We start from the raw sequence: 72089 nt of genomic DNA, 5'->3' as shown, positions 1-72089 counted from the left end.
TGACTTTGTTAATCATGTCTCTGGAGTGAAGCCTCCATAAGAACCAAAACTGACTGGGTTTGGAGAGCTTCCTGGTTGGTGAACATGTGGAGATTGGAGACAGCTGTGGTCTGCAGAGGACATGGAAAGTCCCCACCCTTTCACTATGACTCAACTTATGGATCTCTTCATTTGGTTGCTGATTCATATCCTTTACCATATCCCTAATAGACTGGTAAGTGTTTCCCTGAGTTCTGTGAGCCGCTCCAGCAAATCAAAGGAACCTAAGGAGGAGGTCGTTGGAACCTCTAATCTGGAGCAGGTGACAGCCTGGGGCATGCAACTGGCATCCACAGCCAGACCTGGGGGAGTCTCATAGGACCAAGCCCTCCCCTTTGGAGCCTGATGCCGTCTCCGGTAGTTCATGTCAGAACTGAGTTGAAGTCTCACCAGGAGGGTGACAGAGAACTGTGTGTGAGGGACCACTCCCCAATTTAAAATTAGGTCTGGGGGGTGCCTGGGTGCGGCAGTGCGTTAAGTGACTAACTCTTGGTTTTGGCTCAGGTCATATCTCAGGGTCATGAGACCAAGCCTGTTGCTGGGTTCTGAGCTCCACAGTCAGTCTGCTTGAGATCATCCCTCTCCTTCTCCCTCCACCACTCTCTGCCTTGTGCTTGTGCATGCACACACACTCTCTCTCAAATAAATAAATAAATAAATAAATAAATAAATAAATAAATAAAAAATCTTTTTAAAAAAATTAGGTCTGAGAATCCAAAAAGAGCTGGTGTCAATGGACCTCCCTGCAACCCCAAACAGCCCCATGTCCTAGGGAGCAGTCCTGCACAGTGGTTAGGACAGCCTTGATTCCCAGATTGTCCCTTCCTGGTTATGTGTCCTTGGGCAGGTTCCATAACCTTCATTTGAAGAAGTCTCCTGGACTCTGATCTGGAGTGGAATCGGTCCCTCATGGCGGAGAACTATTTCTACATTTTGCGAGTTCCCACTTTGTAAGTCCGGCCTTTTCAAAATGAGAAGGTAACCCTACAAAAGCACCCCATCTTCTTCAGTCCCCCTTGGAGCACAGGTGTAGCTTGAGGTCTAGTTTCTGCGGTTGGAAGTGTTGCACAAGACACGAGTGTGGCGCAGGTGGGGAGGTGCAGCTGCGTTTGCTCCAGCGGGAGTGTGGCTCTGGGGGAAAGGTTTCAGTGCCTGCAGGTCAAGGTCTTGAGGGTGCCTGTGTGCTCCCCCAGTTACCACCTCTGTGACTACTGTGGATGAATTGTCTTTAGTTAGATACAAGGAGTGGTGGGGACTAGCCCTCAAAATTATTAGTGATGTTTACTGTACAATTAATTATGATTTCCAGAAAGGCCACATGCTGCCAACAGGTGGTGAAGGGGCAGAGGGCACTCAGCCCGAGGTGGATGGACAGCATGACAGGACAGATGGGGACTCCACACAGAAGTCCCAGACACCAAAATGCAACCGCTTCAAATTTTTATTTTATCTTGGCCTTAGGAGTAAGGAATAGGAGCAGGGCCACTGAGCAAACAGCCTTATCCCCTTGTAAATATCAGAGGCTTTTTCTTTATGAGGAGGAACAACCAAAGGAAAACAAAAGAGAATCATGTTTGGAAACTGTGATATTAAACAAAATCCAAGTAAAGTTAGAAGGTTGGAATATTGGGACATGGGCACTCATGTGAAAACATTACACATCTTCCCTTAAAAAAAAAAAACTCTTTACTCTTTGGTACAAATGATCTAAAAAGATGACAGCATGTAAATAAAGTTTACTTTGATTCTTTTAATTACTGAACTTCACTCTAAAGCCCCTGCTGGAATAAATACAGAGGGAGGTAAGAAACATTGTGTAAGTAGCTTTGGAGAGAGGAATCTTTGAAATTAATAAAGAAAATTTAAAGTTCAGCTATTTCCAGTTAGCCTTGGGGGACAAGAGCCTGCTTGTTCATTTAATAAATACTTTGTAAAAGGTCAGCCATTCCCATGGTGAAGACATTTAATTGAGGCAAGTGCTCAACTAGCGGCAGGTGGGGAATGGCATAGAAAAGGGGAAAATCAGTGCTTTACTCAGGGGGCAGTACGATATGGGGGTACAGTATGGTATGGGGATACAGTATGATATGTGGGGTGCAGTATGGTTTGGGGTGCAGTATGCTATAGGGGCATAGTAGGATATGGGGATGCAGTATGGTATGGGGTATGGAAGGCCTGGGGTACAATAGGATATGGGGGTGCAGTGTGATATGTGGGGTTCAGTATGGTATGGGGTACAGTATGATATAAGGGTACAGTATGAGGCTGCAGTGTGATATGTGGGTGCAGTATGGTATGTGGGTACAGTATAATATGAGGGTGCAGTAGGTTATGGTGATTCAGGAGGATATGGGAGTGCAGTATGGTATGGGGTGCATTATGATATGTGGGTGCAGTATGGTATAAGGGTGAAGTATGAAATAGGGGATGCAGTATAGCATAGAGAAGCAATAAATTCTAATGTGAGAATAAGTTTAATACTAACTAGTTTCAAAAAGTATAGACAAAGTTAGTACAACAGATTTTCCTGGAAAAGAAATCAGGAAATTGGTTTTAGTCTGGTAACTACATTGAACGGAATTGTTTTTCCTGGAAGATTGGGTCAAAGATTTTTGTTATTTACTTCAATCATGAAACATCATGTAAAGGAATGATTTTAAAATTCTACGAAGCAGGGCACCTGGGTGGCTCAGTCGGTTAAGCATCTGCCTTTGGCCCAGGTCATGATCCCGGGGTCCTGGGATGGAGCCCCATGGTGGGCTCCCTGCTCAGTGGGGAGTCTGCTTCTCCCTTTCCCTCTGCTCCTCCACCTACCTCTCTGTCTCTCTCTCAAATAAAGAAATAAACTCTTTAAAAAAATTCTATAAAGCCCCATCAACAGCATTCAGGTCTTTATCAAGTAGCTCCTTACTTTGTTAGAGCCTGAAACCAGTAGCTGAACAATAACTGACCTGTTCATGCGTCAGTCCAACCTCGTTTATTGGATGCCTACCTCCCAGAACCGGCACAGCTCCTGCCAGGCCCGAAGCTGCCATGGGGACAGGGTGGTGACCGTGATTCCTGGGCTCCAACATCACCCACAGTGAAGTGTGAGGAGCACCGTACATTTTCAAGAGCAGAGAAACCAAAACCACCCATGGAAAGGCTCCATTCTACAGGAAAGGTATTGTGTTCGGGCCCTCGAGAGGGAACCCAAGTGGTCCCCACAACGCCAAGCCCACAGTGGGCCGCCGTCAGCTCCGCACCGTGAGAATTCAATCCTATTCTGAAAAAAAAAAAAAAAAGGTAAGAAAGGAAAAGAACATTTGTAGCAGCCAGATCTTGCATATTGTGGCCTCCATGTGTATATTTCTGATTATGCGCTCTCTTCATCTCTTTGAACAACACAACGGAATCCTGGAATCAATCCTAGGATTTTGATGTCTGTGGGAACTTGACTTTGCACATCATCCGACTCACCCTCCCATCTGAAGCCAGAATTCCCCCTCAGCATCTCAAACGAATAACTATGCTCTCCACGTTATGAAGCAGGGCATTTCATTTTTGTCTTCTCCTTTTGAACAGTTCTATTTTATTTTTTTTTAAAGTGTTCCCTTAGATTGAATAAAAATCTCTGCAATTGGGACGAGTAATGCCTCCTACAAATGAATATTTCAAATCACATCACTCTTCCACATGAAAACCTATCAACTGTATTATACTGGACATGTTTTATTTATTTTCCCCTCATCCTTGCATCTTTTTCTTTGGTGAATCACCTGTCCTCTGTTCCTTAGCAATCCTGCTCTGCATCCGCGGTCTGGGGGCTCCCCTCTCCTTGCCCCTGTGTGGGCACAAGGACCAGCCAAGCTAGTAAGATCCTATCATCACCCTGACCACCAGGATTAGTTTAATGAGGGAAGGAGGGTCTCACTGGGTTTCTCGGTGTTATCCTGGAAATCTGTTTTCCACTGTGGAAGAGGGGGACAATGAGTCTGGATGATCTTATTTTCTACCATCTGGAATGTTCTAGATTTTTGTTTCTGCTAGAGGAGCACTAAGATAACTTGGAGGGGGGCACATCACTCAGCTCCTTCCATGGGATCATGGCCCCACCTACATTCCGACTGGTAGCAAAGGCCTGCCCCATGAGCAGCCCCCCTGGCGCTGTTCCCTGCCTTGCCAGCCTGGTGCCAGTGGCTCAGGAGCTCCCATCCACACGCCTCAAATTCTTGTCTCCCTCTTCACTGCTGATCACCACCTGGCCCATGAACAGACACCACTGGACCAATGTGACAGTGTTTTCCCTACTTGATGTGCTTTGGCATCATTTTTCCTGGTTGCTGAGCTGTTTCAGGGTGGCCATATCTCCTGTGCCCTCGTGGCCGTGCAGTTTCTGAAATGGGGGCCCCTCAGATGGGTTATCCATGTGAAGGGGATATCGTCTCCCTGGGGTAGACAGAGTACTCCCTTTTCTATGTTTAGCACTTATCCATTTAACTGAAAGAAGAAACTTATCAGCCTTCATCCTAACCACAGACTGGGGGTGGAGTGGGGTGTACTTTGGCCAATCATTTAATTGGGCCCTCACATGGAAGGGTTTGGAAACTTTTGCTGAGTCTTTGGTCATGGGTTGACCGTTTAAAGATTTATCTCAGCTATGATTCCTTTTCTTATTTAGAATACCTTGGCAGCATATATTGAAAATGCACCAAGGAAGAAGAAATATAACTGCATGTGATTCGCAGAAGAATGTGAAATCTTGTGAGATATTAATGCCATTGGGATCCAAGTGGCCTCAGATAACATGGAGCCATTAAACGGTGTTCCTTAGATCGTGCTCACTCTGAGAAATGGATCCTCGCCATTGGGAAGTGCATGTGTGTGCATGTGTGTGCATGTGTGAGCATGTGTGCGTGTGTGTGTGTGTGTGCCTGTGTGTGAAGGGGGCAGTCTCTCCCTGGTAGCTTCAAGAATAAAGACATGAGATCTCAGAACTACAGCCTAGTGCGTTTGGGATCACAGCCGGCACCAAAAGGGTGTGTCTGTGCCCACCTCGCAGGACTCCAGCTGACAAAGGTCGCTGTCCCTCCTTTTGTAGCTCAGGTGTGTTATTTCAGACAGAAAGACTCATACCTGGGGGACATGTACTAATGGGGCCTGGGGTGCCCAGGGTTGGAAATGTGGTTTCTGAGGCAGTGGTGGGGACTGTGCAGGACACACCCTCTTGGAGGATGACATGGGACTGAGCATTGTTGAAAGTCAAGGACAGGGATGTGGGTTCAAACTATCAGTGGCTTCATGGTGTGGCCACGGACTAATCAGAAGAGATGATGCAGGTCCACAACTGGCCCTTCTTTTATTTTTATTTTTTTAAGATATTTATTTATTTATTTATTTATTTATTTATTTATTTATTTATGAGAGAGAGAGAGAGAGAGAGAGGCAGAGACACAGGCAGAGGCAGAAGCAGGTTTCATGCCGGGATCCTGACGCGGGACTCGATCCCGGGACTCCAGGATCACACCCTGGGCCAAAGGCAGGCGCGAAGGGATCCCCTGGCCCTTCTTTTAATGACCTTTTCTCCACTTTTCTCCCATGCATTACCAAACACCTCCTGTACTCTTGTTTTCTTCTCTTTTCAAAATACACCAAAAAATGCCTAAGCCATAAATTAGAATTATTTGATCTTCAGGATCGATTACTAAATTATGGGAAGGAGGAGGATGTTGAATGTCTGAATTTTCCGCTTTATTGGATTTTGGCTTCTCTGCAATATTGTGGAATCAGGAATTAGATAATTCATGTAAAACACCTGTCACAGTGGTTAATCTATGTGGCAATCACTGATACCATTACTACAGTTGGAGACTCTTTATCTGGGAATTTAAATGTGAGAGGCATCCAAATAAATAACTGGTCCCAAATAACTTTAAACATGGTCCTCTCCTGAAAAGGACCATTTTCTGTAGCTTCTAGGGCTTGTTGAGTGGGTGATCTGCCCATGACTCCAGGAGTGGGTGGGGGCCCAATGTAACAATCTATGCAATAGGGACAGGACTGCCTTACTTATAGCAAATGTACACAAACCAACTCTGTCTGAGGCTGTTGAATGCTTCTGAGCATGTCACACATCTCATGGAGCAAGATTCAAGTCCTAAGAGGAGGACCCGGCATAGATCTTCAGGGTCTAAGAAATGTGAAAAGGAAAATCACAGCATAAATACATGGAGGATGCTGATGGATCTTTTCAAGAGAGCTGTGAGATCCTCCTCTCCTTTAGATTCTGCAGAGGTTATGATGACAAGCCTTGCTGATACCTGGCTCTACCACCCTCTGCCCTTGGACCAGTAAGGATTGCTCAGTGATCAAAACTTTCAAATGGATATGCTTTCAAATTCTCATTTTTATGCTCAAATTGATAAATAGCAAGCAGTCATCATATTGGTCATGAAAAGTTTAGAATTTACCATTTTCAGAAGGCACATAGTAAGGAGACATTAGAGCCCAGAAGGCAGTGGGCAAGTCCACAGGAGGCTGTCTGGGGTGTAATGGGCTATATGTTTGGGTCCACCCAACATTCATGTGGAAGCCCTACCCTCTCAGGAGATGGGCTTGGAGGTGGGGCCTGTGGGAGGTCATCAGGGTTAGTGAGGTCAGGAGAATGGAGCCCCCATGCTGGGACTCGTGTTTTTGGAAGAAAAGGAAGGGACTAGAACTCTCTTTTTGGCCATGGGAGGCCATAGTGAGATGGTGAGGGTCTGTAAATTGGGGAGCAGGCTCTCAACAGATACTGAATCTGCCACCTCCTTGAGCTTGGACCTTCAGCCTCCAGACCTTGGGAAGTGAGTGCCTATCATTTAAGATCCCCAGTCTGTGGCATTTGGTCATAGCATCCTGTGCTGACTGAGGCATTTGAGGTATAAGAACCTGGAGAAGAGAATGTATTCAGCGTGAATGAAGAGCAGCAGAACTGGGAGGCGAGCAGGGGGGCAGGGTGGGGGAGGCAAGATGGCAGAGAGGGTGCAAGGCAGGGTCACTGTGAGAACTCTGACTTTAGCTTTAAAGTGAGATGAGCAGCTATTGAAGGGTTGAGTCAAGGAGCATGATGCAACTTAGGTTTTTAGAAGATCACATTTGTTGCTATTTTGAGAACAGTCTTTGGGGAAATGGAAGTGGACAGGAAGAACCAGGTATGAGCCAGTCAGCACAACCTAAGGCCAAGTGACTACGGAGAGGTGACACTAAGAGATGGAGAAGTGGTTGAATTCTGGGCATATTTTGAGACAGAGTATATAGAATTTGCTAATGATGTGAAGAGGAGTGAAGGCCCAAGGTTACTGCTGTCACTCACCAAGATGGACGAGATTCTAGAAGGGTTTTGCTTATGTGAAATTTGAGGTTCTTTTGGGATGATTTCCAGAAGGAGACATTGTGTGGGAGGTTGAAGATGCATGTCAGAAGGGAGGGATCCAGGATAAAGACATCCATTGAAGACATCCATCATCATCAATGGAGAGATGGGGTTTAAAGTCACAAGACTAAAGATATCACTTGGGAGAAAGTGAGAATAGGAAAGAGCAGCTGACCAATGCCTGGACTCTGGGGCCTGGGCACATTCAAAGAGTTGAGGATGAACTGGTGACACAGACGGGGAAAGAGCTCTTATGGAGGCACATGGAGAATTAAGAAAGGATATGTTTTCTGAAGAGAAGGCATTCCAAGAAGTAGGAGGCCATCAACCTTCTCCCAGCAGGAAGCACAGAAACAGGAATGTGAAGGTGACCTTGACCAGGACCGGTGTTGTGCAGTGGATTCCAGAGCAAAGGGGAAACGAGGTGACTGAGTTGACAGTAGAGGAAACTCCCTGAGAAGCTTGTCATGAAATAGGACGTAAGAAAGGGAGCAGAGGTCAGACGGAGATGTGAGGTTAACAAAGGTTCCTCCCCTCCTCCCTCCCTCCCTTCCTTTTCTCCTTCCTTCCTTCTTTCTTTCTTCCCATCGTTCTATCCCTTCCTGTCTGTCTGTCTCTCTGTGTCTTTCTTCAAGGATGAGAGAATTAAGCACTTGTCTTGATGGGAGTGACGCCGAAGAGGAGAAATCCAACAATACAGAAGAGAATGGGAAGAGAATTGCTGGAGTCCTGTCCTTGAGATGATGGAAAAAGATGGAGTTTACTGTCCAGGTGGGGGATTTGGCCTTGGTTAGGAGAAGGGCAGTTCACACACAGTAACATGAGGGAAGGCCCAGTTCGAGCAGACACAGGTAGGCAGGTGGATGCAGATGTCCTCTTTTGATTGATTTTTTTTCAGTGATTCCACTACTGGGTATTTACCCAAAGAAAACAAAAATTCTGAGTCAGACAGATATTTGCACCCCTTTGTTCATTGCAGTATCATGTACAATAGCCAAGAAATGGAAGCAGCCCAAGTGTCCAGTGATAGGTGAATGGATAAGACAGGGGTGATATATATATATACACACAAAGGTATATTATAAAAGCATAAGAAAGAATGAGATCTCATTTGTAACAATACGGATAAACCTAGAGGATATTGCACTAGGAGAAATAAGTCAGACGAAGACAAATACTATATGATTTCCCTCATAGGTGGAATCTCAAAAACAAAACGAACAAATAAACAAAAAACAGACTTTAATTTTTTAATTTTTTAATTTTTTTTAAACAGACTTTTAAATACAGGAAACAAACTGGTAGTTATCAAAGGGTGGGGGATGGGGATGGGGGATGGGGCAAAATCGAGGGAGGGGATTAAGAGGTACACACTTCCAGGTTCAGAAGTCATGGAGAGTAAAGGCACAGAACAGGGAATATTGTCACTATTGTAATGACGCTGCATGGTGACAGAGGGTGACTCTTTCAGGGGTGAGCCCTGAGCAATGTGTAGACTTCCCCAAATCGGAGTGTGCGGACCCGAGACTAGGATAACATTGTATGTCAATTATATGTCAATAACAGAGGAAAGAAAACGGGCTTACGTGATGAGATTGAGGTTGGGGGCAGGAGAGCTGTGAGTCTGAGGAGGGAGGGGAACAGTGGAACAACTGTCCAGTGGGACAGGGGGCTAAGGGGCCACGGGGAGCGGGAGAGGCCACAGGCTCCGGGGCCTCTTCTGACGTCTATGCTCATCAGTGTCCGTGAGCTTGGTTAGTTCAGGTGGGTTGTGCTGCAGTACGTCCAGGTGCTAGTGCAGATGGGCCCCCGGCGGAGCTGGACCAAGTTGGGTTTGGGGGTTCTCCAGGCTAACCACCCTGGGAGGATCGGCAGGAGCATTGGGCGAGCGAGGAGGGGGATGGTTACAGAGGTGGGCTCTGGGATCCAAGCTGCATGGGGAGGGAAGCAGGAGGAAGGGGTGGGGGGTGGGGGTGGGGGTGGGGACTGAGGGCCCAGCTGGCAGCAGTGGTTGTGGGTCCCGTGGGGATCAGAGAATCATGGATGAGCAGGTGCATGACTGGGAAATAAGAGGTGGGGGCCAGGGAGGGGTGCCAGAAATAGAGGTGTCACCGGTGCACAGGTCTGGTCACCATCAGGCCTGTGATGTGACTGATTTGGGGGAGTGGTAGGATCCTGGAGCTGAGGAGGAGGTGACTGGGTGGCCAGGGGGCTCGGGGGGTCATCCTGCAGCTACGGAGACACTGGATGCAGCCGGCGTGCGTGCAGGGGACTGACCAGGGCAGGGCGGCCTGAGGGGAGCTCCAGCCTTAGGTCAGGTGCGGGGGCCAGAGCGTGGGCCCGGCACGGGGTAGGCGCAGGGAGCAGCAGGAAGACTCGCAGGGGACAGCGAGGAGCCAACAGGATGGCTGCGTCCCCTAAGCCCGCAGGAAGGGCGAGTGTGAGGACAGCACCTGCCGCAGGGTGGAGGCCGCGGCCTCCCAGAGCCGAGCCCCGGAGCAGCTCCACGTTCAGCTCAGCTCCCGCCAGCAGGTGAAGGGACGCCTCACAGTGCGGATTTCTGCACGAAGCGAGAAATTCACAGCTCATCGATATTTTCACGTGGATTCACAGGGCCTGTTTATATTAAATAAACATTGAAGATGCATCTATGTCTCAGGTACCTTACAGCCATGTATTTTTATATTTTGCACTTTACTAAAATATTTTTACCATCACTGTTCTCTTTTGGAATTAAATTCACGCTCTGGAACTGTTGTGATCTGCTATATCACAATACATTACTTTTAACTATTAGATCCTTCTGCAGACCATCCAGTTTTGCTCCAATAACAAAGCCAAATGCCGTGGCTCCTCGTTTCCCTGGAGTTTTGCTGTTCCAGCCGCTGTAACCTGTAGGACAGCGTTGCTGCCCCCTGCTGCTCGTGCAGGAACACCGCACCCCGTCGTGTAAAAAGTCTTGTAAAAAAGTCGTGTAAAAAGTCTAAAAAAAAAAAGGTGCCCTCTGGCTCGGGCTGTCAGGCCCTTTCTAACTTGCTACAGCTCAGAGAAATGATTTGAAAACTAATGAGTATAGTGTGTCATTCTAGCTGATGAAAGCAATTACTTATTAGTTGACAACTTTAAGAAAATAAGTATTTTCCTTCAAAATCCACTGCCTGAGTCTACAACCACAGGTGTAGGCATGAAAAGAAACACACTGATATTTTCAATTTTATGGCGTTTAAATTCGAGACTGATCATGGAGATACTTAAGAACTTCCTTCCTACAGGACCTAAAATGAGTATGTAAGGAACCCCTAAGCGTTATCAACAAATACATCGTGGTTCTCAAAGTGTATCCATAGACCAGCCGAGCCAGTCCACCACTCCCGCCCCCACACCCCAGAGCAAATTCTCAAGCCTCTGACCAACTGGATCAGAACCGCCCGGGGTGGGGGGCAGGCTACCAGTCTGAGTTTCAGCCAGGCTTCCAGGCGATTCGGATGGGTCACAGTGTGAGGGGCTGCAAATGAGATTCCAGTTTTATAACTGGTTGGAAAGTAGGGCTGTCACTTTTAGAGAAGAGAATAAAGGAAATTATTTTCATTGCAAAATTTCTCTACCAATTGCAGGTGCTAGCTTCTCTAGGTAAAATGAGTGCCACCCACTTGGGCAAGCATACCATATAGCTCCCTTCCAGCATTTCTGGACTGAAGATATGAGCCTGCTTGTTCCCTAATGGGACTTGGGGTGGGATTTGCAATGAGCCAGAGGTGGAGCTTCTGTTCACCCTTAGGATCTCCAGCTTGAACAGTCTGCTCTTTCTCGAAGACTAAGATTTAATCTAGGCTTGCTCTCTGGAGAGCTGCTTAACTACTGGCATTAATGAGGTATAGACCTGCCCACTTCACACAGATGCTGGGAGCTCCAAGTAAGATGATCTGTGCAAAGCATGTCTGGGGACTGCTAGTGCGGTCTGAACTTTTGTGTCCCTTCCCCCACAATCACGTGTTGTAATCCTAACCTCCAAATGTGATGGTATTGGGAGGTGGGGCCTTTGGGAGGTGCTGGAGTCATGACGATGGAGCCCTTAAGAATGGGATTAATGCCCTTAGAAAGAGACCCTAGACAGCTCCCGAGTGCTTCCACCATGTGAGGACAGAGGGAGAAGTCTGTGTGCTGGTGGGGGGCCCTCACCTGACCCTGCTGGTATGCTGACCTTGAACTTCGAGCCTCTGGAACTGAGCAACAAATGTGTATTTGTGCATTTTGCCACCCAGTCTGTTATAGCAACCCAGAACGACTAAGACAGCTGCAAAGGACAAAGTAAAGAAAGGGAATGAGAATAACTGTCTCAGTTTTTGTGTTGACTTTTTCAAAATGCCATTTTGAAAAATTTACACCAATTAACTTTCCAAAAGAGAAAGCAACTATCTGTGAAATTTATCAACTAGTGTCTCTGAAATGCTAATTCTTTCCTTATTTGAACTCAGGTCTCCTTGGTTTATTATATTCTCTTATTATTCCTTCAGGAAAGGGAAGTGGATTTGGGTCTTCAGTTATATATGAACTGCACACCTCTTTTATTTCTTAGTAGCTCTCCAGCCCTAGTGGGGAAAAAAAGAAACCGTAGAATCAGTTTCCAGCCAGAGACATTACTTTAATTCAATGTAACAAGATGGATTGTGTCTCTTCAACATGATGGGGCCCCGGGGGAGAAAAAGATGCATCAATTATGATAGTTTCCTTCCAAAAGCTTGTGGGCTGGTGGGGGAGTGGTCATAGATGTTTAACAACCATAATATCTTAGATACAAAGAAAAACAACCCTCTTTAGAGGCCTTTATCCCCTCAGCAGCTCCCACAGCGGTCTTCCATTCTAGAAAGAACTCCAGGGAAATGGGAGGTTTTGAATCTCCCAGATGGACTATAAAAGCAAACGAGCACCTGGAATAGTACAGCCAAAGTCAGGCAAATGAAATCTCCAAGAGACCCAGGGGCAAGGAATACCCCCCCACACCCCCACCCCCGCAAGCTGCACAAACAGTATGAGGATCAAAGCCCCTGCAGCCCAGACCATTGCAGCCCCACTGCTCCTCCAGAGAAAGCAGAGAGAAGGCACCTGGGCTGGGAGCAGAGCCCTGAGGCAGGATCTCTTTCTTCTCTGGGGAGGGTAGAGGCTGAGTAGAGGCCAGGGTGGAGGGCGGGAAGTGAGGGGTGGGGGGTGCGGTCTTTGTGAGGAGCCTCTGATGTGGCAGGTCCAGAGGCGATGGAGAAGTCAGATTCTCCAAATCAACAAATTAAACTTTCTTTCAAAACAGAGATCTTCATGGAGGAGGGAAAACTTTGAGTAGAATCCAGTGAAGGAGGGTGAGAAAAACTAAGGGAAGAGAAGATTCAGATTCAAGTCAGGGAGGGAAGACGAGGAGGCAGATCTGAGAAGGCTCAGGGCCATTTTTCATCACTTTGCCAAACAACGGAAGTTAGAAAAGCTGTTGGCTCACTCCTCCTGCCAAAATGAACAAGGAAAAAAAATGCACAAGGAAAACTCTTCGCAAAATAAAAACAAAATAAATAAAGCGACAAAAAGGAATCATGGTTGACGTCTTCTAAAATTGTTATAAGAAAATCAGGAATGGGAGCAAGAGAAAAATCCCTTCGGACAAAGAAAGCATGACAGGGACCCACAAGACCTCCTCTTCTGGAGCTGCACCCTCGAACCTTGAGGGATGAGCTGCTATGATGTCTGGGGGTTTGCTGCAGAAGGAGCTGGGGTGGAGCAAGTGACCTAGGGACATAGACCGACCACTTAGGGGTGGTTGGTGAGGCTGGGTGGTGAGGCTTCGCGTCAGCCACCTATTCCTTATGAATGCTGGAGGGTCTGTCTGCCTCTCATTTGTGGGCACCTGTGAGGATGGGCTTACTCTTCGGCTCTCTTCCCCCTCATGTGACAGAAACTGAACAATTTTATGCACCCTTAGGACCTCATATTCTGCTCACATGCACATGGCTACCCAATCTTCACTTCCGGCCTTGATGTTGCAACTGAATTCCAGGGTGTAGATTCATCCACCAGCCCCTCACGCACCTGAAGTTCAAGATGTCAATTGGCTAAACACATTGTCTTCTCCTCCAACCAGTCCCCTCTCCTCGCTGCTGCATTTGCATGGAGCACCTCAACATTGACCTCTTGCTCAAGCCAGGAGAGTTATTGTAGATTTGATTCTTTCCAAATCAACAAACCTACAAGTTTTTCAGCCCTATGCATTCTGCTTCATGAGGACTTCCCGTATCTCTCCTCTTCTTGCCTCCTCTCCTTTGAACTCTGCAATGGTCATTGTATCCCACATCTGGCCTCCGTTTGGACCCCTGGGTGCTCAGCTCCCAAGGATGCATTTCAGAGATTTTTCCATGACATTTGGGCCCGATTTTCCCTTGTCTCCTGCCCACCTGCTTGGCCTCATCTCCCTGACTCTGTGCCTCTTCCTGCCTCAGCAGAATGCAACGGTTCAAACTTTTCAGTGTCATTGCTTTCATTCCTAGATGCCACTGCATGTACCACCCCTCCACTCCACTGTCCTTTCCCAGAACATCTTCCCTCTTGGACAGTAAAAGCCATGACTTCATCTTTGTTTCCTCAGTACCAGCATCTGTGATGCTTGGTAAAATATTTTTAAACGTTTTTGAAAAAACAATAAGCTCATAACCATATTCCTAAAATATCACTTTAATTGAGATGTATGTCTGTCATCCTGCTTCATCAATTCGTTAGCAACTACTTTCAAAGTTCGATTCTTCAATTTGAGACTCAAATTGAGAAACATTATTGAAATAAAAACCCACTGCACATCAAACATTTCTTAGATGTCTGTGTCATTTGGAAATGAGGACAAGACCAAAGTTATGTATCAGCCACACTGTTGGAAGCTCTCTAATTTCCTTATGAAAGTATCTATCAGTTGAAAAGCTGAAATAGGGTAGGTTTTTTTTTTTTTTTTTTTTTTTTTTTTTTTTTATGGGCGATGCATGGGAAACTGGTATAATTGGCTGTAGATTTACGGCAAATAGTATGAATGCCATGACAATAAATATAGCAAAGTGGATATGTTTTTGAGGCAGCAGCTGTTGTGAAACAAAAAAAAATGAGATTGATATTTTTCATCTCGAGCTGATTATGTCGTAGACTCTGTTTAGCGATCATCTATTATCAGACGCTCTGAATGCAAACAGTCAGAGAAATGTGTCTTCCACTTTCAAAGGCGGTTGAGGCGACTCAAATTGGACCGGGAGACAAAAATTCATCAGATTACACATACCATTTGCAAATGTAGACATTTAGCTAGTGTTAGGCTTGACCGGGAAACAAGTGAAGGGGGAGGTTTGGTTCAGCCTCAGTAAGGAATGTGAAAGAATCTGTACAAACTACAAACTAAGTTGTCAATATGTATTTTTATGATGCACATAAACATAATGCATGGGGGTTCTAGCTAGCTTGAATTTGTAAAAACTCTCGACAGCATGCAAGATAATAAGAAAGAAACAAAAGAGCTACATACTGCGCTGCCTCCTGTTGGCACATCCTGCAGGTCATCTCTCTCTGGGGTGCAGTCAGAGCCGGCTGGCAGAAAAGACTTGCCCACTTTTCATCTTGGGGCTTGCTAAACTCGGTGACCCGGGACAAAATTGTTGCTGGAGATACCTTCTGACAAAAGAGCAGAGTGGCAGTTATGTAAATAAATCCAACCAGCTATCACTGAAACAGAAGAGCCCTGTTTCCGGGAGAGAGCAACTCTAAATGTAGCCAAACCAATAAATGGCTTTGAGCACCATGACCCAGCCAGTCCAGGGTGGCACTGGCGGTCTCCACCATCATCTTGTATGTTCGTAACTGGTGGGTTTGTAGCATGCAGGCTGATTTCTTATTTAGTACATAGTAGAGGCTGTGGTGTTCAGAGCCCCTCAGGAGTGGCCCTTCATGTATATTCTGGAGGCTTCCTGCCTGCAAACACCTGAAGTCTCCCCCATCCCCGGGCCAAGGGCTTTCTCTGGCATGCTCTGCTTGCTCAGAATAAAGCCAGAAGTGCTGAGGAGTTGACACCAGGAGCAGCCAGCAGCCAACAGCTAACAGGACCAGGAGAATAAAATGCCTATTTCTTTGCCTCTAAGGGGGGACAACTGAGGTGTGCTCAATATCACTTCCCAGAGCACCCTGGGGGATGCCCGCAGAGGGAGCTCCTCTACACTTGCTGTAGGCTTCCTTCAAATAGACTTCATTGTAAGACTTGTTTAAAGATTCTCACATATAAATTTCTAAATCAGAAAAAATTCTATGTCCTACCATGTGTATAGTTTCCCCTAAAAATATGGTTTCTGCAACATTAAGTTTACTTCCACACAGGTCATATTTAAACTTAAATAGTACTTCTAATCTGAGTACCCAGTTCTCCTCCAAATAGCTGCAGTTTTGCCAGGAGCCCTTTAACTCAAATTTGTGGGATATGTGGTCTTTTCAGCTGCCGCTATGACCTGCTCCATATCATCATCCAGGGAACTTGCCCCCAACCCCTTACCCCCACAGCACCCATCTCCCCATCCTGCTTCTCTTGCCTCCTGAGTAATCCTCATGCAGACCCCAGAGGAAAGCTAAGTGAGGAGCCCCCGTCCTCCTGCAGGAGCTCCTTGCCCAGGTGATGGGAGGGAAGGAAGAGAAACCACATGGAACAGAGGGTCCCCAACAATTCCTGGGTTTGTGACTAAACCTGTATGTCACAAATTCTGTCAAAGCTTCTCTCCAGGGAGGACACGTTGTGGATATTTATCTGATTTCCGCGGGGAGCAGCTTAGACATGGTTTTCATTACCAAGGCCCTTCAGATCTCTGCGCTGATGGATGGAGAAAGAACCGCTGGGCTAATTTCTTATCTGTTCTGCATCTTTATTGCAGCTTAAACCCAAATCCTCGAGCCTGTTAAACATGTCCTTTTCCTTTGTAGATGCTTCATTTTCACAACCTTCAGGAAAAGCTGCTTGGAAGTAATCCGTTTCCATCTGTCACGTTCTTTCACGTGTGCAGTGTCTGGAGTCCTGGCGGTGGCGTTTCTTCAGGTTCCTTGTGCAGAGCAGCGCGGCCCTGTCCCGGGGAACAGCCACACTCGGGTTCATGGGCAGCCCCGCGCTGAGCACCTGTTCCTCCCTGTTCCCTAAGGAGATGAGCAGCTCAGGTGCATGTACGATGCAAGAGGGGAATGGCAGGATTTTTCTTGCAGCTGCTCCTGTCAACCACCCCCGACCCCGCCCTTGCATTTATGCAGCAATTTTATCCAGCTCCTTCCTTGTACTTTGGAGCATCTGCATGAGAGACATGGAGTGGGAAGAGCGAGAGAGAGCTTCTGTAACCATTTCAGTTCGTTCCACAGATTTTTATGCTACATGATGAATCTAGTGCCTTCCAGATAACCCTGTGCTTTTCAAGTCTTCAGTCTATATTGCTTCCGTGAGAGTTCATTTATCTCTATTTCCACCACCTGACTTTGGGCCTTCCTACCCTTATCTCCTATCATTGCTTTCTGTCCCGTTTGGTATGTAAGTGTCTTTTTCATGTTGTCCAGCGAGGGCTGGTGTTGTGCCCAAGATTGCGAATCCGAGAAACCACCAAGGAGTCGACACCGATGCAAACACACGAAGGTTTATTTACAAGCTTGAGCTTGGGTCCAAGTATACCCGACACAGCGAGGCAGGGACTTGGACCCCGAGGCTAAGAGGAGTAACAGCTTTATAGGGGCCAGTGGGCAATGGGATTGTAACATACGCAGAAAGTTGCACAGTCGTGGGTCCACACGCAGGTGGCCGATTGAATTACATCTTACCCTCTAGTATCCATTTGAGCTGGCCTATCACTCTGGTCAGAATTGGTGCGCAGTTTTGGTGGGCACAAGGTGGGGTTACATTGTTATGAGCCGATTTCTGATAAGGGTGTGTCCAGCGGCTTGACTAAGGTGGGGCAGCGCCTTAAGCAATAAGCAGGTCATGTGGGGGCGATACAGGAGGTGGTGAGAGCAGCACAAAATGGAATTAGTCCTGCTCTGGTTGTCCAGGGGTAGGGGATTTTTGTTAAATTTCCTGGGTCCCACAGCTGGGCTCTGCAGGCACGGGGAGGGTCAGCCTCTAGAGTAGAGGCTGGGCAGGTTCCCTGCCTTCCCTGTAGGGCACTGGTGACCCTCCATGCCTGCGAAGGAGGGCAGAGGAAGGAGACCACCTTCAGGCTCACACTTCTGTCAAGGGCTTGACCCATGTGTCCCCCTTTGGATACCATCCTATACTGGTGTTTCTATTCCTCCTTGGTGTTTGCATCTGTTAGGCCCAGGCAGTGCCGGTCTGCAGTAAGGCGTCAGTAGCACTCAGCAACTAGCTGGCACATTTCTGGCCCACTTGGTCAGTACCAGCCTCCTCACCATATAGACCACAGCTCCCTCTGCTACCTTAAAAACACACTTTGCTAGGTTGGTTTATACATGGTGGGTAAATGGACCAGACGTAGGTCAGATCCTTGCCCTGGGCATTTCTTCAAGGGTGGTGAATTCTATTACCTGTCACCAGGTTTGAACAAATTTATGCACAGGAGAAGTCCTTCTAGCTGCCTAACTGGCTTCAATTTTAATTTTTTATTTCAAAGATTTTTAAAATTTATTTATTCATGAGATACACAGAGGGAGAAGTAGACTCTGTGTAGGGAGCCCGATGCAGGACTCAATTCCAGAACCCCAGGATCACAACCTGAGCCAAAGGCAGATACTCAACCACTGAGCCACCCAGGTGTCCCTTCAGTTTTAATCTCAATAGTTTTCCTAGGTTTTGTCCGAGCAGAGAAAATGGGTGAGACCCTGCCCTCTAGAGGCGAGTTAGGGTAAAGTGACCAAACCATGTAGGCCAGATTTGAGTTTTTAGTTCTTCTTTTATTTTAGAAAAGCTTTTCCTTCTTATTCATTATTGGTCTCATAATCTTGTACAGGGTTGTAACTGGAGGAAAAAAATGAAATGAATGGTAAGACCTCTGTCCTTAGCCCCCTGGTTATTTATTCCTATACCTACCCACATGGGTCCCATGTATGACATTCACCATGTCAGAAGTTCCTCCACCTTCAAGTGGAGAATAAATATTCTCACATCAAATAAACTGTGACCTAAGGAGACCCCCTAAATTAATTATTAGAAACAGATGAGTTTTTCTTTGAGAAAGTTTTTTTTTAAGTATAATTGCTGTGTCATTGGTTATGTGCCTTTAAAATGCTTGTGTATTTTGGCAAACTGAATTCCAAATGGACTGTGCTTCTGTACATCTCATTGAGTATGGGAAGGTTTGTTCCTCTTTATTCCTGAAGACACTATGTATCATCTAATTTTTTTTTATTTTGACTTGGGTAGGTGAAAATGATCTCTTAGAATGTTTCTGAATTTTAAACTGTGGACTTGAAATTCCTTAGAAGCCTAATTTAAAGTCAGTTATTCATTCATTCATTTATCTACTCAGGGCTACACCCTATCACGGTCTTTGCTCATTTTATTTCTAGTACGTTGGTTGCTTTTTGCTCTTGATTTAATAAAGTGTTTTTTAATGTGGTAAGGAAATTAGACTTTCACTAGATTTTCATAAGTATATTTTCTTCAGTTACCATTTGACTTAATTATGTGGTTACATTTATTAGTCTTTTCCCTTATGGCTTTTGCCTTTGATCGTCTTGTCAATCTTGATAAATGAATAAGTAGATTGATTACTTGGCACCTAGTCAATGATGTAGTGGAGGGAGAAATTTCTTTCTTTTCCCTCAAGGTTCTTCTGGCTGGTTTAAGAATTAAATTGATATGAGATAGATTAATGGGAGAGAAAATAAGTTTTAAGAAATATTTTATTTATTCATTAGAGACACAGAGAGAGGCAGAAGGAGAAGCAGGGTCCCTGTGGGGAGCCCGATGTAGGTTTCAATCCCAGGACCCCAGGATCACAACCTGAGCCGAAGGCAGATGCTCAACTACTGAGCCACCTAGGTGTCCTGAAAACCAGTTTTTTAAAAAGATTTATCTATTTATTTTAGAAAGCAAGATAGAAAATGAGAGAGAGAGAGAGAGAGAGAGAGAGAAGAAGAAGAAGAAGAAGAAGAAGAAGAAGAAGAAGAAGAAGAAGGAGAGGAGTCCCCAAGCACTCTCTATTGAGCATGGTACCCGAGTTGGGGCTCGATCCCATGACCCTGAGATCATGACCTGAGCCGAAACCAGTCAACCAACTGAGCCACCCAGGCTACCCCCCACCGAAAACAGTTTTATTATATGTGCAGAGATCCAATAATGAAATTGAGACCTGTAGCAATGATCAAAGCAGGCAGTTTTTAATACCTTTTCAATAGACAAAATAAACTTGTGAGGAATTGATGGGATTAAAAAAACAGGTGCTTGGAAGCTTTAATTAGTAGGGGAATTCTAAGCAGAATTTGGGCTGAAGTAGTAGATTAGAAAAAAAAAAAAAAAAGAAGATTGTGTCTACAGCTTTTTTTAGTTGAAAGTCCCGAAGCCTGGTGATAAGGATCACTCACTTCTTAGTGCAGGGAGAGTATTTTTCATACAGGAGATTTGTTTCCTGCTTGCAGGGGAGCAGAAGGCATTCTGGGGAGGGTCTTTCCCTTATTGTTCCCCAAGTAGCTTTTATTCAAAATAATCAATATGCCATTTTGGCTGGCCTGCCCTGGAGCCCTACAATGATAAAAAATAATTTGCTGATTGAAGCTTTCTTGCAATACCCTGATTTATCATCATCCAGAGACTCACAGGATGCTTTCAGTGTCAAGAAGTAGATGCTGCTGGTCAAACTGGAAGACACTTGATCCTCTCCCATAACCAAGACCAGACTGGTTGGACTCGCTTTGGTGCCTACCTCAGGGCTCCTGCCCACTGCCCCCCCACCCCCGTGACTCTGGGTGGTCTGCCCTCCACTCTGATGGTTTTAGCTCAGGCTCCCTCATTTCTTAGTCCCCAGACAGCAGCTGCAGTTGTAGGGGTCACATCCAAACATGGCAAAATCCAAGAGAAGAACAGACCATGCCCTTTACCTTTCACCACCTCTAATGTGTCCTGAGCTCTAGCCAAACACCACCCAGAAGAGGCCTCAATTGGCTTTGGATGGAGTGAAACTCAGTCCTGCAAAAAAGCAGCGATGCTTGAAATCTGTTACAGAGTAGTTTTCTTTTTATTGCTTTTTTTTTAAGATTATATTTATTCATTCATGAGAGACACAGAAAGAGGCAGAGACACAGAGGGAGAGGCAGGCTCCCTACAGGGAGCCCCATGTGGGACTCGATCTGGGGACCCTGGGATCATGACCTGAGCCGAAGGTAAGATGCTCAACCACTGGGCCACCCAAGCGCCCCTACAGAGTAGTTATAACACCATCCAGAGAACACCTTTTAGATGAGAAAGGTCAATAAATATGGGGACCCCAGGTCCCGAATGGTAGAAAATGACACTGGACGTGTTTGACAAAGACTGGCCTAGAGAGACTGGGGGACTTGGAGGGGAGCCCCAGGGAAGTAGCTAGAGAGCTTTTCGAAGGGGTGTGGACCCACAAAGGGTGCATTTTGTTCCTGGTTCTATTCAACACTGTTGAACATCATTCTTCTTGCCCTGGTTACAATAAAACAACTTTGCATCTCTGCAAAGATTTGCAAGAAGGCTCAAGAGAATCACTTTTATACTTGGAAGAGAGAGTTCAGAACAATGGCCTACATTTAAAAAATATATGTATCTCTCAAGTGTTTTTCTATACACTGTAATAATAATTTTGAACGTATGCTGGAAAAATTTCATTCACAATAACACACATATTAAAAAAAATAACAAAAGAATAACAGAAGCCACAAAGGTCCAAGATGGCAGTCATAAAAGATTTGAATAAATAGACAGGCAGTCAGTACTTCTGAAGAGAAAAGCAGGTTATTACAATTATCCCAATTCTTCTTCTGATGACTTTATATTTGTATTATTTGGAGGAAGGCGTAGGGAGGGAGTGGATATGGGTGTGGGTAGGTAGGGAGTCGGCAGTTAATGAGTCACATGGGTCAGGGTACAGCTGGTGAGTGGGTTTACTGTGGGGTGTAGGTAGGTAGTGAGTAAGGGAAGGGTGGGCATAGGTACTGAGTGGGTGTGCGGTGGGTTGTGGCTTAGGGGTAAGGTTTGAAGAATATTTTACTTTGCTCAGAATGCTTTAAAACGGTGTTGTGCTATAGCAGCATTTTAATTTTAATTGCTTAGATTTTGATGGTATGTGTTTGCTGGTTTTTCAGATGACCTTCGATAGCTCGAGGTCTTTTGTCCCACTTTTCTCACGACCACACTAATCTAGCCAGACCAGGAGTCCTGGGTTTGGTAAACAGCTGGTGGCCTGAGGTTCCCAGGTTCACAGGTTCGCAGCTGCTGCGAGGCGGACGGGCTGGGCGCCGAGGTCCGGCTCCTCTTGCGCTCTGCTGCCACCTGCCGCCCAGCCAGGGCGTGCGCAGCCAGAGCGAGTTGCAGCCTCAAAAACCTTCCATTAGGTTTTACTTCTTTCTTTCCACGGAGATGAATGAGGTTGACGTTTATTTTGTTCTACTAATTTCAATAAAATGCGCATAGAGAACAACTCGCTGTACTTCACCTGAGTTGAAGATAAACCAACGTTTCTATCGAGAAGAAGGATTCTCAGGAGTACATGGACTCTTGAAAGGTGTATGGATGTGCCTCATGGAGTTGCTCAAGCCCTCTGATTGTTAGCATGATTTATAGATATTTATATAATTTTTTTAACTTATATAGTTATGCACAGTTTCCTAGGGAGCGTGAGTATAGCCTTCATCAGATTCGGAAAAGGATTCATATGCCCCAAAGATCACCATACATTGTTCTGGAACAGTCATCTCTAAACTCTTTTTGGACTGTGGACCCAACAATCCATTCTCTTATTTACTTATAAATTACATACAAGTACCAAATAAAGAGCTGGGGATGAAATAAAGAGTTTCACTATCTTTCCCATGATGACGATTCCTAATAGTTTCAGTTCATGTCTCACGTCACTCAAGGGACTGTGTGCCCTAAGTGGTGGAAATATAGCCACACTGTCATTGCTTCTACCTCGCCATGTGGCTGATGGACCACGGCTACTGGAGCACAGGGTTGGTTTTGCCTTTTGTTGTGGTTCACTTGGGCTTGCATTATTAGTACTGTAGTTGATCTCTGGTGAATATGCAGGAATCTCTTAAAGCCATATTTCATTTTTCTTAAGTTATTTTGCTAAAAACTAGTCAGCACAATCAGTAATCCAATCCACACATTGGCTCAGGTATGATCCCCTCTCTATTGTGGCTGAGTCACATCCTAAAAGTGTTGCTTGAGGACCTGATTTTTCCTTCCACTCCTGGTTAGTCTTGAATGTTGCCACCGTTTACAAAGCAGCTAGGTTGGTCTGGGGCTCATCACCTCAGGGAAGGAATGCTTTGCTATTCTTGTATAGACATCTACGTGCAAAAACCCTCAGAGAATTAACTTGGTAGGCTAATAATTGAGACTGAAGACTAATAGAGTTCATTAATCTGGTCGGGTGCCATATACATATGGGCTTGTCTACGTATGCGTGTGAAACATTATCTTTCTTCCATATCAAGAACCAGCTAGAATATATAATTATTTCCACAGGCATTTATTGAGCATGGATTTCCCTCCAGGCATTGGAAATATGGCTGTGAACAAAGCAGATAATCCTTGCCCTCAGTCACACTAGCAAAGGGAGACTGCTAGTTAACAAAACAGATTAGTACAATATGCCGAACATGAGGAGGTGATAGGGGCTCTGGGAGAAGCTGAAACACGGAAGGAGGAAGGAGATTGTGAATGTGGAGTCATGGCTTTTTAAAATAAAAGGTCACAAAAGTGCTATTTGGGTAAAAACCTGAAGGAAGTGAAGGAGTGTTTATGACAATTACTGAAAGGATTCGTGGGGGGTGTGGGGGGGAGATGCCAGGCAGAAGAGCAAGTGCAAAGGCCCTGAGAGGAGCATGTTTTTCTGAACTCTGAAAGCAGCAGAAGGTCAGCACGGCAGGTGTGGAGAGTGTGTAGGGGGAGGGATGTTGTAGGAAATGAGGTCAGAGAAGCAGCTGGGAGCTATGCTGTGCAGGGTCTTGGAGATCCTTTGCTGAGGACTTTGCCTTTCATAATGGGAGAGATGGGAGTCATGGTGCCTTAGGAGAGGAGTGGCATCATCTGGCTAAATGTGACCAGGACATCTCTGGCTACAGAGCGGAGACAAGACAGAGGATGGGAAGGGCCACTAAAATTATTTAGCAGGGTTGGGATATTTTTCATAGTAAAAAGGCAGCGTTTGTGGCTGGCATCCACCCTCGAGTTCTGGGGCTTCCATGCATCAGGAGAAGAGCCATCTCCCCAGCTTCCGTCTCACTTGTCACATCTCTGCTTGCTCCCAAAATGTCTCATCGCCTGAGCCTTGCCAGTGGAGAGAAAGGGGAACCACAAAGACAGGCTGGAATCTGGTCTGTCTCGAATGGAATCTAACTTTGAAGACGCACATGACCACTAGGATAAGCTGGTGCCCTTCCCCTGGGAAGTGCACACCTGCTGGACCCAGGAATTAGGAGAGCATCTGGCAGTGGCTTGGGGGGCTGCAGACTGGCGGCCTTGCCATCCCAACCAGGCAAGCCGGGGGACCGGTGACACTGTACATGAGCTCCCATGGTGCGGGCAGCTCCCCCACAGACCTGACGCTGATGGCTGCTGCTTCATTCTGGTCTGATTCTTGCATGGATTTCTCTAGCAGCCAATCCAATGTGGCACCACACATGGCAGGTAATTCTGGGACATGGATACGCTAACTGTGTACCACCGCCCTGTCTGGGAGTGGGGTGGCCAGTGACAGGCTGGAGCTGGCCTGAAGCAGTTCACCCACACCAACTGTTACATTTTTAGGAGTTTTGGAAGCTGGTTGTTACCTATGGCCATTACCGTCATTAAATTGGATAAACCTACAACTGAAATTAATTGTGTTAAAAACAAAGATGGTGAAGTACTTAAAACTCCTCACTAATAGTTTTTTTTTTTAATTTTTAAAGATTTTATTTATGAGAGAGAGAGAGAGAGACAAGCAGAGACACAGGTAGAGGGAGAAGCAGGCTCCCCAAGGAGAGCTCAATGTGGGATTCAATCCCGGAACCCCAGGATCATGACCTGAGCCAAAGGCAGACGCTCAACCACTGAGCCACCCAGACATCCTGGTATTGTACAAAATTTTAAAGATTAAAATGAAGGAACACAATCAGAGAGAGCAATAAGAAGTGACACGTTAGAGCAGTGAAAGAAGACAGGGAAAACTAGACTGTGTTCAGCATGCAGGGCGCCCAACATGGGACTCGATCCCTAGTCCCCAGGATCAGGCCCTGGGCCAAAGGCAGGTACTAAACTGCTGAGCCACCTGGGCTTCCCTTGACTATATGGGCTCTTCTCTGGAAGTGTCGTCTATCCTGCCTGCATGGTGAGCAGGAGACGTTGTTACTCAATGCTTGCTGCTTCCGGCTGCTGCTTTTTATCCTGGCCTATAGGGTCTCACTCAGTCTAGCAGTCCACCAAGGTTTGGGGGACAATTTACATGTCAATCTGGGGTGTCACCCACTCCTATCTAGGATTTTCCTTATCCCTTTCCTGCTGTTCTCCTAGACCCTAACTCTGTTTTCTGACACTGCTTGTTAGACCTGTAGTTCTGTATATTTCTAATTTCTCACTATAATTCCTAACATCCAAAGCTGTACCTAGACTGGGGTATTGCCTGCAGGCAGACAGCCACACACTCACAAAATTCACCTCATAGCAATTTGTATTTCGTTTCCTAAAATCTAATATTGAAATGTGGCTTGTAATGACTTTCCTCCCCATTGCCACCCCTCCGTCTCTAAAAGAGATAGGTTTGAACCCGTCTTAAAGCATTTTTCATGTTAGAATTGATTTTAAGAACGTGGACCTTTTCTTAGTAGTGTATCCTTCCGGAGAGAAGCATTCTTGAAGAAAAATGTTTTATTTTATTTTTATTTTTTAATTTTTATTTATTTCTGATAGTCACAGAGGGAGAGAGAGACAGGCAGAGACACAGGCAGAGGGAGAAGCAGGCTCCATGCACCGGGAGCCCGGCGTGGGATTCGATCCCGGGTCTCCAGGATCGCGCCCTGGGCCAAAGGCAGGCGCCAAACCGCTGTGCCACCCAGGGATCCCCAAGAAAAATGTTTTAAACATTCAAATCATCTTTACTGTTTTTACAGATTTCACATAACATCTTCAATTGCCATGCTGGGCTCTCAACTAACCTTCTAAATCTTTGATGGCATCATAGAGGGGTTGTCTGTTGCTTGTTCAGTTATTGATTCTTGATTTAAACATTACTCATTGAGAATCTAAAATGTGTTCTTTTTCCAATTAGGTTGTTTTTACTAGCACCTTTCGGTACCATTTATCTTGATGCTACCTTAGCTTTGCTGACTGTTCTTAAAAATCCATAGCTGTATCTGCAGAGCTGGGCATTCAGAGCTGTTTCCTAAGGTTGTTCTCTCGTTTACTCTGCTCCAGACCCCTGCTTGCCTGATATTTTCTCACCATTCATTTTACATTTTATAGTAGTGAGGTTGTCTCTGAAAGCAGGTGATTGCTCTGCTGGGATTGCCTCCAGGAGCTTGTGAGATTGCCCAGGAAGTCAGGGCTTTCCAAGGTCGTGGTGGAGTAATCACTCATTGCCTCCATTTCTTTCCTATTCCTCCTACCAGGAAATCTACCCCCTTCACACTGTGCACTATTTGTGGGGCAGGGGCCAGGCTCTGTGGCCAGAAGTGGCAGCTGGAGGCTGGCTGAACCACACCCTCACTATGATCTCTTCCCATATCAGTTCTGAGATGTCTACTCCACGAGCGCTGGACCCTCTCTCTCTGTCCTTTATGTCTCCAGACTGCTGTTTCTTTTTTGCTTTTTTCTTTTTTTGAACATTTAACTTATTTATTCATGATAGACACAGAGAGAGGGGCAGAGACACAGGCAGAGGGAGAAGCAGGCTCCATGCAAGAAGCCCCATGTGGGACTCGATCCCAGGACCCTGGCATCATGCCCTGAGCCGAAGGCAGATGCTCCACCCCTGGGCCACCCAGGTGCCCCTCCCCTCAGTTTTTTTTATATGACAATTTTCTAGTTTTCTTGTTGCCTCCACTCAGTCCCTCAAATTTTAGTCCGATCTTGCACTTTCCTAGGACTCCTGTCTCATTGGATGCTGGGAATATTATAGAAAAATTAGAGGCAGATTGGCTTAATTTCCATTCACCCGGAGTTTGCACCCTGTCAGCCCCAGTTAGTAGGAGGTCAGCTAGATTTTTCAGTCTCATGAGTCGGCTCCAGACTGCCCTCTGCCCAAAGGAACACTTGGTGCTTGTTACCCTGCAGAAGCCAAGCCTTTTCTGACCCTGGAGCCAGGAGGGTTCTGCTCCTCTTGCTACTTCTCATTTCTCTTCTCATTTGGTCCATCGATTGTTTCCTTAGCTTTCCGTGCAACTGTATTCTTTTGATTAACTTGTCCAATATATTATCTATGTTGTGACTTTAAGACAGAGGATATGGTCTCAGAAAGGTACCTAATCTCTCTGGATAATATGAAGAGTTGGGATGATGTCAGTAGTATTTACTCTGTGGGAGTATGTTAAAAATCAAGTCGGGGCATCTGGGGGGCTCAGAAGTTGAGCGTCTGCCCTTGGCTCAGGTGGTGATCCCGGGGTCCTGGGATAGAGTCCCGCATCCTGTTCCCCACAGGGACCCTGCCGGTCCCTCTGCCTGTGTCTCTTCCTCTCTGTGTGTCTCTCATGAATAAATAAATAAAATCTTAAAAATTAATAATATAAATAAATACACACTGTTCGTCTGTGTGTATCTGATAATAATTGTGTCCTTTAAATAAGCTGGGTGGTGCTGCAACCACTAACAACTTCTAAATCTTAGTAGTTTAAATAACAAACATCAATTTCCTGCTTGCAATGCTGGTCCATTTCTGGTCAGTCGAGCTTTGCACTGCAGTATTATGATGCATATCCTGGGTCCCCCGGTGTTGGAGCAGCTGCTTTCTGGAACACTGCTACACACCAGTGTGGAAGAAAAAGGGAACGCAGACCCTACTTCCAATCCTGGAAGTAAACAGATGTCAATCCTGCTCACATTTTGACCCAAACAAGGAATGTGACCATTTATTTGTTCAGTGGGGTCAGAGTGCGATCCTACCATATGTCTGAAAAGAGAGAACCAAATATCTGTGATCATCCTAACGATTTCTACAATGATAGTTGTGAAATAACATTTACTTAATGTTTACTTGGGGCAAGACACTATAGTAATTAGCATACAAAGAGTCAGAGGTGGCTTTTAAGAATAGAGACTCTTTAATAGCAGTTTTAACTTTTTAAAAGGTTTTATTTATTTATTTATTTATTTATTTATTTATTTATTTACTGAGAGAGAGAGGGAGAGAGAGAGAGAGAAGGAGGAGGAGGAGGAGGAGGAGGAGAAGGAGGAGAAACAGAGAAAAAGGGACAAGCAGACTGCACTGAGCATGGAGCCTGGTGTGGGGTTCAATCTCATGACCCTGAGACCAGGACCTGAGCCAAAATCAAGAGTCACAGCCGCCCCAGTAGTTTTTTCTTTGCTCAAAGATAAAATTACTCATATTGATTGGTGGCAAGTATAAATTCTTGGCTATTAAAAAAGAGGCATGATTGTGATCTTGGCCAAATCATCTCAGTACAATAATGCATTTATTGTAAAGTTTGGGAAGTAAATGATCCATTAAAATAATTATGATTGCATTTGTAATGCCTGGGAGTAATGACGGATCTTCTATAATCATAGAGCCTGATACAAGGTACGGCCGTGAACTAAAGGGTCCTTTGAAAACAATGCTCCTGATGGTGAGCGATCAGATGCATTCAGTAATTCTCATAAACACGCTTATCCCAAATTTCCCTGCCCACATCCTCCAACCCTTGCTACAATGCAAAATCTTTAATATCCCGGTGGAATAATGATTTATCCTTTTGTGAAATGGATTCACCTTGCCTCAGCCCTCCTGCTAAGTTGTCTCAAGCCTAACTTTGAGCTGAGGAAAGAGAACTGGTGGTGTATTGGTTTAAATGCTTCTATTTTATGACTTGATTTCTTCTTCAAAGATGTCTAGAAACAGTTCAAGCCTGCCTTAAAGCTGCAGGCACCTGTGAAGTTTCTCCTTTTCTGTAACTGAAGGTTTTTAAGTCTAGTAAATTAAACTTCAAGAAGGAAAATGGGAGTTAATAAGCTGACAGTTTGTCTAGGGGAGGGTTTTATTTTTTTCTTTCAGGACTTAATATACTTAATTTCTTTACTTGTTTTTCAATTTGGCTGGGCTTAGGAGCAGGTCAGCTTTAAATTGAGGATGAAAAAGGAAGAATATGATGCTCTAACCTAAAACACGAGCTCTTAGTCACCATTTCACCATGACATATTTATTGTTCTGGACTTTCAATGTGCCTTTTGGGTTTTGAGTTAAAATTAAGTACCCTGAAAAATGTAATTTATTATAGCATACGAGCTACTGCCTTCAAGGGAACTATTGGTAGCCTGAGAAGAGAGGGCTCTGTAGGAATGAGACACGGGACAGGCTGCCAGCTGTATGTGTGTGCATGCAAGCATGCGTATGTGGACTATAAATGTGTTTGTGTGCACGCATGTGTGTGCGTAAGTTTGTATGTGTGGGTATGTGCATATGTATGTAATGCGATGCACATATGTAGGCATGTACCTATAAACATTTTGAATATACAAAATATAGGTATGAACAATTTAAGTGTGCACATATGTAGGCATGAAATTATGCATCATGTAATATAAATGCACATGTGTGCATGCATGTATGTGATGAAAGTGCATGTATATGACATAAGCAAGCATATTTGTGACATGTGTGCAAGTGTGCGTGCATATGTGCAAATATGTATTTATGTTATATATGCATGTAATAAAAGTGTATATGCAATATGAATCTTTATGTGGATGCAGACTCATATTTTATGTAGGTATGTGTAACATATGTAAATAAGCATAATGTATGTACATAATTACGTGTATTGTTGGATCCCATTGAAGATCTTTAGGCAGAGTGAGACATGTTTAGGTTTTAATACCAAACATCTCAAATTTATCTTTTTTAAAGAATGCTTTGAATCTTCTAATCCTTTTGTATTTCTACACACATTTTGTGGGCAATTTGTCAATTTCTGCATAATAGCTTGTTGGTATAGAGTGGAATTGCATTAAAGCTATAGATCACCCTAGAGAAAACTGACATCTTAATATTGAGTCTCCTGGTCCATGAATATAGCATCTGTCCCCAATTGTTTAGGACTTTTAAAATTTCCTTTAAAAAAATAAAAATAGGGATCCCTGGGTGGCGCAGCGGTTTGGCGCCTGCCTTCGGCCCAGGGCGTGATCCCGGAGACCCTGGATCGAATCCCACGTCAGGCTCCCGGTGCATGGAGCCTGCTTCTCCCTCTGCCTGTGTCTCTGCCTCTCTCTCTCTCTCTCTGTGTGCCTATCATAAATAAATTAAAAAAAAAAAAGTAAAAAAATAAAAATAAATTTCCTTTCAGTGATGTTTTTGTATTTTTCAGCATAAATGTCTTATACATATGTTGTTACATTTATTCCTAAGTATTTCTTATGCTATTGTATTTTTTTCATTTTAAACTTCAATTTCCAACTGTTTATTGCTAGTACACTGAAATACAATTTTTTTTTGTGTGTGTATTGACCTTGTACGCTAAGATCTTGTTAAACTCATTTATTAGAGCTGTTGGATTTTTCTGTAGATTCTTTAGAATGTCCTACATAAGCAATCATGCCATCTGCAAATAGAGTTTAAGTTCTTCCTTACCAGTCTATGTGCTCTCTCCTTCCTTCCTTCCATCCTTCCTTCCTTCCTTCTGTCCTTCCATCCTCCCATCCTTCCTTCCCTTCTCTCTACTTATTGTATTAGTTAGGATTTCTAGTACAGCATTTCATAAAAGGGGGAAAATAAAGGTCGTTACACTGTTCGCAGTCTTACAGGGAAAGCATTAATTCATGAACAATAAGTTTGATGTTAGTTGTAGAGTTTTGAAGTTATCTTTTATACTGATTGAATCATCTCCTTTATTAATAGCTTTCTGACTTTTTATCATGAACAGATGTTGAATTTTGTCAAATGCTTTTTCTGTATGCCTAATATTAACATAATTTTTATTTTTTAGTAGTTAATATGGTAAATTGATTTTTGTGTACTAAGCTTACATTCTGTGAAAGAAACCCACTTGGTGATAAGATATGATTATTTATCTGTTGCTAAGATTTGACTTGCTGAAATTTTGCTTAGATTTGTGTTCATAAGGGAAATTAGTCTATAGTTTTTTTCTTTTTTTTCCCTAGAAATATCTTTGTATATTTTAGTATCCAAATAATCCTGGCCTTATGAAATGAGAGGAAGCATCCCATCCTTTAATAGTTTCTAAAAATTTTATGTACAATTGGTCTGATTTCTTCCTTAAAAATTTGGTACATAATGAATGAAGCCAACCAGACCAGGAAGTTTCTTTGTGGGAAGTTCAATTGAACTTGAACCATGAATTCAGTTTCTTTAAAGGATACAGGATTATTCAGATTATTTATTTCCTTTCCTTTTTTTTCTTTTAAGATTTTATTTATTCATGAGAGACACACATGGAGAGAGCCTAAGGCAGAAGTTCAACCACTGAGCCACCCAGGTGCCCTTCCAATTGGGACTTTTAATGTGATTGATATCATATAGTATATGTTTTTTTTGTGATTGGATTTATTGAGCATAATATTTTCAAGATTAATGCATGTTGTAGCATGTGTTTCTTTTTAGGACTGAATAATATTCCATTGCATGAATATACCACATTTTGTTCATCCACTCATGACTTGATGGATGAAGAGTGTTCCCACCTTTTGGTAGTAATGAATGATGTTGCTATCAACAGTCATATACAAGCTTTGGTGTGGACATATGTTTATGTCCAGGATTGGAATTGTTGGGTCCTGTGGTAACTCTATGTTTAATCACGTGAGAGACTGTCAGACTGTTTTTCAAAGCACTTCACCATTTTACATTTCCACTAGCAGTGTATGAATGTTTCAGTTTCTCCTTATCCTTGCCAACACTTGTTACCATCTGACTTTTTTTATTGTAAACAGTGGGTGTGAAGTGGTAACTTGTAGTTGATTTGCATTTGCCTTATGTTTAATAATATTGAGCGTCTTTTTATGTGCTTATGGGTTACTTGTATATCTTCCTCGGGGAAATGTCTATTCAGGCCTTTGCACACTTTCAAATTGTGTTGTATGCCTTTTTATTATTAAGTTGTAAGAGCTCTTCATATATTCCAGATACAAGTCCCTTAGATATTTTCTTGCATTTCGTTGGTTCTGTTTTTAGTTTCTTGATGGTATCCTTTGAGCCAAAAATTTTTAAATTTTGATGAATTTCAACTGATCTATTTTTTGTTGTTGCTGTGCTTTGGTGCCCTAGCCAAGAAATCTTTGCCAAATCTAATGTAGGCCCTTCCCCTACATTTTCTTTTAAGACTTTTATAGGTTTAGCCCTTACATTTAGGTCTGTGATATGTTTTGAGTTAATTTTTATATACGGTGTGAAGTAAGAATCCAAAATCACTATTTTGCATGTGGCTATCCAGTTGACCCAGTACCATTTGTGGAAAAGACTATTCTTTCTCTGTGGGTTGGTCCTGGCCCCCTTGTCAAAAATCAGTTGACTCTACATGTATGAATTGATTCTTATATTCTTAATTTTATTCCATTCATTCATGCGCTTATCATGTCAGAATTACATTCACTTAACTGCCATTGTTTTGTTGTAAATTCTTTTTTTAAAAAGATTTTGTTTATTTATTCATGAGAGAGAGTGAGTGAGTGAGAGAGAGAGAGAGAGAAAGAAAGAAAGAAAGAGAGAAGCAGAGACACAGGCAGAGGGAGAAGCAGGCTCCATGCAGGGAGCCTGATGTGGGACTCGATCCTGGGTCTCTAGGATTATGCCCCGGGTCAAAGGCAGGCGTTAAACCGCTAAGCCACCCAGGGATCCCTGTTTTGTTGTACATTCTGAAATTATGAAGTGTGAGTCTCTCATTTTGTTCCTGTTTTTCAAGAGTGTTTTGACTATTCCAGGTGCCTTGAAATTCCACATGAATTTTAATATCAGCTTGTTAATTTCTACAATGAATTCACCTGGGATTTTGGGAGAGATTATATTGAATCTGTAGATCCATTTGGGGAGTAATTGCCATCTTAACCATGTTAAGTCTTCTGACCCATGAACATGGGGTGATTTTCCATTTATTTACATCTTCTATAATTTCTTTCAATGGTGTTTTGTAGGTTTTTTTTTAAAGATTTTATTTATTTGTTCATGAGAAACATACAGAGAGAGGCAGAGACCATAGGCAGAGGGAGAAGCAGGCTCCCTGCTGGGAGCCCAATGCAGGACTCGATCCTAGGACCCCGGGATCACAATCTGAGCTGAAGGCAGATGCTCAACCACCAAGCCACTCATGTGTCCCTGTTTAGTAGTTTTTAGAGTATAAATTGTAACCTCTTGTCCACACTCACTAGGAATTTAGCCTCTGAAACTTGTGTTGGTGGGGATGAAAAATTTTGGCAGCCTGCCCCTTCTGGGGAGATACTGTAGCATTTGTCTGAGAATTGAAGAGAGAAGATCCCTGTTGTCGCACTCACATGAAGTGTAGCAGGAGAGATGGCAGTTTGTGGCTCAAGTGCCGTAGACTGTCACTGTATTAACTGACTTTTAGTACATTTTTCTTGAGTAGGTATTTCTTCCATAGCCATGTGCCCATCAAACAATTTCCAGAGGTCTTACAGTTTTAAAATAGTTTTATCAGTTACGGTTTTACCACTGGGTAGTGGGTTCATGGATCTCCTTCTACTTCCAACCATGTGGAACTTTCCCAATCATCACTTTAAAAGAAATCTCAGATAATATACCCATAAGAGCCTAAGGCTCCTCTTAACCTGGGGTTTGTGGACCTGAGAACCAATCTGACACCAGTGCTTTTGTTCTGGGCAACTGGAATGTTGGCATTGCTGTTTACTGAAGTGGGAAAACCTGCAGTAGAAGCATATTTGATTCTGGAAATGCTAAATTTGAGATACCTACTAGGCACCCAAGTTAGACATAAGTGGACTGTGAGAAATAAAATCCTAGAGCTTGGAAGAGAGGTTTTGAGTAGAAGTTGAAGTTTGGGAAAGAACTGTTTAGCAACAAGACAACGTAAGGTGATCTATAGAAATCATGTGCCCAGGTGAGTCCTGACTTATACTGATTTTCCTGATTTAATTATGAATGGCACCCTCTTTGTCTCTTAAAAATGTCCTTATTTAGATATTAAATTATATGGTTATCCTCCCTCCTAAAGCATATAGAATATCTTATCAAAGATGTTGCAATATAACAGTTATTTGTGATATAACAAATCTGATGAAATGATTCAATAATGTCTATTTTCTATATGATATAGATTAAAATTATTTTGAGAAAGTTTAAAAAATAAAGTTATGTACACATACTCCACACACATTCCTTGACAGTTGGACCTTATAATTGGAATATTAAAAGTCTATTTTGTCAAAAGAAGTAGTGTTACTAAATTTTATTATAGGACAGTAAATTCAAAAGTCTCGAAAAAGACTTTTTCTCATGGGCTCATTGGCCAAAAATAATTTGACAGATCTAAGGCTAATGCAATTATCTGAGTGGATATCTCTAAAGAGTAGATATGTCATATGTCAACCTTTGACTATTGTACTTTTAAATATTAAATATTTAAAATATTGTGTAATGTTTAACTCAAATATTTCTCCCACCCGTGGTTCAGTTTTCTTAATAACTTAGCACTTGAAATATATGTTTGTTGAACATCTTTAGCATCCTTCTCTTAATGCTAGAATATAAGCTCCGTGACAACATAGACCATTCACTTTTTCCTCTATATGCCCAGTGGCTTGACCAGTGCCTGACACATAGTCAACATGCAATGCATATGTGTTGAATGAATGAAGAAATTATTTGGTGTAACAATATATTGCATGATATGTTGAGCATGAAATAGTTTTTATTTATTTATTTATTTTAATTTTTAATTTTTTTGAAATGGGTATTTTTTATAAAATTCAGTGGAAAGACTCCTCTTTTTTGATTTATGTTTTATTTTTTAAAAATATTTATTTCTCTGAGAGAGAGAGAAAGAGAGAACACACAGAGAGGAGGAGCAGGAGAGAGAGAATCTCAAGCAGTCTCCTCACTGAGCACAGAGCCCAGTGCTGGGCTTAATCTTATGACCCTGAGATCATGACCTGAGCTGAAACCAGGTTTAGTTGCTCAACCTGCCGTACCACCCAGGTACCCCAAAAGACTCTTCTTTTAAAGGAAGGCAACATGTTAAGAAAATGATAGTTAAGGTGGCTTGATCGTCATGAACTCATGGGCATTCACTAAAATAATGTAAGTTTTCTTTAGTGCCAGTTGGCCATGACTTTAGGGCCCCAATTAATCTTTCACTGCCGTTCTCAGAGGATGGTCTTTGAACTGGAAAAGCCAAAGGAGTCTAGAATAGACTTTATTTAGACACTTTTGTAACAAAGTGATAAAGATTTAAACATTGTGTTCATTAAAAATCAAGTATTGATGACTTCATTTCTGTGCCTATGATGATATAAAAAGTTCTCCATCGTTCATTGTCTCTGCCTCCCTAGAAAGCCTGGACAATCTTGTTTCCATAGGCAAGGGCAAGGTTATGTGAGGGTATGGTGGGGGAGATCCAGTGAAATCAGAGAAAGCTGAAATGAGAGAACAGGCTTGTAGAGTCAGATTCATTGTAATATCATTGTCCATGGACACACGAAGGGGATAAACCTAAGAAAGAAATTACTTACGGACGCAACAGTAGTTCCTAACCATTTCATGGTTTGATTTAATGCATCCTGATATCCATCAGGAAAGTGTTTATGCTTAAGCGGATTGCTTGCTAATCTCAGTCATTTTGTAGCAGTAAAAGGAATACATGTTTTCCTCAAATTCTTATTAGAATCACCTATATCAAAGTAAGTGTACTTGACAGAAAGCCAAATCACATATACATTTTGCAGTTCGGGAAACAAATCTAAAATGCAATAAAATGGCTTTGTGCAGATTATAAAATTATGTACCTTTTAATAAATTATTTTGACCCAAAGGGGAATTTCACTTAAATGATATATAACACATTAGAGTATTTGCCCCTCATAAAAGCCCCAGATTTAGACAAATCAAGAAACAGACTCTTAACTACAGAGAACAAAGTGATGGTCACCAGAGGGGAGATGGGTGGGGGATGGGTGAAATAGGTGATGGGAATTAAGGAGGGCACTTGTCCTGATGAGCACCAAGCAATTCATGGAATTGTTGAATCATTATATTGTACACCTGTAACTAACTGGAATTAAAACGAAACCTTAAAAAGTGTAAAAAAAAACACCCAAATTTAATGATGATCAACAGTGGCATACTGAAGGTAGAATGGCAGGAATGTCCATCCCAGATTTAGTCAGTAAAAGGAGGGTACAGAGAAGGGGGCGAGACAGTTCATAGCCTAGAGAGAATTTTAAAACAAAGAAAATCTAGCCAGAACTTACCTGCCTTCTATTATCACCATGTTCCACCTTCATTTAAATTCTAGACCACAGGTGGCAAGTTTTTTCTGGAAAGGGCAAGAGAGCAAGTGCATTAGGCTTCGTGGTCTCTGCTTCTCTGTTGCCACAACTCTGCATTGCATCTGGAGATCAGCCACAGACATTAAGTAAAGGGACGAGGTGGCTCTGTTCCAGTGAAACTGTACTGGCTCCTGCTCTCTGTGTGAAGACTGCACCTGTACCTGTCACTGACTGTCGCACCTCCTACGTGTGTATGCTTTCCTTGCATTGGCAGCAGCTCAGCTCTAGCTGAGTCTTGTGAGCAGACGGGACCTCTACCACATTGCTTCAGACATGAAGAATACAGTGGGTCTCTTCCCTCTGCAGTGAGATACATTACAGATCTTGCTACTCTTTCATTGTTCATGTGGGGGTAAGAAAGGCATTTGGAGCAGAAGCAGGACACCACTGATGTGTACTTGATGGGCAAAGCTTTGTCGTAAGACACTGCAAGTTTGGAGTTGCTTGTTTCTATAGCAAAACCTACTGAAACTGATGGATACATGTCATGTTAACTCCATGTCAATCTTGATTCATGTAGGCTGGGGGAGGACTGGGAGTGGGGTGGGGAAACCCAAACATAGTTTCAGAAGGTGTTCATTGACTAGGAGATCTATGATTTCATGCTATCTTCAGCTTCTAAATGAGCTGCTAGGAGAGTAGTACTTTAAAGCAATGGAACTTCCATAGAACATTTCTTTCTTTCTCCCTATTTCTCAGTCCCCAACAGCCTGAAATAGAAAGCAAGCTGAGTAAGATTTTTAAATCGCCCACTAATTGTTTAGACTAAAACTTTCAGTTTCTTCTTCCAATAAATAATCTCATTATAAAAGTAATGATGCTGTGGTAGAGATCTTTATTTTGCACCTATTTAGTAGGCTCTTGCACATTCCTAAGCAGTATTTATTGAACTTAATGCCTCTGGTTGGCTTCTGTGGGGGATAGAGGTACTTAGAATTATTTCAATATTATAAGCCTTTCACAAATAAGCTTTAGTCACAGCATTCCAATGTATTTTAATTATGAGGAAAATTATGCAGAATAATAATTATTGATATAAAGATGACATTTTAGTTCAAAGATTTATTTATTTGAGAGAGAGCATGTGCATGCACAAATGAGGGGAGGGGCAGGGGAGAAGGAGAGAGATCCTCAAGCAGACTCCTCATTGAGTGCAGAGCCCAATGCGGGGCTAAATCTTAGGACTCAGATCATGACCTGAGCCCAAATCAGAAGTCTGATGCTGAGTGACTGAGCCACCCAGGAGCTCCCAAAGATGCCATTTTAAATCTTTATAGCTCCCATTTTGTTCTAACCAAAGCAAAATTAAGATGGTGGCTTGATTTCTATTATAAATGGCTCAGAGTAGATCTTCAATAAATTAATTCCATCCAAAGCATCCTTGCCAAGTAGTGTGCTGGACCTAAGACACACAGTGATGAGCACAGCAGACATGGACCCTGCCATCATGGAACTCTGGAATACCACTGGAGATGGACACCAATCAATTAATCACACAAATAATGTTAAAATTGCAACTCTGTTTAGGGTTGTGAATAAGAGATACATGTACTTTGAGAATGCATGTTAGGATTCACCTAGTTTGAGAATCAGGGGAGGCTGCTCTGAAGAATCAGTGCTTGATCTGCTCCAGGAAGAGCAGGGATTACTAGGTAAAGAGAGGTGAAGGAGTGTTCCAGCAGAAGCAGTAGTGTGTGCAGAGACTCTGTGGTGGAGGAAGCACACTGGATACTTAGGCCTAAGGCAAGGCTAGTGTGGCTCATAGCATATAGTTCATGGTTAGCAAGGCACAGGGTAGACTAGAGAGGGGGCCAGACCACACAGCCCTTATAGACCAAGTCAAGGGCTTTTATGTTAATTGGAGGTGGTTAATATTCTCCTGGATGAGACAGGCTTGATACAATCAAATTGTGCTTGGAAAACATCACTCTGGCTGCAGGTAGTGAACACGTGGGGTATGCATGCAGGTGAGTGTGTACATGGTAAGGAGGGCATTGCAGTGATCCAGGTGAAAGCTCATGCTAGCTGAGGCCAGAGGGTGGTTGGGAAATGGAAAGGAAACAGGAAGTTTAGAGGCTAGGCTAAACTAGGCTTTGGAGATACACCTTTCAGACCCATGAGAGGAGATGTGAACTAGAGATTTGGAAATAGATACTATTGCACGTAGCTTAGAGAGGTCTGAATTTGGGCAAAATAAGCAAGTCACTACTATCACAGATATAAATCAGGTTGCCTAGGGAAAGTACAAAGTGAGCAGTGGAGAGGCCCCCGATGTGAGCCTTGAGGAAGGCTAACTTTTAATAAATTTGGGGAGTTTTCAGCCATTATTTCTCCAAATAGTTTTTCCACTCCTCTGTCTCTCTCTTTTCATTCTGTTACTCCCATCATGCATATGTGGATGTTCTTAACAGTATCCCACATTTCTCTGAGGCTGTTTTCACTCATTTTTTTCTCCCCATTTACCCTTTAGATTGCATTGTTTCAATCAGTCTTCAGATTCACTAATTCTTTCTTCTGGTGAGCCCCACTAGTGAACTTGCTATCTCTATTTCAGTTATCACATTCAAAAGGAAAATTTCCATTTGGTTCATTCTCATAATTTCTATCACTTTATTGAATAACTATATTCAATGTGTATTGTCATCAGACCTTCCTTTATGTCTTTAATTTATGGTTTCTTCCAGTTCTTTGAACATAATTGTAATGGCCGCTTTGAGGTCTTTATAAGTTAAATTCCACTACCTGGTTATTCTCACAGGTAGTTTCTATTACCTGCTTTTTCCATAATGTCACATTTTCCTGATTTTTTGGTTTGTTTGTCTTGAAACTGGACTTTTTAGATAATATGTTCTAGCAACTCTGGATATTAGCTTCCCATCCCCCATCCCTGGGCTTGTTGTTGTTTGTTTATTTGTTTAGTAACTGGCTAGATTATTTTAGTGAAGTCTATTCCCCCTTAGGAGGTATGCACCTTGAGTGTGCCCAGTCACCCTGGGATGACACTGCTTTTGGCAGGGCTGTCTTTAATTGTCTCCTTCCTAGACCACACTTAGATGGTAAAGTCCACTAATTGCTGGCTGATTGTTTTCAGAAATGCCTCACTTGTGTTTATTATTCCAGAGATTAACCATTAAATTTAGGGTAATTTAAAGGAATAATCTCCAAGGTCAGTGACTGATATTTGCTCAGACTCCAGGTGAGCTCCTATCTCTCTTTCCTAGGTTGTCTTGGACAGGCTAGCTCGATTGCCTTCACCATAGCTCGATTGCCTTCACCATGACTTCCACCATTTATGAGAATGCCCTTAAGGGATCCCTGGGTGGCACAGCGGTTTGGCACCTGCCTTTGGCCCGGGGCGCGATTCTGGAGACCCCGGATCGAATCCCAAGTCGGGCTCCTGGTGCATGGAGCCTGCTTCTCCCTCTGCCTCTTTCTCTCTCTCTGTGTGTGACTATCATAAAATAAATAAAAATTAAAAAAAATTGAAACTGTTTATACTCTGTTCCAAATGAAATCAATTTTTTTGGGAAGAGATTAGGAGCTCTTTGTTTAGGGCCCCTTCTCCTCTTAGGTAAAATGTGTGAGCCCCAGCATTTGGAGCTGGGGTTGGGAACAATGGTGTAGTTCTCTTTGAATGACATTCTCACTTTAGGGGCTGAGTGATTGGTGGAAGTAAGGAGCAATAGACTCAGGTGTTTTTAGGTTGTGTCTCCTTGGATGGAACTAATGCTTTATGAGCCAGCAAAGGACCACTGAGGACTCAGTATTCTCATTGATGCCATTCAAGATAGAGCCTCTGTCTTATAAGTGGAGTTTGAGCAGAAGTAGAGAGTCCTCACTTCTTGGCACTGCTTGCCTACAATTTAGCCTCACCAACAGGTAGTTGGGGACAGGATGAGAAGTGCTGATACCCTGCTCCTCTTGTGGAGAAAGCCCTTTGACTAACTGCTGGAGAAAAAGAGAGCTCTCTGTTCCTGGCCGCACCACTAGGCTTTCTATTGTATGGAGTTGGGAACAAGATTAGGGGTCTCAGTTCAAATACCACAAACTCTTGCTGTTCTTATCAAATTTTCAGAGATTTTCTTAATTTGTTTCTGGCATTTATTATATACCCTTTGGACCATTTCCATAGACATTAAATAATTCTTTTTTTTTTTTTGGAAGCAATAAACCTTATAGGTAACTGAAAAAGGACCTGAGTGAGAATTATGAAAAATAAAAAGAACATGTACAATTGTATCTTCAAGAATTTTTATGGAACATTATGACACATTAAATTAAGATATCCACATTCTCTAACAAAAATGAGCTGATTTGAGAAAAGGTAGCATGAAAATATTCTTTTTTTAAATTTTTATTTATTTATGATAGTCACAGAGAGAGGGAGAGAGAGGTAGAGACACAGGCAGAGGGAGAAGCAGGCTCCATGCACCAGGAGCCCGACGTGGGATTCGATCCCAGGTCTCCAGGATCGCGCCCTGGGCCAAAAGGCAGGTGCCAAACTGCTGCGCCACCCAGGGATCCCGCATGAAAATATTCTAATGCAGTACTGACCAATAGAACTTTCTATGATAATGAAAATGTTCCATTATCTCTGTGTTGTTGAATACAGAATTTACTAGCCCCATGAACACTCACAAAGTGGCTAATTCAATTGAGGAACTGAATTTTTAATATAAATAGCCACATGTGGCTAGTGATTACCAATTGAACAGCACTTCTAATGCCTCATGGATCAAAATCAGTGGTTTCTTTGGGGGGATTTTTCTAATCACTGCTGAAGGGTGTAGAGGGTTGGGGGGTGGAAAGAGAGAAAAACTCTTAACAGCAAAATTTAACTATTTAAACAAGTTCTGAAACTCTACAGCTTTCAGAGGCAGGGGATGAGGAAAGAACTCTGGAGAAGACCTGAGTATGCCCTTGAACTCCTGGCTAATGCCAAAGTGAGTAAAAGGCCTGGGATTTGGCTCACTTACATGGGAAAAGGCCTATGGTGCCACTCACAAAACCTGAGGCTTGGGCCACTTGCGTGTGGAAATCTTGGCTGTGGGGCTGGCAGGGAAGTGAAAGTGCTCATTTCCAGAAAAGGGCCAGGTTTCCAGGACCTGAAGAGGAGTTAGAGGTGGAGAGAGAAACTTCGGGGCCTTTCTGGCCACCTGCAGGCTGAACAGGCCCTTTCTTTTTGGGATTAAGGTCTTATTCTTGCTCTTGAATACTCTGCTGGGATCCAGGCTTATTCACCAAGAAGCTGGTCTCTTCTGCTAGCAGGTCTGTGTTGTAGGTGATGAGTTTACACATGTTGAACCATTGCTTGGCCTGGGGGCTAATGCCATAGCTGGGGAGGGCATACTGCCACTGCAGCAGGCCCAGGTGTGTGATGAGCAGGTGGTAGTAAGTGGTAAAGGTATCTGTGAGAAAATTCAGGAGAACACTCTGTCCAGGGACCAGATCTCAGTATCTTGTGCTAACATGGGTTTCCCTGTTTCGTAGACAAGGCAGACCTTTCTGTTCCCATTGCAAGGATCCAGCTCAAATATCACACTGCAAGACTCAAAGTGAGGCTTCTCCGGTGGGTTCTCACTGGCTTCAAGTGTATCATCCTCCAGGTCTGCCAGAGTTGGTGCATTAGGGAATGAATACGTGGAGGACTGGTTGAGTGGAGTCAGTTTTGAGTTTTGAGATGCTGTTAATCGCCATGCTTCCCGGTGGAGTGGTGTGCTCATCCAGCTTCACACTCTATGTCATGTGGAAGCCATTGGTCACAGGTAAAAATTCTTCAAATCCTCATGTAGCTAGTTATTATTATTTTTTTTGTTCCCATGAAGAAATCATATGACGTTCAGCAGGTGGTTTTTCTATGCTAGTCATCTCTGCCACACCTAGGGGAGATTTGAGGATGCAGGTGATCCCCAGGGTCAGTTTCTCCAGGTGCTGCTTGCTGCAGCCCTGGGGCAGTGTCTCCTCCATGGCTTGTGTCCCCACTCTGTGTGAAGTGAGGGCAACTGTAGGGACCTGAATAATTCTTTAAAGGAAATATTTTTCACCATTTTCACTGGGCAGTGGGTCTACAGAGTTTATCACAGAGTTTGTCATGCCTGAAGTCCCCCTCTGAAAGCTAACTTTCAGCAGCAGTGGTAGATGAGGATGAGCAATCCAATGAGGGAAAGAAGGAATGATCAGAGAGGTATAGAGAAAACCAGAGAGTATATCATTTAAGTCAAGACACCATGGTTGGTAGATCATGTGAGATGGAAATATATGCTTTGAAATTTACATAAGGAAGTCATTGGCATTGTTAATTTTGGTGGGGTGATGATGGTTCTGGAAGCCAGTTTGGATGCAGTAAGGATGGGAGCCAGGCCAAGAGTTTGGCCTGTTTGGATGTAAAGAGTATGGATGACTATTACATTTTTTAAATATAAAATTTGTAGAAGAAAAGTTTAGAAAAATAATAAAATGAGCATATGTATACCTGCCACCTATTTTATTAAATTTTGATATGTGGTCATATTTAGTTGTGATTAAAATAAATTAAAGATGGAGTTGAGTCCCCTGGTATACTCTTTCCCAATCTCTCTCCCTATCTTTTAGCTGTAAGTATTATCATTAATTTGGTGTCTTTCATTTCTGTGCATATATAATACTATAACTACATCTACATGTATATGTAAATGATACAAACTATTGCTTATGTCTTTAATATGTGTATAAATGATATTATATGGTACATACTTTTCCAAAACTTGTTTTTAAAAAATCCAATATTGTGCTTTAGGAATTCATCCATTTATTCACAAGAGATATAAATCAAGTCATTTATTTTAGAAATGTGTCCTAATTTGGCAACTTCTATTGATGGACATTATGTTACTTATGAGCATTTCTTATTATAAAGAGAGTTCCACTGAACTTTCTGGAGTACACCTTCTTGTACACATGTGTCAGGATATTCTTAAAAGTGGGGATGCTGGGGTATAAGCTCACATGCCTGAAGTTTTGGCAGATGGTGTCAGTGGCTCTCCAGAGTATCACCAATGGCATATGAATCTGTTTCTTTAACATCCTCATCATCAGACTTCCAAAATTTGCCTTTCAGAAGGATGTAAAATGTATTTTGCTACAGTTTATTTTCCCCATTTACTCATGGGGTTCAACATCTTTATCCTGTTAATTGGTAATTTGGCTTCTTCTGAATGACTTCCTTGGTGTCAAAAGGCACCAAGTGTCCTTTTGCCCACTATTATCTGGGGATCTGTTTCCTGATTAACTTGTATGAATTCCTCATGTGTTGGGAAAGCTAATTTTTAGGAATGTCCATTATGAATATATTTTTTCAATCCATGCCTTATTCTTCAGTTTATTTGGTTTATTTCTTTGAACATTTTAAATCTGAATGTAATCAGACTTAAAAATGTCTTCCTTTATGGTTTGTTATCTTTGTTTTTGGTATTTGAGATAAGCCATTTTATTTGGGTTTTCTCTTTTTATATTTCAATCATTGTTGTTATCAGAAGGGGTGGGTCAAACATGAATTTATTGCTCCCTCTGGACCCTCTAAATAACTCTTGAAGATGTTATGAAAAGCCCAAGGGGCATGGTAGTGGTAGAGTGAGGGTCACATTGGAGTGCTTTAAAAAAGTAGCAGACCCTTCATAAAGAGTGGAAAGGAGCTTATAGAAGTATGAGATGGTGTGTTTAAAGCCAGTAGTATGCATATGATCGAGATGAAGAGGTGAGTGTGCAGAAGACTATTGGTACAAATAATCACACATGCTCATTATGTAGATGCATAAGGACCCTAAAAAGCTGGGAAGTGATGGAACAAATGACCAGGCGGAGTTACGGACCCTAAGGAGGAGGAAGGAAACATTTCTGCTATTAACACAAAGGAAGAAGCTGGGATGTGGGAGATGCAGCTGGATTTGCTTGTGAGGAATTAGGGAGATGGAGCTCTTCTGCTTAATGGCTTCAATTTCCTCTGTAAAACAGAGATTCATTATCTGTAGAAAGCGAGAGGTAGTAGGATGGGAGAAGACAGGTTATTCTCCACCTTTGAAGAAAGTGAGGCAGCCATGTAACATGTGAAAGATAGTAGAATGAGTTGATTAGAAGAATGTAGCAGGATTCCCAGGAGGGTCCGTTTGAAGATGTCTTCTGAGGCTCCCACATTGAGCACGCACTGGCTATTGTCTTTGCACTGTCGAATCCCAGGTTTCTATCTCATAATGAACCAGAACCTGAAAATTCCACACAGCTTCTGGGACTTAGGGTGGAAGAAAGTGAGGCATAGAGATGCAGCTCACTTAGGATTCTGTAATAGATTTGGGCTGTCACCTGAGGGATGGAGGCTGCCTGGGGCAGTGGTCACCTGGTTGGTGATCACGTAGAGAAACGGCACCAACTCCTTGGGCCTCTTCCAGTGAAATAAATAAATAAATAAATAAATAAATAAATAAATAAATAAGCCATTTGATTACTTTTCAGTTGTGACTTTGTAAACTTACCAGTTTTTAAAAAATGAATAGACTAGTTTTTTTAGAGCAGTTTTAGGTTAACAGACAATTGAACAGTAAGTTCAGAAATTCTCCATATACTTCCTCCCTACCTCCATGGTTTCCCCTATTATTAATAATGTGTATTGATGTGGTAAATTTGTTTAAATGGATGAATCAATATTGATACCTTATTATCAATTAATGTCTATAGTTCACATTAGGCTTCATTCACTCTTTGTGTTGCACATTCTATAGGTTTTGATGAATGCATTATGTGATGTGTCAACCTTCTCCCCCACATTTAATCCCTGGCAAACACTAATCTTTCAACTGTTTCTATAATTTTTTCTTTTCCAGAATGTCCGTACTGGAATCATACAGTGTATAACCTTTTTAGATTGGCTTCTTTCACTCTGCAACAGAGATTTAAATTTCCTTCATAGCTTTTTATGACTTGATAGCTCATTTCTTTTTATTGCTAAATAAAATTCCACTGTATGGATCATGATTTTTTTATCCATTCCTATTTTTTTCAACTGTCATACTTTTTTTTTTCAAAATTCACATTCACTCTTGAATGGCATCTTGTTTTTCCCAAGATAAATTATGAGTAAAGCTACTATACGCATGCATGTGGAAGGTTTCACGTGGACTTATGTTTTCAACTCAGTTGGGTGAATGCTAAGGCATGTGACTCCTGGATCATATGATGAAGACTATGTTTAACTTTGTAAAAAACTACCAAATTATCTTCTAAGTTGTACCATTTTGCATTCTCACCAGCAATAAACAAGAATTTCTGTAGCTCCACATCCTTACCAGCATTTGATGTTGCCAGTGTTTTGGATTTTAGCCATTCTAATAGGTGAATAATGGTATCTCATTATTATTATAATTTCCTTAGATATGGAGCTTCTTTTCATAAGAAAAGGCCATTTGCTATCTATAAATAAGATGAGGTGTCTATTAAGGTCTTTTGTACACTTTTTAAATGAGTTGTTGTTTTCTTATTGTTGACTTTTAAGGGTTCATTCTTCTCCTAGAAGAAAACATAAGTGGCAAGCTTGACATTACTCTTGGCAATATATTTTTTGGGTTTTCTCCAAAGACAGTGGCAACAAGAGCAAAAATAAACAAATGAGACTACATCAAACTAAAAAGCTTCTATATAGTGGAGAAAGCCATCAACAGATTAAAAAGACCACTTTTTGAGTGGGAGAAGATATTTGCAAATCATATATCCAATAAGGGGCTAATTATCCAAAATATGTAAAGAATTTATACAACTCAATAACAACAACAACAACAAAACCCCCAAATGATCTGGTTAAAAATGGGCAGAGGCTCTGAGTAGACATTTTTTCCAAAGAAGACATACAGATGGCAAACAAGCACAAGAAAGATGTTCAACATCACTAATCATCAGGGAAATGCAAATCAAAACCACAGTGAGCTGTCTCACACTTGTCAGAACAGCTAGTATAAAAAAGACAAGGAGTAACAAGCATTGAAGAAGTTGTAGAGAAAAGGGAGCACTTGTATAGTGTTGGTGGGAATGTAAATTGGTGCAGCCAGTACAGAAAACAGTATGTCAATTCCCTACGAAATTAAAAATAAAACTATCATATTCCGGGGATCCCTGGGTGGCTCAGCGGTTTGGTGCCTGCCTTTGGCCCAGGGCGTGAACTCAGAGTTCCAGGATGGAGTCCCACGTCGGGCTCCCGGCATGGGGCCTGCTTCTCTCTCCTCCTGTGTTTCTGCCTCTCTCTCTCTCTCTCTGTGTCTATCATGAATAAATAAATAAAAAAAATCTAAAAAGAAAAAAACTATCATATTCCACTTCTGAGTATTTATCCAAAGAAAATGAAAACACTAATTCAGAAAGATGCACATAACCCCATGTTCACTGCAGCATTATTTATGATAGCCAAGATGCGGGAACAACCTAAGTGTCCATGCATGGATGAACGGAGAAAGAAGATGTGGGAGATATACACAGTGAAATACTACTCAGCCATAAAAAGAAGGAAATCTTGCCATTTGCAACTACAAGATGGTCCTCGAGGGTATTATGCTAAGTGAAATAAGTCAGAGAAAACCAAATCCATTTGATTTTGCTTATATGTAAAATCTGAAAAACAAATGAACAAACAAAACAAAACTCATAGATGCAGAGTTCAGATTGGTGGTTGTTAGCAAAGAAGGAGGTTAAGGGGTGGGGAAAAGGGTGAAGAGAGTCAATTGTGTGGTGACAGATGGTAACTGGGCTAACGTTTGTGATCACTTTGTGCTGTATGCATGTATTTGTTGGGCTGGCGAGACTGGGGAACCTCAAAATGCTGAGGCCAGCAGCCTCCCAATAATTCCGCCCCACTCCCATTTTCTAGCCAACACCGCCTTGCCACCCTACCCTAACTTAGCTTATGAAACCTGTAACCCTTGCTCTAACCAGAAAAAAAAACAAAAAACAAAACAACAACAACAAAAAAAAACCCAAAAAAAGAAAAAACAAAAAAACAAAAAAACCCAAGACCCGGAAAAGACTGAAAAACCTGAAAAACACCACCAAATAAGGAAACCTTACCTCATATTTCCCTACCAACCCTCCCGCCAAAAGCTCCTCATAAACCCTCTTGCGACCTGCCTGGGGGCGACTTCCCCTGCTCTCTCCCTCCCCTGTGGGCCGGGGAACCTCGCCCCAGAACGCGCCCCATTAAAAGCCTGTTTGGCCCAACTTTTGCCTGGCCTCTCTATTCCATTTCACTACTGGTCAGATTAAACCTGACATTTGGTGCCGAAACCCGGGAGGAGATCAAGGCCCCACGCTGGTGGGGAGCCTCTCTCTTCTCACCACCAGGCTCAATGGCCCCCTGGGGGTACTTTGGACTAAACCTGATATTAAATTATTATGCTGTACAGCAATAATATATTGAAGCAAATATATTATTATGTACCAATTGTTATTAATTTCTGGTTACATATTGTTGTCATCAGGAAATATACTTGGTATGATTTCACTTTTCTTAAATTTGCTAAGACTTGTTTTGTGTGTGACCTAATACATAATTTACCTGGAGAATGTTCTGTGTGAACATTAGAAGAATGTATATTTCGTTGCTTTGGGATGGAATATTCTGTACATATTTGTTAAGTCCACTTGGTCTATAGTTTTATTTAGGTTATTAGTTTTCTTTCTGGACAATCCATTTATTGTTGGAAGTGGAGTATGGAGTATCCTACTGTTATTGTATTGATGTCTTTTTTTTCTCCTTTCAGATATGTTAGTATTTGCTTCATGTATTTAGGGGCTATAATGTTGGGTGCATATATATTTACAATTTTCATATGCTTTCGATGAATTGACTTTACCATTATATAATGACTTTCTTTGTCACATGTTACAGTTTCTACTTAAAGTCTATTTTTTTTTCTGATTTAAACAAAGCTACCTCTTTTTTTTTTTTTTTTTTAAGCCTTTATCTCTCCTTTATTCTGAAGTACAACTTTGCTGAGCCAGGTTGTCTTGATTGTCCCTTTTCTTTTTCAGCACTTCAAACATAGCATCTAACTCTCTTCTGGCCTGCAAGGTTTCTGCTTAGAAATCAGAGTTTCCTTATGTAAGGATTATTATTATTTTTTTATTTTTTATTTTATTATTATTATTATTATTATAATTATTTTCTTTTGCTGCTTTTAAAATTTTCCCTTTGTTTTTGATTTTGGTCAATTTTATTGTGTGCCTTGGAGTAGAACTCTGGGTTGAAACCTAGGAGTTTCATAAAATTGGATGTCCCATCTCTTCTCATATTTGAGGAGTTCTTAGCCGTTATTCCTTTAAATCTGCTTTCTTTCTTTTTATACCTCTCTTCTCTTTCTGGGACACCAATAATGTGTAGATTGTTTCTCTTCATGGCTTTGCATAGAGTGTGGTATCCATATTCATGCAGGCTTTTTTCACTCTTGTTCATTCTTTTTTCTTTGTTTGCTTCTACCTGGATAATTTCACAGTCTTTGACTTCACAGATTCTTGTTTATGCTTAGTCAAGCCTGATATTGACGCTCTCTTTTTTTTTTTTTTTTACTTTTTATTTTTTATTTTTTTTTATAAATTAATTTTTATTGGTGTTCAATTTACCAACATACAGAATAACACCCAGTGCTCATCCCGTCAAGTGTCCCCCTCCGTGCCCGTCACCCATTCACCCCCACCCCCGCCCTCCTCCCCTTCCACCACCCCTAGTTCATTTCCCAGAGTTAGAAGTCTTTATGTTCTGTGATATTGACGCTCTCTATTGCATTTTTCATTTCATTCATTGTGTTTTTAGCTCCAAAATTTCTGTTTGCTTATTTTTCATGGTTTCTAGCCCTCTGTTAAACTTCTCATTTTTTTCGTGAGTTCTTTCTCTGATTTCATTGAATTGTCTTTTGATGTTTTCTTGTAGCTCACTGAACTTCTTTAAAACAACTATTTTGAATTCTTCATCAGGTAAATTGCAGATTTTTGTGTCTTTGAGGTTGGTTTCTGGAAAATTATTGTGTACCTTCGGTGGTATCATGTTTCCTTGATTTTTCATGTTTTTTGAAGTTTTATATTGCTGTCTTTGCATTTGAAGAAGCAGTCACCTCCTTTGTTCTTTCCTGACCACCTTTTGTTAGCCCTGCTAGGGATTCTGAGGCTTTCTCAGACATTTTCTTTGCATATACCAGCTTTGCATTTCTAATTTCCTCTTAAGATTATATGCCTTTTCTAGATCTTGCAAAGCCAAACTAGGTGCTTTCTCTAGGTGTTGCTAAATGCTCAGGTTTGTGTATTTTCCCCTAGTTCTGTAGTGTCTGGCTGGCTTTTTGTGCCTGCTTCCTAACTGTCTGCAAAATCTTGCACTTGCCTCCCTCAGGAGCACACACACAGAGCAGCCACGGGGTGGGAGTTTGTGTGGGTGAGGCATGAGAAATGTTTGGGGTGCCTGTGGAAAAGTTAGGGGGACCCACAGGCAAGGAGTCCCTAGTGGCTTAAAAGCAGGCATCCTGATGGAATCTGGAAAATGGCTAGTAGGATCTACACATCTTAGATGCCCTCCAAGAGCCCTAGCTGGTGTTCTCCCAGCCCATCCCCACCCCAAATCACACAGCACACATCAGCATTCTGCAGGGGCAATTAAGAAATGGGCTTCTTTGACAGTGTTCTACAAAGTGGTGGAAGCCAGGTACTCACTTGCTCTCACTTCCCCCTTGGGAGAGATCTGGACTGAGAAAGTTTTTCTTGGCGCTGAGCTGTGCCTCCTTGGGGAAAAGGGACATGGGTAAAATGGCACTGTTCCTCGAACCCTCTTTGCTGTGTCCAATCTTGGATATTTTTTTGCTCCAACAATATGCTAGAACTTCTCTGCTGTACTGGAATTCCAAAAATGTCCTCTCATCTGTGGGTGATTGTTAAAATAGGGATTCTTTTAGGAGAAAATGGTAGCAAACTCCTATTTTGCCATTTTGGTGTTATCACTCTCTTTATACCTGCTTAGTCCTTTCTAATATTACCTTATTATAAAGAATGATGTGAGAAGCCCCATTGTGTGGAGCCTTTTTCTACATTAAGGAGTATTTCTCTAGAATATTTCCTAAAGTAGAAATTACTAGCTACAAAGTAAAAGCAGTTTTAAGGGTCCTGAGTTATACTGCCAAATTGCTCTCCTGAAAGGTTCTGCAAAATTACAGTTCTGATAGCAAGACACAAGCCTGCTTGTTTCATTTCCTTCCCTATCATTGAATATTACCTAAATACATTTGTTAATTTCAGAGGCACTTTCTGATATGTTCTGATTTAAAGTTTTGAAACTCTATAGCATTCTATTTATCCTCAAATATACAAGCTTGCATATCATTGCAGCAAGGAGAAAGAGTATTTCTTATCTTGCTGTTGTTTAGTAGTCACTAAAATGAAAAAATTTCAAACACACTTGTGTTTCTTTTTCTGTGATGTATATAAGTATTTGTACACACACTTTCAAAGCAAAATCATTAGCTCATTATCTCAAGATAAACATTCAATCAAATGTCATTAGTATTCACATCGGAAACAAGCAGATTTTTCATTGTGAACCATCAAGATTGCCCAGCCTATAGGGAAGAGATGAAAAAGAGACAATTGCCAGAGGAACTAACAGCACAGTGCTTTTAAGGATCCATAAAGAGCGTATAGTTCTGCTTCCTGCACACCTGTTTTCATTTGTGCTTTCAAATTGAAAGAAGTTTATAATGAGCCTTGACGACAGTAAGGGCCATATGTGTAAGACGATCATTGCTCTAGCCTGTGGCTTGCCTATAAGAGTTGTGGTTGAGAAATACCATTTTACACTCTGTAATAGGAAGCAATAAGAACAACCTTTCCTTTTGTGTGTGTTTAGAGGTTCTTCCATGCACCTGTGCATTGGCATTGGTATCTACTTCAACATTTACCAAATATATAATTTGGGGAAACAGCTCTAGTAAGTAAGAATAAGCATATGCTAATGGTTTAAAACCAATGATTCTTGTTTTATTTTGTTTTTGTAAATCCCCTCTTTTAAGCCTTAGCTTCTCACCAATCTCTGGGAAGAGGGAGCCTTGGAGGAGACAGATCCAAACCCAGGACAGTCATCTGGTATGTGGTTGCAAGTTAAGTTCATTGAGTCCAAAGCTCTTGCTCTTTCAACACTAGTAATGTTTGTCCCTCACTTCTTGAATAAGGTCCAAAGCCAACATCTTACTTTCTCTGCTCTTTTCCTGGTAGCTGGAGGTGCTGCTGTAACTTTGATGGGTTCCATTAAATATCATGGGTTTTATGGCCTCCATCCAAAGGACCCTTTTGTGCTCACCCAAAGACAAAATCCAAGTACAAGTAGGGGTGATGTGGGTGCAGGACTTTTCATTTCATGAGGACCTTTGACTACATTTGACTGATTAAAATTATGTGGTTTGGAAATTATCTTTGTATATGAGAGCAATGCTAGTTGCTATCACTTGGAAAGCCAATCTGCATCTCCTTTGCCAGGGCTAATAGCTGGTTTCATTTAACTCTTTTCTGGACTGTGTAGCATCTGTGGGTATATATGTGGGCAGCCATTCACCTTGAGAGAATATAACTCTTGAGCTGGAGGGAAGGCCAGGCAGTCAGTTTAGCTCCCTCTAGAAAGAGTGCCAGTATCTTGGGCACCTCGATCTTATCGTATGACAGATGGAGACAGCTTCTTTAACAAGGAAAACAATAGAAGTGTTTGAATAATTTAAGACTTTGTGTCAGTATTAATATTGGTCCTGGCTCCATATTAAATTGCTTTTCGTTCTGAGTAGAACGCTTAAGCACTGTCTAGGTTTTCTCAAGTTTTTCTTGTGCAATGGGATAAGAACTTGGAATATCACAAAATTTTGCTAAATCAAATAAGATAATAAGTGGGGAAGTACTTTGTAAAATTAGAGCAATATGTGAGCTGGTTGTCTAGATAGCTGTGTTCCCAAATCTTACATTTCTCTTCCCTCTGTCCCATGACTCCTCATTATTCCCCGGCCCTGCCAGGTGCATCACAAAATTCTGTCAGAAGTGTCAGGCTAAGGTGATTTCCATCCAGAGAGCAGCTTGGAAAAGTCAGCTCCCTGCAGTAAACACTGCAGGTATGAACGTTCTCAGTTCTGTAGACTGAGCATCTGATTCGTGACAGCTCATACTCCTTAACTGCTTTCATCTCTGACATTCTAGCAAAGAATTACCTTTGCACCGTTTCAGCTGATAGAAAGGAAATTGCTGTTTTGTGGTATTTGTTTGGAATTAGGTGGCAGAAAAGAAAACATCAGTACTCTGCTAGGCAAGCCATAAAATGGGATTTATCCCTTCAACCTATTGTAAAATTAGAAGACTCCCAATAAAACAGGGAGCACAGAACACACTTTCCAGAAGTAAAAGAGAACAGAGCATATGGTAAATTGAGCAAATGGTGGATGGTAGTGGTGTGAGAGCCAGGAGGAAATCGCAAGAGTGTAGATATTTCAGTAAACTCTTAATTCAGGACCCTGGCTGTGCCCTAGGAACTTGTTTTCTTTAGGACCACATGGTTCAAAGAAAAGCATTCAAGCTAGATCTTAAAATGAGCAGGGTGAGAATGACCCCTTGAATGGACACAGATTCATTCTTTCCAGTAACCATCCTACAGCGCTTGCACTTACTTTTTAAAAACTTAGTATTTAAATACCCACCATTTGCTTCAACGTGGATGGAACTGGAGGGTATTATGCTGAGTGAAGTAAGTCAATCGGAAAAGGACAAACAGTGTATGTTCTCATTCATTTGGGGAATATGAATAATAGTGAAAAGGAATATAAGGGAAGGGAGAAGAAATGTGTGGGAAATATCAGAAAGGGAGACAGAACATAAAGACTCCTAACTCTGGGAAACGAACTAGGGGTGGTGGAAGGGGAGGAGGGCGGGGGGTGGGGGTGAATGGGTGATGGGCACTGAGGGGGACACTTGACGGGATGAGCACTGGGTGTTATTCTATATGTTGGTAAATTGAACACCAATAAAAATTAATTTATTAAAAAAAAATAAAATAAAAACTTATTATTTTTCTTTTGTCCCTCCATTCCCTTGGGCATCTAGCTGATGGGAGCTCATGTTTGTGTTTTCTTCTCAGACTTACTCTTGGCAGACAGTAGACGTCAAGGGGCCAGGAGTGGGAAGAACTTGGTCAGGTGCCCTGTGAGCGACAGGGCAGTAAATGGATGGATGGAGCCTGGTGTGCTTGGTTCAGCTTGTTCCGTAACAGGAGTTTCTCAACTACGGAGTCAGACTACAAGGCTTCTTGAAAAAGATTGGCCCTGTGCTTTCCTGAGAAAGAGTCATTAACAGTTCTGGTTGAATCAGTCTCACAAGGCTTTTGTGTAACCTGAGGACTGTCTAGAGGCCCGAGCTTGTTTTGAAAGATTACTGTTAAGCTTTGGTAAAATCTCTAACCTGTATGCTTCCTATCTGGAGAAAGAAAATACCATTCTTTAAAAAAGTTGTTACTTTGAACAAACCTTAAACCTGCAGAAAAGTCTAGATAATACAAAGAGTTTCCATATGGCCCTCACCCAACTTCCCCTGTTGTTAACATTGTAAATAACTATGGAACCATTACCAACACCAAGGAATTAACATCAGTAGGATACTGCTAACACAGCAAAGGCCATTTTTTTCTTATCTCTCCTTATTCTCCTGCAAACTGTAACTTCCAGGGTGACCCTTGTTTTTCATGCTCTTGATGTGTTTGAAGACTTTGCTCAGTTCTTTTGCTGGATAGCCCCCACTCTGGGTTTGTCTGATGATTTTTCCTGGATGACCTGAGGTTATAAACTTTTGTTAAGAATACCAGAGAATGAAGCTGTGGTCTTTCCTAGTGCATCCTATCAGGGGGTTCCAGGTGTCATCATGGTCTAATTGATGGTGATGTTGACCTTGATTACTTGGCGAAGGTGCTTTCTGCTGAGGTTTCTCCATTGTAAGGTTACAGCCATTCCTTTTGTTGTTAGTAAATCTTTTAGGGAAAGATCCATGTAGAGACAGTGCAAATCTTGCTTCTCCTGAAAACTTGCTCACTCATTTCAGCACCATCACTGGAGCTTTCCTGGAACAAATATTACTGTAGCATTTGTGTAATGTGGAGTATCTATTTCCTTTTTCCTTCTACATCGATCAATTAGTTTCCTAAAAGGGAAGGCTTCCCTTTTCCTCCATGTACTTATTGATTAAATCAATTTTATTTTATTTTTATTTTTTTATGATTTTTCCTCCGAGTTTATTTTATTTTTTTAAGATTTATTTATTTATTTATTAGACACACACACAGACAGACAGACAGACAGGCAGGCAGAGGGAGAAGCAGGCTCCATGCAGGGAGCCTTACGTGGGACTCGATCCCGGGTCTCCAGGATCATGCTCTGGGCTGAAGGTGGTGCTAAATCGCTAAGCCACTGGGGCCACCCTGATTAAATCAATTTTAAAAATTCCTATCAGTGTGAACTCAGGGATCTTTATTCCATGTTGTGTAATAACCTAATACCTTCACTTCCTATTTTTTTTTCCGCAAATGGTTCCGTCCTTGTCATTAGGACCTTCTTGAGGGTGGCTCCTGGGATCTTTCTACAAGGCTCCATCTTTTTTGAGCATTTCCTACCTTTCTGGTGCCACAGGATGCTTCAGGCTCATCTTGTTCTTTCCCTACTCTTGTCCTGGAGTTAACGACTTCATAGAGAGCCCTCGTTTTTTGTTTTGTCTTTTGTTTTTTAATTCGTGAAAGATGGTTGGAAACAAAAATCTGAGCACTAAGTGTGTTTACCATTTCTGGGCATCACTCCTTCTAGACCTCCCAGGAGAGAGTGGAAAAAACTTGCACACATGCTAACCCATACACACACACACCCCTGCACTTCTGCATCTATTGTTTACCTGTATACATGCAGGACAGCTGTGACTTCATACTGATAGTTTAGATTCCCTCCACCAGCATGAGGCCCCCTTGGGCTCCTTTTCCTTAGCTGTAACTGTTTTCTCGAACAGTGAGGAACCTGGTTTAATTAGATTCAAAATGTCCCTGTTTGCTGGGTTGTAGTATGCACATGGATTAGTTTCCAATTCACTACCCATCCTCCAGTGAGAAACGCATCCTCTGATTAGATTACAGCAGTTATGTATGGTTCTTTTTGTCTTAATTCCTACAGTTTCCAGGCAAGATGTTGCTTTCCACGTCACTTAGGTCAGTCTCCCGCTGACCCTCCCTTCGGTGTGGTTATGGTCTTCATTTGGAATACAGCCTTTAAAACAAAACATATGCCCAAGTTCACATACCAAGGTGAATGCGCTTGCGACAGCTTCTGTCTTCACTGGCTTTCTCTTTCCAAACAGATCTGCTCCCGAGGACTTCCCATGCTCAGCCACAAACTTCTTTTCTAAGCCCTGGTTTTTGTCACACACTACTGTCCTTCTTTGGAGAACTGCACGTGGTCTGGGTCCAGAGACCTGTCTAGGACTCCCGGACACACCCCAGCACGAAGGGCCTTCAGGGTGTAGGAGTGCTAGAACTCTCCAGAGTCTGCTTTGCGGGGACTGCTCACGACCCGTTGAAACCCTGACCCAGGCTGGGCCTCCGAGGGTGCCTCAGTGTGGGCTGGGGCAGGCCTAAGATGTCTCAGGCAATGACATGGGCTGGCTTTGTGCCTGGGCATCTCCTACCTGCCTGTTGTCCTTCAGATTGCTCCAGTGTCTATGTGCCTTATAACTGGAGGCACAGTGTTTCCCTTCATTTCCCTTGGCAACCCTGAGTAACTAAAAAAAAAAAAAAAAAAAAAAAAAAAAAAAAAAAAAAAAAAAAAGAAAAAGAAAAAGAAAAGAAAAGAAAAGAAAAGAAAAGAAAAGAATCCCCAAACAGCCCGCTGGGAAGCTATCTCTAGTGACCCTGCTCACAGGAAAGGGGGTGGGTGAATGCCCCCTGCTGCTCCTGCTCCAGGCCCAGGCCTGCAGGACTCCTTCCCAGATGGATCAAGGTCACCCTCTGCCTGGTCAGCAGGACCAGGGAAGGAAGGCTCATGGGAAATCCCTGGCAGAGGTAGCCCGGGACAAGAAGCTGAGTTCTGGGGGAACTTAAACGGGAAGCAGTGTGCCAGCAGGGACAACCAGTCTACAAAATGAAAACGTGGTTGTAGATTCATTTATATGTGACACCACCCACGTGCACTGTGGTTTTTGGTAGATTTTTCTACCTTTTAGACTCGAAGTTGCTAAGGGCAAAGGGATTGTTTTCATTATCTGCGTTCTTGGAAAACATGTCAGTTGAATACAGAGCCCATGAAGAAATGAATTAAAAAGGTGAGTTTTAAGACATAAGTGTCCTAAGGAAAGAATTACCAGAGTGAGAGTGGACACAGGATGCCTGTGTTGGGGGAGAGAAGCTTCATTTGGGCCACAGAGGCAGGAGAAGGGAACCAAGCAGGTGGAGAGCGAGAACACATTCAGTATAGATGAGAGAAGCATGGCGACAACTCTACAGGTATTTGGGGCATTGTGGCTGAGGAATTGGGTGGAAGCAGGGAATTATGGGGAAAGAGGTTGGCAGAGTCAATTAGGAGCAAATGCTGGAGAGTAGACGTTGTAATAGTTAGAAATTAGACTTTGTAGTCAAATAGAAGATGAACTTGGTTTCATACAAGCTAATATTTGGTGGATCTATCTTTCTATCTATCATCCATTATTGATCTATCTGAAGTAGTAGTCAAGTGTTTAGAGTTGTAAAGTTTAGAGTCAGTTTGTCAGAGGTTGAATCATATCTCCAATAGTTACACTCTGTGTGACCTTGGACAGGTCACTTCACCTCTCAGAGTCCCAGTACTTTTGATCTGTAAAGTGGGCATGGTAACAGTAACAGCTGGTCCATGGAGTGGCCATGTGAGTGGCTTGGTGGGGTACCTGGCTCTGGGAAGTGCTCAGGCTTGCCAGTTCTGTCATTAGCAATGACACTGATTGTGCATGGAAATATGACTTGCTCCCACGTTCGAGCATGAACAGTTGATGTTTCTGGAAAAAAAAAAAAAAAGAGGAGTATAAGGAAGCCATGTTTTGGGTAAGTTGATCCCACAGCAGCCAGAGTCGGCTGATGTGGGCTGACTGGGTAGCCAATTGGGGATGCGAATCACGTGCACACAAAAACCACAGAGACACAAGAAAATAAACAAGTCCCAGGTGAGTGAGGCAGATAGGGGTGAGCCCCTGGGTGGTTGGTGAGATAAAGAAAGGGAGCAAAAAAAGAAACATGGAGAAAGAAATGAGATCTGAGGTTGGTTCAACTTCTGACCTTGACTCTGGTTTTGGCCAAATAGAATATCATTTACTAATATTTAATGTGGGATTCTGGGAAAGCCTCACGGAAGATACAATGAAAATATATTATAATGGTACCTCTTTCCAGCATTATTCTACCCTTCTTGAGAAAATAGGGTTTTCCTTACCCTTGACTATTGCTGCTCATCCAGGGATGACAGCAAGCCCTCCTGATGATGTTTTTAAGATTTTATTTATTTATTCATGAGAGACACACACACACAGAGGCAGAGACACAGGCAGAGGGAGAAGCAGGCTCCATTCAGGAAGCCCAATACAGGACTTGATCCTGGGACTCTGGAATCATGCCCTGAGCCAAAGGCAGATGCTCAACCACTGAGCCACCCAGGCATCCCTCCTGATGGTTTGTAACAGCGAGTTATAAGGTGGACATTTCCCTGATTTTTGAAGGTAACACTTTGCATGTGCCAAGGAGTCAGCTGTTCTGTTCAGGGGGTAGAGAGAAAGTGAAGGTGCATTTTATCCCTTGCACTTACGAGGACATTGTAAAATATCTCTGAATTGGTATGTGTGGGTTTTTATGAACAAATGTGATATTTGGTGAAGCACTGCAGCTGTAGTATTATTTTCTTGGTGATTGAATAAAAACAGTAAGACTAAGAAGTGTGTAGACGTGTCTGAGTGGAACGGGCAGGCCTAAGAATTCCCACTTTGCCACAGAAAGTTGCTCACCTGGTCTACCGACAGGATAAGATCTTGACTACATGAGTCATTTGGTTTCACGTGGTTTGGGTTCTTCTCCTTTAAACTCCCTGAAGGTTTCCATGGGGCTAATTACATACCATTTATTAAACAACCATAAGTTATCTGTGTGCGTAAATATATGCATAGCTGTTACCCATCCCAAATCTCACTGCAGTGTCCTTCTCATCTGGACCTTCAACCTCTCCTGTGGCTGGAGAGAAGTGTCTCTTTTGTTCTTTCTTTTTTAAAAAAACTATTTATTTGTTTAAAAAATTTTTAAAAATTATTTTTATGTATATTTTTTATTGGAGTTCGATTTGCCAACATATAGTATAACACCCAATGCTCATCCTGTCAAATGCCCCCCTCAGTGCCCATCACCCAGTCACTCCATCCCCCTCTCTACCTCCCCTTCCACTACCCTGTGTTCATTTCCCAGAGTTAGGAGTCTCTCATGTTTTGTCACCCTCTCTGATTTTTCCCACTCATTTTCCCACCTTTCCCCTATAATCCCTTTCACTATTTGTTCTTTCTAATCTAATTCTTCTCCCTCTCCCTCTACTCTTCTTTTTTCTTTTCCTTTCCTTTTTCACATTTTTAAAAATTTAAATTCAATTGGCCAACATATAGTATAACACCCAGTGCTCATCCCATCAAGTGCCCTCCTCAGTGCCTGTCACCTGGTTACTCCAATCCCCCCACCTTCCTCCCCTTCCACAACCCTTTGTTTGTTTCCCAGAGTTAAGAGTCTCTCATGGTTAGTCTCCCTCTCTAATTTTTCACACTCAGTTCCCCTTCTTTCCCTTAATTCCCTTTCACCACCATATGGTGAAAGCAGATGCAATCATTTAAGTAATAAAAATGTTAAATTCTAACTTTGATCTGGAAACGTGCATTATTGGTTCTTACCTGACCTTTGGGGGACTTTGTTAAGCATTCACCAAATGACTAGCTACAGGGCACAAAAAATATTATATACTCATTGGCCTCAAGAAGCTTATGATCCAGTTAAGGAAACTAGACTTGAGTGGAGACCAATGATCATAACATGATCAGAAGTGTCTCACTGTTGGTGATGCTGTGGGGGTCCAACAAAGGAACGTGGGTGTGGCCAGTGGGGTTCATGGAGAAAGTAGAATGAGGTCTCCTGAGGTTGTATCTTTCATCTGTGTGTCCCCAGGGTACCAGAAAGCCTGCACCTGAAAAAGAGTTTGTTGGATAAACGAATGGGTAAGTATGAGGTTGGCTTCTGGAATTGCTAGGTTTACGGTGGAGATGGAGGAGTATTCCGTAGAGTCAGGGCTGGCCTCATGGGTGTGTGGCCTGTATGGTTGCACAGGACCCCATGATATGAAGGGCCCCATGTTTGGTTAATGTGCTTCCATGACATCTTGACATTCTTAATGACTTTTAAACAAGGAGTCCCTCATTTTCATTTTCAACCTGGCCCCACAAATTATGCAGCTGGTCTTGCATGTGCTTAAATGCCCACACTTATAGGGCACGAGGAGGCCAGTGTGAGCATTTGTGTGGCTGTGCATAAAGGAGCAATGGGAGCCAAGGTTGACAGAATAAGGTGAGTCTAGAAAGAAAGAAGGCCAACCTGTGGGCCAAAAGTGTCTCATGAACGAGACTTGCTCCAACGGCACAGTGGTTTTAATAAATGTAATTTTGAATTATCTTAGGAAAAGACCTAAGCCAATCTGGTTACCAACAACTCTTAAACTCTTCTTGGTAGACTGAAGTAGTCCCTGAAGAGGTTGATGTGGGTGAGGATGGATGGTTCTCCCACACCTTCACACTTGCTTCACTACCAAGTGTTAACAAGAGCAAGCCTCGGAAAAAATTCAGCCACACATACTGACGTTAACTGAGCAGCCATCCATTAAATGGCAGGCCCAAAGCCACTGACAAACTTTTCCTATGAGTTTGATGACAACACTGGGCTTATCCTTTTTTGGGGCTCAGGCCATCACTTGCCATCAAGGGTTTGTCAAAGATTGACATGAGAACATTGCAGGGCAGGGTTCTTTTGCCTTATAGCTGGCTTTGGGTGACTGATGGTCAAACACAGGGCTCCTTCGGGGAGTAAAGCCTCAGATGATAATCTAAGGACAAAGGATACAGGGTTCTCTGGGTACTTGCATCCTGTTTACACAAAGATGGACAATGTCTACAGTATTTTAGCTAATTCACATATCTTGAATTCCTCTATCGTTACCGATGAAAGCCCATTTCTAACTTTTATCCTGCTTCCACAGGCCATGATTTTCTCCTGACATCCAGAATGATCACTAGAAAAGGTAAAAGCATTGGCTGAGATATCAGTAATGGAGAACTTAATGCAGCCTCCTCTAGAAAGGTGGTAGGCCAGGGCTGTCACCCTAGGACTGGGGGTCACCCCTGGACTGTAGTTCTGATGTTTGAACAGTTAGTTGGCTTGAGCTAACACACATACCATCACACTACCTCTTCTGAAGCATTTTAAAAGGAAATGACAGACCCCAGGACCAGGCTCTGATAGGCCACGTCAATTAAACACAGCCCCCACCTGCCGCACCCGTGCTTCTCACTGTGGTTTCTTCATTTCTGCCCCATTTGGATTCTGTGCCCTGCGAGTCTGTGGGTGCTGGTGTGAAGTGTGAGGATGTGGGTACTGACAGCCAGGTGAGGGAATCTAGAGCTTCCTCAGTACCTGACACTGGCAAGCCATGTTGAAATTGAAACACGGGGGACCGTCCGAAAGCTGAATAGATGCACACTCCTGAGATGGGATTAAGGTCCCACTTCTGCCATTACTGGATGTGTGCATGTGGCTGAGCTTTCATCTCCCTGCAGTGGAGTGTCTTCATCTATAAAATGTATAGACTGGATGAGATGTTCTGGAAGGACTCTTTTAACTCCAACAAATAACTTTTTTTATATTCTACTCTGTGGACACAGGTGGTATGGACTATTTGCGGAGAGAATGTGGGCCAGAATCCTAATGGGAAGGTAAATACATTTTTCAAAAATTTGCAAACAAGTCATCTGTAAAAAGTGCCCTTCACAGTATATGGAATGGCTTAGTGGTTTCTTGAATCCTCCCCACAATTTAATACTATAATGGATGTTGCCGTGTGGTACATGTCATCCTACTTACTTAGGCATGCATGTATTTATTGGACTGCCCACTTAAAATGGGATTCAAGGTGAAATTCTTCTACTCTCCTGCTTCCTAATTTTTCCCTAATTTTCATGCAGAACACTAGGTGGCGATGTTGTGTTTTTAAAACCACTTTTCTTTTTCCATGCTACTGGTGAGAACCTACTTAAAAATAACTGTTTTCCATTTTAGCTCATCCTGAAATCATCCTTCTTCATTGTTTAAAGTGTGATAAGAACCTTTCACTCTTAAGCTCAGAGGCATTAAAAATTTTTGCTGTTGTTGTTCTTTAATGTAACAATCTCAGTAGGTGAGTAAAATAAATAAAATCTATCCTATGGTATAAAAGGAATCTGAACTTTCCCTGAAAAGGGAATTTAGAATCATCCTGAAAATAGAGAATTGACAGAGATTCTTATTCTCTGTGGAGAACAGTGCCAACCCAGTTTTAATATTTTTTTTTCAGTGTATCTGTTTTCAGAGAGAGAGAGGAAAAACCCCACAAACCTATTTGAGAAAGCAAAGACTATTTTAGGTCATCATCAAAATATAATTTTTGGAAAGGAAAGACATTAATCTGTCTGAAAGATAACTCTTTGCAAATAAGGAAAATCACCCAGGGCATTGCCTTCCACAGTGAGAGTAAAACCAGAAAGAAAGAGTACATTAGACTCAGAATCTTCTGCAAGATAGTGAAGAGTATGGACTCATTCTTTCACAGATACTGGTTCCAGAAACTACCAGTTTAGGGGAAAAGTTGTTCATATGTTTAATGGTCTGAGACTGGTTTTCTACGAGTACTGTTATATTGACACTGGGCCAGTCAGGGGGTGGGGAGGGAAGATGGATAGTGGGGTACTAGTGTTATTTGCTCAGTTACTTAAATGTTGCAAATCCTCACTCACCGATAAACACACACCCAGCCAGATGCAGAGTGCTTCTGGGAAGCAGTTTAAAATCATGCAGTAGGGGCACATGGGTGGCGCAGTTGGTTAAGTGCCTGACTCTTGGTTTCGGCTCAGGCTGTGATCTCAGGGTCATGAGACTGAGCTCTGTGTGGGGTTCCCTGCTCAGGGTGGAGTCTGCTGGAGTTTCTCTCTCCCTCTCCCTCTGTCCCGCCCACCCCCCTGCACTCTCTTTCTCTCTCAAATAAATAAATAAATATTGAAAAAAAAATCATGCGTGGGCCATGGGCTCTGCCCAGCCAGCCTAGCTTCATAGGTAGGGCACCAGTCTTTCAGGATTTTGACTTTCTCATAAGTTAAATGAGGGCTCCCATCTCTTAGAATTTTTGTGTGGACTCAATAATAGTGATTAAAAATAATAATAATAAAGCATAATGCATCAAACGTAGTAGCTAATATCACTGTTTTCCTTTTCTTCCAAAGGTTGACCAAAAATGACCCTAAAGTCACCGGATCTGAAGGACTGGCCAAGGTAAGATGTCAAAAGCCAACTCAGACCTTAACAATGGTCATATTTGCTATAATAGTAAATACACAAGTTGTTTCACATTTGAAGTTACTGTCCCTTTTAAAACTTCATGCCTCTCCCCCCCCCAGTAAAAAGCAAAAACAAACAAATAAAAACCTCCAATATGCCACGCATCAAACTCTGCAAGTGACTTAATCCGTAATAAGTACTTTTAAAACTGCTCTGGCTTAAATGTCAGAAATACCCCAAAGATATAAAGATGAGTGTGAATATTGGAATTTGGTTCTGATCTGATTTTCCAGACTTATTTAATTTGTAGATGTAAAGCCAAGATAAGCTTAAATAGCTCCATTTACTTTATCTAACTGGACAGGTAAACACTGAAGTGATGCCAGAATCTACTGTGCTGGACACTTCACCAAAATATTTGAAATAATGAAGCTTTGCTTCATGTATATGAATTTAGATTTGCTGGATGTTGTTGAGATTATTACATTATATATACATATGCTAAATCAATCATCGCTAGAACCAGTATCTGTGAAAGAGGTAAGTCCTTTCACTGATACTGTAAGAGAAAACACACAATGCACGGGGAAACCCTCACAAGGCTGAATTATCAAGCCTAAAATGTCAATGGTGTTGGGTTGGAGAAACTGTTGCTTAGAAAGAACTTCCCAATGGTGGGATTCTGACCCTACTGGTATGGGTTAGTATTGTGAGGTGGTAACAGGTTATCTGGTCTCAGTTAAGCATGTAGGATACTCTGTAATGAAAAGATACACGATGTTTGTACTCTTTGCTCTTTGTTTATCATTGTGTCCACGAGAAATGAAAGCTCCTATCTTTTTAGGGACTTGGGGAGACTATCGTATTGTAGAAGACTTCAATGATCTTTTAAAGAAAATTATACAAACTAAACATTGTGTGCTACTAGTGCTATATGATTGCTCTAACATAATGCATGCTGTCATCCTGAACAAGTCTATTAGAAATAATTTTTGTCTTGCTAGCATATGAAACAAGAGAAAAGTGTTTTTTTAAGCCAATGTTCAGTTGAGGAGGTACTATGTGTAGCAGGCTCTGGGGATAGACTAGGGTGTAGGAAGATACATTCTCTGACTTCAGAGAACCTATCGTCATAGGACAAAGACAGTTGTGAATCAAATAGTGACCTGAATCAGTATAAAATTGCAGCGGGCTGGGTGCTATGAAGGAGAGGAGCCCAGTCTCCAGGAATAGAAGGTGGAGAGGTGTGGGGTGGAGGCGGGTGACTGAACAGGTCATGGAGGTCAAGAAGGCCTGCACCGCTGAGGGAGTGATGGGGGAAGGTAGAGTAAGGAAGGCAGAAGGGGCAAGCCAGGCTAGGAATTTAGAGCTTTATCATAAGAGCAGTAAGAAGCATTACATTAATCAGAAGTGTAAGATAATCCATTTTTCTTCTTTAAAAAAATCACTTTTTGGAGAATGGAAAATGGATGGGATGAAAATAATTGTGCTGTTCTTATTCCATTATCTAAGTGATATTCAATGTCTCTCCCCAGTCCCTAGTTGCACAAAGGAGAGGCCTTGCCTGTACTATACTGAGGTATGAGACAGGCTTCTTAACTGGGTTGATGTATGGAACCAATGGGAACATTCTACAAGGTAATGTCTTAAAGGTGGAGTGAGGTCTAATTTGGAGCAATTGGTCCGAAACTAAAAATCATGGGTTTCAATTAAAAGAATAATTCAAGATGGGCACTCAGGCAAGAAATTCAGTGTCAGAAAAACACAAAAGTACCAGAAGTCTAGAATGATCTTTATACCAGGGCAGGTACCCTTCTTGTGACTTTTCATGAACACAGCAGGACAGGTACCCTTCTGATGACTTCTCTCTTATGAAGGGTGGGAGCCAAGGTGTCCTTGGATTTGATCAACAAATCCTCTTATGGAGCTCTTGCAAATTTCTGATGCAGAATGTGAATTTCCCATATCACCATTCCAGTTGGCATCTTCCCCATGATGTACGAATGTGGGACCTCCATGGTATCACCAGGAGTCCAGTACTCTTTGTTTAAGATTCTCTAGATCTCCTGCTAGGCCAAGCTGCTGGAATGCATGGTGGAATATGGGATCTCAGTAGGTTGGGAGAGGCAGACAGGTAGTAAAGACATGGTGAATGCCCATGGAAGGGCCAGTGGAGTAGAGAGGCCAGAAGACTGACAACCTCATCATCTCAGAGGTTTTATTTAAGAGAATAGCACAAGAAGGGATTTCTCCACTACTGTAATGTGGCTTCATCCTGGTTCTAATATTTAGGGTTTTCTCCTCTTTTATATACCCTTCTGTATTTTTGATAATCCAGGCCCCATACTCAACTTTTTTTTTTTTTTTTAAGAGGGATACTTAGTGTCCTGGTCTGTCAATATGGGGCTCTCCTCTTGAGCAGGACCACTGTGCTGCACACACACACAGCAGAGGTCGTGCACACACAGTGACACATAAGTGAATGATGCCCCCTGGAGTTGTTCTGTGCACAAATCATGCAGCCACACATGGCCATTCTTCTGGGACCTTCTGGTGGAACTCAGGAAAATTGGGAAGCACACTTGAGGTTCTGTTGGGTGACCCACAGGGGACCCAACAGCTGGCAGCTGTTGCTAGCAGCCTTACCACACCCAAAGTGATGGGAATAGCACATGAGTTCGCCTTTGAGTGATGAACCAGGCAAATGGAGGGCTGATCGGCAGGCCGCGGCTTGGTTTCCTTCTGTTCCCTGGAAGGTGGAGGCCATGTCACTGCTCAGTGTGAGTGTCTTTCTGGTACCCCAGGATCTGTCCCCTCATTTCAGCCCCTAACATCACCCACGTGGCTCCCACCACCTCCCTTATGCAGCTCTCATCTGGTCTTCCTGGGAAGGTGGAGTTCTTGTCTCTCCCTCTGCTCTGTTTACATTCCTTTTTTTTTTTTTTTTAATGGCACCTAGTCTCTGCTCTTCTCAGGGATTTACTCTTTGGTCATTTTTGATAATTTTGATCATCATACCCTGTATCCTATGACCAAGATTCACATTTGGAAATTTAAAAACAGAACATTAACCGTGCCTTGCTCTTTGCATTCCTTTTATAATGCAATGCTTCTGATTGATGAAGCAAATAGTCAGGAGCTGTGGGAAAGAAAGAGAAATACAAACATTAATATACCAGGAGGGTGTCTCTCTGTATTCTCTGGTTAATTACTTGGTTCTCTAACTCTCACCACGAGTTCTGGAGGGTGAGGGCTGTGTCTGCCCTGGTCACTGTGGTTTACCTGATTCCTGGCATAGTGTCCAACACAAAACAGGTACTGGGTAAATACTTGGGGGATAAATGAGCAGACGTTTTCATTTTGTGGACATTGTTTTGTATTGATTGGTGTTATTTTCAGCTGTTGTCACAGAACCGTTACTGCAGAGGCTTAATCAAACAGACAGCTACTTTTTCTCCTGTGCAGCCTGGAGGCAGGTGCATGAAGCCCCACGAGGTGGTCAGCACCTGCTCTGTTTTTTGCATGAAGCTTTTGACCTCAGGGTTGCAAGATGATTGTGCCACGCCCCCAGGCGGGATGAAGAGGAAGGTCAAAAAAAAAAAAAAAAAAAAAAGGAGGAAGGTCAAGGGGCAAAACAAGGTGATTCTGTGTCTTTTTACCAGAAATGAAGAAGCTTGTTCAGAAGCTTCACTAGTATCTGTGTAACAAAGAATAATACGTGCAACCTTTCCAGCAAAGGAGCAGAAACCAATTTTAGTCCGAGCATAGAGTTACCTGTATTCTACGCGTGTCTGGCGCAGTGGTAAAGGGCTTCTTAGACTGACCTTGTTGTATGTACATTTAATACCCTATTTTTTCAATGTACATAAAAATAATTGCTTTGTGTTACTTCCTAACAAAAGTAATTCTATAGGCCTACTTCCCAACATGGTATTTTTGAGAAACTTTTGAGATGATACCTGATGTTGTTTGATTAAAAGAAGAGGCTGGTGATATTTCTGATGATGTCTGAGGAAAAAAAAAAAAACCTTCTTGCAATGGTGCTCATGAGAGTAATCCAAACTGATTGTGTCTGATCAGTAATTCAGAATCTAGATTAAGCAAGAAAGGAATTCAAAGACAAACGATCCTTTTAAGAAAACATTCAGCTAGTATACTCCTATTCATCTTCACTAACGACATATTTTTTTCCCACAGGTTCAAGACATGGTTTCGTTCGCCAGTGTCTATGAACAACACTGCTCACCTACCAGGTCCTAGGCGCGTGTGTGCGCGTAACTATACTCATCCAACAGTGAGCGTGAGGGGCACCCCCATGCTGGGGTTGGGGCACTGCCTTCGGACTTTGCCTTAAGTGAAATCAGAGGCTGCTGGAGTGTTATGTCTGACTCGTGACCTAAAACCTCTGGGTGCTGACCAGGTGTAGGCATTGGGCAGGCAGTGGTGGTGTGGGGGAGAAGGGGGGTGCTCCGGTTAGGCCGTGGGAAAGATCTGGGAGGTGCAGCCCGTGAGACTGGCTGGAACCTTCTGTGGGGTGTGGAGGGGAAGAGAATCAGGATCACTCCCAGCTTGGGGTTGAGGCCAACGCTGTACCTGTCTTTGCCATAGCAAAGGGCCACAGGCTGGGGACTTAACCAGTAGGCATTTATTTTCTCATGTTCCTGGCAGCTGGAAGTCCAAGATCCAGGTGTCAGCAGGTTTAGTGTCTCCTGAGGCCTCGGCCATGGGCTTGCAGATGGCTGCCATCTGGATGGGGTCCTCGGGGGTTCTCTCCTCTGTGTTCACACATCCCTGGTGTTTCCCAGTGCATCTAAGTTCCCTCTTCCTGTAAGGACGCCTGTCAGATTGGATTAGGGCAACTCTAATGTCTCATTTCAACTTGATCGCCTCTTTAAAAGCCCCGTCCCCAAACACATTCTGGGGTGCTGAGGGTTAGGACAGCAACATATGAATTTTGAGGGGACAGCACCTTAGCCTCTAATGGTCCCCAAGGAGAAGATACCCAGATAAACCCAGCAAAGGACCTGTCATGAGAAATAGAGAAGGTTTTAAAATGTTAGAGCTACCATCAAGACATAGATTGCATTGAAATCCTGCCGTCTTCGTACATCCCTGCTGGTGGGCACAGCATTGCCACGGCTAATAAAAGGAGCGAAGAAGCGAAGAAATTGAAAGGAGGAGAAGTGGAAGGTGGGGAGGGGCGGAGGAGGGAGCAGGTGAAAAGAAACTTCTTGAAATGATTCTCATGTTTTGCTCAGTGAGGGAAGTTATCACGTGCAATTATATTTACTCGGATATAAAATTTTGCTTCAGAATGTAAGGAATTTCATGATCATAGATGCGTTTTGATATTGAGAAAATTGGTTACTTCTCTCAGGAGGGAAATGGGTAGAAATGATGTGCATTCCGAGGAGAGGCTGGTTAGTTAGCAAAAGGAGGGGCCGGGCTCTATGTCAAGTGGGCTGCTACTTCGTTAGTGCTTTGAAATCACGGCAACTCGGGTGCCTGGGGGGGCTTAGAAGTTGAGGGTCTGCTTTCCACTCAGGGCGTGACGCCGGAATCCCGGGATCGAGTCCCACATCAGGCTTTCTGCATAGAACCGGCTTCTCCCTCTGCCTGTGTCTCTGCCTCTCTCTCTCTCTCTCTCTGTGTCTCTCATAAAAATCTTAAAAAAAAAAAAAAAGAAAGAAATCACGGGAACTCCAGGGTAAGACCTTCTCACAAGGAAAATACCTCTGTGTTTCTCCCGATAACATCAATAATGGGTGACTATTCCTTTATATTTTGTGCATAATCATGCCATAAAGATGTCCACAGAACACAGGGAATATGTAGGGAAGAAAGTGAAATCATCCAAAATTCTACCCTCTGACCATTAACAGCAGTTCATGGTCATTTCTTCATGCTTCGCTTTATGCATATATACACACATCTATAATTTATACCATGCAAGCTACTTTATTTACAGGAGTGTGTGTGTGCGTGAGCATGTGTGTCTCTGTGTGTGCATGTTCTCTCCTCCCTCCCCCTCTGCCCCCTGGGAACCGTGTTGGCAACTGATTTTTGTACTTTTTCTCTCCTCCAAGGACCCATGTTCACTTACCAGTATATGCCCATATCTACACTCAAATACAGATTCCATTTTAACATGAATGTCTGTTTTACAAACGTGTGATCTCAGGCGAATGTGTCCGTGTATATAAACACTTATTTTCCCTCATCTCGCGTTCTTGTTCACCTCTGTTCTTTGCAAGGTTCTAGCTCGTAAGTGCTAATGGCATGTCTGCTGTGTTCCTTGAACTCAATTTCCGTGCCTGTTGAGATGCTATATTTCATCAACATCCCTTCTGTGAGCATCACGCCCTTGTGTCAGCACTGCCCTGGCTTTCCGGGTTTCTCCTTCTCCCACCTCTTTTTGGTGGAGGAGATGATGGTTTGCCTGCTGGTAGACAGATGATGTGATTAGATGCTCCATGAGCATGCACCCCACAGTCTTTTCTCAGAGCGTTCTACCTCTCTAAGTCTGTTAATTCCGTCTAAATGTCAGTGAGTCAGAGGGTGTTTCTGCACATTATTATTATTAGTTAATCAGCAATCTGGTTCACTGTTTGAATTGATCCTGACCTTGGTTTGGAAATCCACTAAGTGCTTCCCTGATCCTTTGGTCTTGTCACTGCTTTTCATAAAGGTAGAGATTTATTCTTCTCTCCTTCTTGGAGAGACTTGGATTCCCACACAACGTGAGGATACAGTTCCCATGACTTTTCTTCCTACAGAGCCCACCCAGGCAACTTCCCCATGATCTGCTCACCTCTTCCATGCTGTTTTACTGATCCCAATGCAGAGAATGACCATAGCTTAGTTGTCTCTGCCTGGCAATCATAGCTGTTTTATTGAAATGATGTTCCAATCTTTCAATGGAACATCATTCTCTTCAGGGATGCTTGGAAGGTGGAAAGGAAAATTGTTCTATGTTTCTGATTAGCATACCTTTCACTGTGGGAAATAGTCTTAACATGGATCTCGACCCCAGGGAAGCAATATGATTGCTGGTTTTAATGTTATGAAATCTTAACCCTAAAGGGCAAACCAGATATTACTGGTTGTACATTCTTAATAATACACATTAAATGAGGTGCAACCACGAATATAGATAAAATAAGAGTTAATGGCAATATATTATGCCATTATTAGAGGTTAATGGAAACTTGCTAGGATTTTATTTAAAAATACCTTAAAAGTGAAGTTATAATGAAATTATGCAGAATGATCAAGAAGTGAGCACTCGAAGGCAGTACTTTCTGCAGCTGTCACCTGTCATAAGTGGATTTATGGCTGTGTTCATTATTTCCAAGGGCCCATTCTTCATGACCATCGGTAGCACAACCTTGGTCTTGGCAGATCTGACACTGCACCCAGGAGAGAGATGTGCAGAACTGGTGCATTCTGCAGGCCTAACTCCCTGTTCTCCTGTGAAGGGGACTCTGAGCCCACAGGACAGGAGGTAGCTGTGAGACTGGGAAGAAGACTGGTAGCTTCTGAACTTCTGTGACACTGAGGGGTAAGTGAATCTTAGGGCCAGTTCTGTTGGAGGATCTGTGCTGAGAGCTCTGTCCCCAGAATTCAGAGCTCTCTGGGGACTGTCAACTAGATGGAGACTCTCCGTGCCTGGCCCTGCTGTCACTACTTCCAGGAATTGGCAAAGACAAAAATGCTTTGCTGTTCAAAAATGAGGCTTCAGCTGATGGAACATTTCCACAATGTCAAACCTTGGGTAGCTCAATATTGGTGTTGTGCGTGTGTGTGTTCACATGTGCAAATGGCTCTGAACTTATTTTAGCAAATTTAAAGGCAGGTTAACATAACTTGTTTTTCCAGCTGTGTGAGTGCTTAGGAAATTTAATTGAATCTAACCAACACTCATACTCTCTGGAAGGGACAGATGAGTTTTCTGTGGGGAATGAAGAATACTAGGTGGCTCAGAATTGGAAGACAGCCCATGGGAGTGAATGAACTCCATGCTGGGAACTCTGAGGACTGCATTCCCACCTCTTGTTATCCTTCTGGAGAAGTCTAAGTAGGTCATTTAAACCCTCGGGAACATTTTAAGTCAAAATTTTTATTAATGGTAAAAGGACTAGATTGGCTGTGTGACTTAAAAACCTCCTTCCAGACTGAAAATTATCAGCCAAGGGTGAAATGACATATTGACTGCCGTCATCTTCAGATGCATATATGTAAAAACATTAAATATGAGAGCATTCGAAAAATCATGTAGTAAGCAAAGGAATCCAGTAACTCTCAGATTTTAAGTTATAACTAGAATAGAAGTTAGACACCTTAAAAGATCCTTTTTAGTAACTATTACATTGCATAAGCCATTGCCCTGATCATTCATTCACTCATAAAATATTTCCAGGTCATGCTCTGTGGGAGGTAGTTGCAAGGTGGTAGGGATGCAAGACACACTTCTTTTCCTTGAAGGAGTCATGGGAGGTGGGTCTTGGAGAAAGGAAGGGAAGGACATGGTAAAGAAGCTAATTACCACACAGTATAATGAGGGCTACAACATAAGTATGTCCCCTAAAGGACACCTTGCTGCTGCCTAGGAAATGCTGATCCTGTTGTACATTTCCATCCATGTTATAAAAATGTAACATGGAAATGATAGCAAAATGTTCATACCTGCTCCCCACTTACTAGTTTTTCAGAAGCTAAAACCAATTACAATGAATGAGAAAATGTAGATGAGAGTGGAAGATATATACTGTTTCAGGGAATCTTAACATGTAGGAAATGCCAATGCCCATTCTCGTACATTATCCTGGAATGAGGTGGTTGTGAATTCAGATTCTGGTTCCTTCTAAATCTGTTACCTTAGGTGAGTAACTCAACTTCAAGCTTCAGTTCCTTTGTGTGCAAAGGGGCACAGTGACTTCCTCACTTGCTGAGACAGTGAAATGGGATAATGTGAATGGACCTAATTCTCTGGCCCTCTCTCTTTGGTCTTGGTCTTGTTTCAACTTCTGTTGGGCACTATTTCCCCTAAGTATCTGGCAATATTTCTTTTATTTTACTGAGATCCCCCATTACACAAGTGATAAAAG

General features: G+C 42.6%; 1 pseudogene; it reads right to left on the bottom strand.

Moving 5' to 3' along the window:
- Positions 1–41393: 41393 nt before the first annotated feature.
- LOC129512166 (tubulin polyglutamylase complex subunit 2-like) lies at positions 41394–42260 on the bottom strand (annotated as a pseudogene).
- Between the last annotated feature and the right edge of the window lie 29829 nt (positions 42261–72089).

Source organism: Nyctereutes procyonoides, unplaced genomic scaffold (assembly GCF_905146905.1).
Source record: "Nyctereutes procyonoides isolate TBG_1078 unplaced genomic scaffold, NYPRO_anot_genome, whole genome shotgun sequence".
In the NCBI taxonomy this organism is placed as follows: Eukaryota; Metazoa; Chordata; class Mammalia; order Carnivora; family Canidae; genus Nyctereutes; species Nyctereutes procyonoides.
This window is presented reverse-complemented; position numbering and strand designations above follow the sequence as displayed.